Below are 72,089 nucleotides of genomic sequence, written 5' to 3'. Positions count from 1 at the left end.
CCAGACCACAACACTGCCACGCAGGACGCAGACCTTGGATACCTGCCACCTCTGAGAAAGACTGATATCACACTGCATCAGTCTGTAACTACGCGCTTGATTTACATGCACGGTCCAAATGCCAACAGCCTTCGTCCCCCCCCATCGCGTCCCGCAGGACAATTAGCTTGGAGAACCGCCTGTGTGTTCTACACGCTCACAAGATGCTATCAAAGGAAGCGATTACCACGCAGAAATGAGATTCACGTACACGTGGCAAAAAATCAAACGCACCAGCCCCTTATCGCGTTGCCGTGAGATCTTAATTGCGATGCTTCCCCAGCTCATTTATAATGCGGGGGCACAGAAGAGATTCACTCATGCCTTCATATCACAGTCAATCTGAGGACCAAAATTAAATTAAAGCGAGCTTATACATTTAATGGGTCATCTCAGTTCAGCCAGACTAAGAGGATTCCCTTTCTGATCCATTGAATTTCATAATTCGCCCTCAGACGAAACGTCTGAATATACTGTCATTTAACCTAGGAAAAGATCAGCAGGTGGTGACTTTCTTGCAATATATTTGAGCACCTCACTAGGTAATAACAAGATATGACTAAAATATGGGTTCAAAGTGGTATTACTTTGTGTAGATTTTGCTATGCCTACATCTAAATAGAGGACTTCCTTTGGAGGAGTTCCAATGAATCTCTAAATACATCCTCAAAATATTGTATTATTACTCAGTATGCTTATAAATAAGGAGCCAGCCTGCTTTTGATTAATAAATAGCAGGTGAAATTATGGAATGTGTTTGACTTCTTGATGGGGATTGGGTATTTCAAAAGGATTCACATCTGAAAGGGTATTTGTCCACTGTTGTGACTTGGCTCCATTGTGCTTCTAAGCTCACCAGCCACAGCTACAAAAACATATATCCAGTCAAAAACAGAAAATGTTTTCAGTGAGAAAAAAAGCTTCCACTTTCACTGTGGGATTTTGCAACTTTGTAATATTTGGAGTAATTCTGACTCTTGGGAAACAAACCCCAAAGGTTTACCTTATACAGTGTTCACCGTTGTGTTAAAAACCATACCATTCGGAACAAATTGTTCACAAGCCATTGAAGATGAGTCATGCAACTTGAAGGCACTTGAAGAAATAGGACAGAACACAGCCCGTCATTTTAGTGCAAATAGTGCATCCAGCGGTTCATCCAACAATGACATATGGTACAATCACTTTCTCAGAACCATTTTGCACTTCATACTTCATTATTTTATCATCACTGCAGCCTTCTTCTCAGGATACCTTATTTGTCAATCAAGATGGAAGCCTATTAATAATCAAACTCTGTCTTTAATTTTTGTGCATATGCCTACTTGGTAGGTACTTTTTAGAAAAAGTTGTTGCGGGCAATGGCAAGCTCCAAGATGCAAACCTAGTGCAGCCTCTGTCTTCTGTTCATGAAGTCTTCTACTGACACATCCACACCTGCTTCCTGAAGAGTGTTTCTGACCTGCCAGACAGGTGTTTGGTGGTTTCTCTGGAATTCTTCGCAGAAACAGGATGGCCAAGTTGCAGCTTGTTAAGAAGTACATAAAAAGCCAGCAGAGTTCTGGAAAAAGGTCTTGTGAACAAGGCCAAGAGTGTTGCATCAGACAGACCTTGGGCAAATACATAATTGTTTTGGATTCAAATAATTTTCTGTACTCAGTTGATATCAACTGAGTGCAACTGAGCCAATCTAGAGGACCAGGAGGCGGGGTCTGTAATTTTTGAGAGTATTGTATACATTCAATGAGCACTTTATTAGGACTTATTTTAGTCCTCTGCTGCTGTAGCCTATCCACTCAGTTTGATGCGTTGTGTGTTCAGAGATGCTCTTTTGCATACCACTGTTGTAATGTGTGGTTACTTGCATTACTGTCACCTTCCTGTCAGCTTCGACCAGTCCAGCCCTTCTCCTCTCTCATTGACAACATGCTTCTGCCCGCAGAACTGCTGCTCACTGGATGTTTTTTTGTTTTTCGCACCATTCTCTGCAAACTCTAGACTGTTGTGCATGAAAATCCTAGGAGATCATCAGTTTCTGAGATACTCAAACAACCCTGTCTGGCACCAACACTCATTCCATGATCAAAGTGACTTAGATCACATTTCTTCCCAATTCTGACATTTCATATGAAAAACAGCTGAACCTCTTGAGCACATCGCCATGCTTTCATGCATTTAGTTCCTGTCACATGATTGACTGATTAAATATTTGCATTAACAAGTTTGTCTATATATAAACCTAATAAAGTGATCACTGAGTGTAGGTTATATACCAGACAAGCTCAGTGAAGCATAGAAAAGTATTTTAATCCAAAATAATTACATATTTGACCCAGGTCTGGTATCAAAGTGAGGGCAGGAGCAATGTGATCGGTGGAGGCCAAAAGGAACTTCCCAGGATCTAAAGCACCCCCTCATCTGTGAAACTAGTACTAAACATAGCTACTTTCAAATACTAAACATAACTACTTTCATTTATAATATTATGTCCCAAACATTATGGTGCCCTGAAGAGAACTATGTATAAAAAGTGTTGTAATTTCGACATGGTGAAACTGAAGTGTATAAAAAATACTGTAATAAAAGTTAAGGATGTGTACTTCAACCACATGTGAATTTCTTGATTACAATTTTCAAATTGTGGCATACAGAGCCAAATCAAGATATGTCCATAAGTCCCAAGACATGTGTATGATAGAATCACATTTCACAACTAAAAATATGAAACTACATGCTTATCTGAGTATGCACTTCCTACATGTAAATGTCCCTGGTTTGCCAGTTTAAAGTTGTGAGAAATAAAAATGTGGCAAATAAACATATTCATTTGTTCTGCTGCCAAAACCAATTCAAATTGAGCACTGCCTTAGGTGTGGCTGTAGATTCCAAATTAATAACAAATAAATCTGCATGCATGAAATTTTATGGAAAGATAGTTTGCCACCAAAAGTTTGCCATGATTGCTTTGTGAAGGATATTTGGAGGTCATATTAAAAGAAATTAACCTTGCTAGACTTATCACATACAATAACCCTGTGCAAACAGCATAGGCAAGAAATGGTATTTGTATTTGACTGCTGGCTCTGGATAGAAAGTGCTCCAAGGTACTAAATCAAACCTTTTCTATTACTCAAACATTTTCATGTAAGTAGGTGGTAATTACCCATGGTCACTGCATACTGCCACTATCTTGCTCTTCCAATGCTTCTGTTGGCTGCTGCCTTTCACAGTTTAAGCTGTAGAATTTTGTGTAGTGAAGACATAAATTGGTGTGCTGGCTTCATCAGAAATATTTTTACACTGTAGTGTTTTAAAGAAGCAGTTTCTGCATTTTGCTCTGATTATCATCTGTATCGGAGGGTGATGTTTGTTTCCAGAAGGAATCTTTGCTCTAAAATAAACCCACAGTTCTCTTAAGTGATCCTTTTTAGGAGTTATCTCAAAATGTGAACTGCCTGTCTCAAAACTGAGCACCGAGCACCTATCCCACTGTGGAACTGTGAGAATAGTAACACCCCAGAGTGAGTCTTTGCAATGTAAGCTAAGGAGCTGGAAAACCTCTTCAGTCTACCCAATAAAATCAGGTAGTTTGCTCTTTATGGTCTGTTACTGACAGCCTGTAGCCTGTAATGACTAATCATCTGGAGCAGCTGCCTTGCTTAGAATGCAATAAAGCAGTAAATGCAAGGCTAACACTAAACGATAATACCATTCACTCACTCCCTCCACTAACACTCATCCACAGGAAACTAGTCCTTAACAGAGCGCTAAGGTTCTGGGTTTTTTCAATATTATTTCAGATTGAGTGTGTGTTTTCCATTGGACCAGGCAGTTTTTAATTTCCACAAAGGATACAGTATTTTCTATATTAAGAGAAGTTTCTACCAACCTACTGGCCTTAAAGTGGCCGGTGTAGGGCATTCTGGGGTTTGTGGTCTAAAGCAAGAAAATACACTTCAAAGAACTATTATAATGATAGTGTTCATTTATAAACATTCATAGGATTTTTTAAATTTTGCTGATATGAGGTTCCGTACGCCACCAACCACCGGAGGCATAACATGACTGTAAGGATATCATGTTACCTCCAAAAAGTGAAAAATAAGAGTTCAAACTAAATTTTCTAAAGCAAGGACTGACTGTAGCACGAATCTTAGCCTTAGCTCCTGAACATAGCCCAAAACTTTAGCCAAACACTAACCATTTTCCTAATGATAACCCTGGTTTCAGCATAGGACTATAAACTTACCACCAGAAGGTAAAAAAAGGAGTCATTAAAAATGCTAAATACATGGAAATAGGAGATCTTGAACTTGTTTAATGCATGCTGCAGCCTCTCGCTTTGAACTTCCCTTTCCATCTGTGCCTCATCTAAAGGTGTTTATGGAAAACATTCAAATATATATGCAGCAATTGATCTTACATAACTGCTTCTTCTGGTGGCCCCCCTGTGAACTAGGATGAATTTTCTTAAGCTGAATGATGTCAGGGCGGTGCCAAGAAGACTGATATGAGCTGATGCAGCAGTTATCTGTTTCCTTCTCCTTCTAGAATCGTTCAGAACAGGATAACTATCATCTGAAAAGGGCGTCATAATTCCCTGTCCCCTGTAGTTCAGTGTGATAGGGACACTGAGCCAGTGGTCTAAAGCAGGCATGTGGACTTATGCATAAGACCGACAGAAATAGACATGTTTAACCACTCAGTAGTTGCCATTACACTCTTACCTAAACAGACTTCAGTCATGCTTCAGTCATATTAAGAGTCCAACAATAAACCCCCTCCTATGTAAACAATCGTGACTCCATCGAAGTGGAAACTATGTAACCTGTGAGTGTTGGACTGTACAGCACAGTAAGCGTAAAGAAAAGTCTTTATTGTTGTGTGCAAATTCTGAAGTTTCATTATCAGAGTGAATTGGAGAAACATAGTCTACAATGAAATCTAAATCACATAGAAGGACATAACCTAATTATACAGCGCCGTGAAAAAAATCCTAATTCCCAATTTCATTTATTGTTGTATATTTGTCAGACTAAAATGTAATATTAGACAAAGGAAACTTGAGCAAACACAAAACACAACATTTTTTTAATACTATTTCATTTCTTAATGAAAAAAGTTATCAAACACCAAATGCTTCCTATAATTTGATGTTGGTCTTTCACATTGCTGTGGAGGAAATTTAGTTCACTGTTCTTCGCAGAACTGATTTGACTGGGCGCCTCCAAAAATCCAATTTTGTCAGTCTCTTTCTTATTGCAGAGACATGAACACTGACCTGTAGTTATTTTGATTTTGTTCTGGTGTCTTTTGTGACTTCCTGGCTGAGTTGTCCCTGCACCCTTGGATATATTTTGGCAGGCCGGCCACTCCTAGGAAAATTCATCAGTGATCAAGTCTCAGAGCCTTAGAAATGGCTTTGGAATCCCTAGTCAAAGTTCCCAATAGAGATGCCTTGGCAGTACATGAAATTAGCATTTTATGTTTGAAAAAACTACCAATTTGTCTGAATTAAATCAGTTCTGCAAAGAAGTGTAGACTAAAATTCCTCCACAGAAATGTCAAATACAGCTATCAAATTACAGGAAGGGATTGGTTGCAATTATTGTGACTAAAAGTGGTGCAATGTCTTATTTACTTTAAATATACATTTCCCACAGTGGTGATTTGGATGCTTGATATGTTTTTTATAAGGTAAATGGAAATAGTCATTTAAAAATGTGTTCTGTGTTTACTCAGGTCTACTTTATCTACTATTATATTTTGTCTAAAGATTATTGCACATAGTCAGTGTGATTATGTGCAATAATAGAGGAAATAAATTGTGGGGGGAAAAGCTTTTTCACGGGACTGTGGCTTAATACCTGGTCCAAAACATGAGCTATTTATAAAATCCATATTTCCTCAGATCAGCGAACATGATGGGAAAAATCACTAGGGCTAATTAGGTGCTGCGGTGCCTTGAAAAGACAAACTCAAATGACGTCTCTGTGGACCTACATCACGGATCACACCCTCCGACTCCAGTTGTTACTGTATCATTAGGCTATGCCTCAAATACTATAGCCTATACTTAGCGCAGAAATTGTTCACCCAGCATTTCTAATAAGCACTAATTTGTGGGTATCATGAAGAGTAACACGCGAACAAGCAGGGGCAGAATACTCATTAAATAGGAATATTGTGATTCACATTTTACTAAATTTAAATGTATATATTTACCCAAGAAAATCAATTTAAGGTAATAATAAAAATCATAAAAACAAGATAGTAAAATGGATTTCTACGACTGTGGGTACTGGTCCAAGCTTACTGGAACTGCAATAAACCCACCCCAGGCCACCCCTGAATATGTGTATAAGGTATTTTACTTTTTTACATAGTACAAGTGTATTGGATGGATATTGCCGTGAAAATATTAAAACATATATATTTTAATTTAATGTCCCTTATGGTAAGTGAAATAGCCTACTGTATAGAGCTCAGGGAAGTCAAAATGCAATGTCCTCGTTGAGGACGCGGGGTCTCAGGTGGATATAGCAGTAAAGAAGTAAGCAGCATCGAGGCGAGGATCAGGTGTGGCAGACCGGAGAGCGGGTATGTCTCTTACCTTGGACTCTGGCTGCACGGACATAGTCCCAGGCGACCGCTGGAAATCCCGGTTCTGAGGCTCATTCTCCTTTTCGTTGTTTTCCGTCATTTTTACTTATGCCAGGACAAATAGTAGAACTTGTCTGCTCCAAGAGCGGGTCTGTGGTCAAAATGAGATGTCGCCGTACTCCCACTTTGTCTCCACTTGGCATTATAATGTATTCATTTGTGTTTTCCCAGTTTCCTTATTCGCAGTGCATCGGGGAAATTCGTTATGTGCTTGAAAAGCAGGATAAATCGAATGATTTGGTTGGCTAACGACCGACAAGACTGTTTGCAAAACAACCAACTTATTTTTCACTTGTACTTTTTACAGGCTCAACCGCAACAAAAGGTTACGACACAATCCGAATATCTCCTGATACAAACAGATTTCTCTGATTAAGATGAGTTAACTGTAACATTATTCCCCTATTAAGTCCGAATTTTCTTCAGTGATACGACTGTCTGATTCTTGATTCTGTCTGTCGCTTCTTTTCAGGTGATGCGCTGGAGTAAGCTACCCGTGTAGCGCGCCTTTGCAAAGAGTTTGATTCAGTAGAACGTCAGCCTGCCTATGCCTTCTTCTACGCCCGGATAACCTGATTGGAGCAGGCTTCTGTTGGGACGTTATTTATGACGTTCTTCAAAGCCAAGATTGGCTGAGGTGGGAAAACTGGGTGGGGCAGAGGCGCAGGTATACGCTTTGTTGGAAATTTAAGGTGGAATGGTTATTAATGTGTTTATTTCCCAAATTCTGTTTCTGTTTCTTTTCCGCTTCTTTTCAGTTTCAAATTATGTTTGCAGCGCATTGTGCTGTTTAATTGAGTGACGTGTAGAATATAGATGATATGCCCTATACAATTACAGTTACAGTTTGTAAATACGTGTGGTCTCAGAAAAGAGACAATAGCAGTTAACAGCGTATTGTTCAAGTGGCTCCTCATGCGTTTCAGCACCAGAGATCTGGACAGAGCCTGTGTTCCTTGCGCGAAAGTTCATTTCGGTAACTGCAGTTTTAAGACGCCGGCAAGCAAAGCCTGATTTCTTTTCAGTCCTTTGCCGTGAGATAAATTATTTCCCGTGGTGCTGGTAGTATGTGATCGCAAAAACTTGAAAGGATTCGACTGCATTGCCAACGTGGATTCCATGAACAGCTCCCGTCTCGCACGTAATCGCATCCCCCGCTCTGCGGGGTTCTTTAAATATGCGCCTCATGACTCAATTCTGAACTAAGTATAGAAACCAATGAATCGAATACAGGGTAGGAAAGAAGCACATTATCCACACAAAAGATGAGAATGCACTTAACTTGGTATAGGTAATCAATTTAAATGAAAAGCAAAACGCCAGGAAGTAATGAGACAGGCATTTAGCTATGCATTAACTTAACAATTTCTGTTGCAATTTGACCTTATTGTTGACGAATCAAGAATCAAGAATTCAGCCGGCTCTTTTACACACAAACTGTAACCTGGCCACCCTGTTTTTTCTGATAACTAGTGGCTTGCATTCTGAAGAGTGTTTCTGATCTGCAGGACAGGCGTTTGCAAATTTTTCTTTATTATGGAGATAATACTTTGGTCGTCAACTATAGAGGTCTTCTTAGCCTACCAGTCCCTTTACAATTACAGAGCTCAGCAATGCTTTATTTCTACATAATGATGTTAAAAACAGTTGAGTTTGGTAAGCCTATTGTTTGATCCATGTTTCTGGCTGTTTTTTCCTTATTTGTTAGGCTCATAATGTCTTCCTTGACTGTCATTAGCACAACTCTGCTCGTCATGTTAAAATTCCAATAACATACTCCAAAGGCAAGCAAAAGCCTGGAATCAAGACTAGATACTGAAATCTTTCTTATACCTGCAATAAGGAAGCAATTGAATACACCTGACTAACCAGAAACAGCTGAGAAGCCAGCTGTCCAATTACCTTTGGTCACCTAAATTTGAGGGACTATGTATAAAAAGGGATGTAATTCCCCCATCGATCATCTGATATGGATGTAAGTATCTTCAAATTAAAAGCGGCAGTCTGTCCTTTAGCCTGGTATTCATTGTTTAATTTCCAATCCAATCCAATGCTGAAGTACAAAGCCAAAAGAACATAATTGTACCCCTGTCCGAATACCTACAGATTGCACTATATCATCAATAATAGTAACACAGTTGGAGATGCATCTAGACCTCTTGACAACAATATCAAATAATCAGTATATATATATATCTATAGTAATGCATATGTGGTCAAGAGGTTCAGATGTTTTTCAGACCAAATGTCAGAATGGGGAAGAAATGTGGAATTTTGTTGGTGCCAGACAGGGTGGATTGTGTATCTCAGAGACTGCTGATCTCCTGGAATTTTCACACACAATAGTTTCTAGAGTTTGCAGAGAATGTTGTGAAAAACAAAAAACTTCCAGTGAGCAGAAGTTCTGCAGGCAGGAATATGTTTTTAATGAGAAAGGTCAGAGGAGAAGGGCCAGACTGGTCAAAGCTGATAGAAAGGTGACAGTAACACAAATAGCCACCCATTACAAGAATGGTATGCAGAAGAACATCTCTGAACAAACAAAGTGTCAAACCTCTAAGAGGATAGGCTACAGCAGCAGATGACTTAATAAGTCTAAAAAAATAAGTCTAAAGTTAAAACTGGGTGAGGAACAGCCAAACTCTGCTTCCCAGGTGAGGATGCTGAAGACAATTTAATGTCAGAAATCATACACCATGGCAAGACTGAGCACAGCAACAAGACAAAGGTACTTATACTGTATCAGCAAGGTCTCTCACAGGCAGAAATTTCAAGGCAGACAGGGGTTTCCAGATGTGCTGTCCAAGCACTGTTGAAGAAGTACAAAGCAATGGGCAATGTTGAGGACCGTAGATGCAGTGGTCAGCTAAGGAAACTTAGTGCAACAGATGAAAGACACATCATGCTTACTTCCCTTTGCAATCGGAAGATGTCCAGCAGTGCCATCAGCTCAGAATTGGCAGAAACCAATGGGACCCAGGTACAACCAACTACTGTGCAGAGAAGTCTGGTCAGAAGTGGTCTTCATGGAAGAATTGGCGCCAAAAAGCCATACCTCCGATGTGGAAACAAGGCCAAGCGACTTAACTACGCACGAAAACACAGGAACTGGGGGGCAGCAGGCTCTCTGGACATATGAGTCAAAATTTTAAATATTTGGCTGTAGCAGAAGGCAGTTTGTTTGCCGAAGGTCTGGAAAGCGGCATAGGAATGAGTGTCTGCAGGCAACAGTGAAGCATGGTTAAGGTTCTTTGCAAGTCTGGGGCTGCATTTCTGTAAATGTTGGGGATTTGGTCAGAATGAATGGCCCCCTCAAGGCTGAGAAGTACAGGCAGGTACTTATCCATCATATAATACCATCTATGGAGGCATCTGATTGGCCCCAAATTTATTCTGTAGCAGGACAACGACCCCAAACATACAGCCAATGTCATTTAAGAACTATCTTCAGCGTAAAGAAGAACAAGTCCTGGAAGCGATGATCTCAACATCATCGAGTCTGTCTGGGATTACATGAAGAGACAGAAGCATTTGAGGCTGCCTAAATCCACAGAAGAACTGTGATTAATTCTCCAACATGTTTGGAACAACCTACCTGCCAAGTTCCTTCAAAAACTGCAAGTACACCTAGAAGAATTGATGCTGTTTTGAAGGCAAATATTAATTCGATTTAGATTTTTCTTATGTTCATTCACTTCTTCTGTTCATGCATTTTGTTAATTGATAAAAATAAAATATTGACATTTCTATTTTTGAAAGCATTCTTAATTTACAGCATTTTTTCACACCTGCCTAAAACTTTTGCACAGTACTGGATATATATTTATATAGATGTGGAGTTGTATTGCTGAACATGCATTGGTAGGCTGGGAAGATTTGGATGTCTGTGCTGATTGGAGAGTGCTGAGCTTGGGGAACGGAAAACAAGGTTGTTATATAAAAAACATGTTTTATTAACTGTATGTGAGTGCTTTTCTCTTCATGTGCATTCTCTTGCTTTCTCCCTGTTCCCCAATAGCCTCATGAACTATTTCCATTCTCTAACACAGAGTGCCTGAGACAACTGTTAACTGTTCCTGGGGAATAAGGCATGAGAAAAATTTGTAGTGTTCTGACAAGTGTATTACTGATCTCTATCAGGGGGTGGGGTGGTATGTGTATGCATTTCAGTGGCTGAGAATTAGCTCAATGTGCGCAATATATAGATCATTCAGATACTGCAATGATGCAGTAAGAAAAGACATGGCTGAGACAGCCAGCTCAGGAAAATAAGCAGGCTGAAAGCCTTTTGAAAATACACCTCACCCTCTTCCCTATTGCATTAGCATAACACCCTATTTCCCCCCCTCCTCTCTCCCTCTATCTCTCTCTCCCGGGCCCTTATTGCATAAATGTGCTGTTATTTCTTCTCCAGGGCGTGACATTTCTTTATTTATTTAGGTACAAAGAAGCCATTTCACAAAAAGGGCCATGCGAGTGCCAACCCCTTCTCGCTCCAGGCAGCTTTAAATTTTAATGGCTTTTTTTTGTTTGTCGTCACTCTGCGAGGGGAATTGGTTCCGCTGCATGTGTTTATACGCACACGTTCAGCCCAGCGCTGTGGAGCGCGTCACCGCTTCACCATGTTCTTCTCCGTGTCATAAAATGGAACCCGACAAAGGATCCGCATGAATAGCATTCCTCAGCAAGCGGGCGGTTTGCGCCGCCAGTCGCTGAATCACCCAAGCATCACAGGAAGGATTTTCAGGTGCTTGCTATCTTTTCGAGGGAGCCGCGCAGTGCACTGCCAAGTGCTTCTGTGCACACTTGGAGTCTGCGATGACGTATCAACAAAATATTTATTTTGGTGATTTAAGATGACAATACTGGAGGGGTTTCAGGGATTCGGCGAGGATGAGTAGGTGACTGGCTGGAGGAGGCTCGAGCCAGCTCTGCAAACATTTTCCAGACTGGCATTTAAAGCATCAAGCAGATAAGTAAAAACAGATTGAGAGTGCCTCAAGCTTCATCAATCAGGCTAACTCCATCCCTCTGTCTCATTACCTGCCAACTAGAGACTGCAGACACAGTCTAACAATAGTTTATTATTTTCCTTCGCTATTTTCCAATTGATCCCTGGCTCCTGTAGCCCCACAGGGCCTCCATCAGAGTGAGTCTCCACTTCACCCACTACAGACGTTCGGATGCAAATGAGCACACAGCTAGATCGCGGAAGCACCTCCCGACACACTCAGCAGCATGGATGTCGATGAGAGGCACAGCCTGAAGTCTGCGTTGAATCTACGTAGCGTAGAGGCTACGATGTACATGTAGGCTACGCCGTAGCCTCTGTGTAGATTCGACACATAAGTATAAATCAGGCTTAAGCCGGTCCAGAGCTACACACAGTGCGGTCACGTAACTCCACAAAGGGTAATGCAGAAGAAACATTGCATTACATTTATTTAGCGGATGGTTTTCTCCAAAGCATCATATAATAAGTGATTCAAAGGTCATAGTAATAACTACAGAACACGGGTCAGATAAGGTACAATTTGCAGAAAATATCAGTTGTCTACAGCCACATAAAGGAACAGAGAAATATCGGTGATACTTTCTTTGAAGGGGTCCTACATAAGATAAATTCTTCATAAGCACTACATAGGACATTCATAAGCACTATGTAAATAGTAAATGGTCTGCATTTATATAGCACCTTTATCCAAAGCACTGTATAATTGATGTTTCTCATTCACCCATTGACACACACACACCATGCAAGGTACCAATCAGTTCATCAGGAGCAAATCGGGGTTAGGTGTTTTGCTCAGGGACACTTCGACACACCCAGGGCAGGATCGAACCAACAACCCTCCAACTGAGCCAATGTCAAGGTATGGTGCGTAGTATGGCGCGTAATGTAATATGAATATTTATGTTGTGCTTATGAATGTGCTATGTAGTGCTTATGAAGGAGTTATACAGCACTTATGTAGGACCCTTCAAAGAAAGTATTACAGAAATATCTCTGTGCTGGGTTCCACTGCTCACCTGTACAGGACAATAGAGGCTATTATCTCAGTTCTGTCTCCCGCAGGTGTTGTGAGGTACCAGAAGGCCAAAATCTACAGGCTAAGATAGATGAGAAGTCCTCCATCTCCACAGATGGGTTCCTGTTCTATTGTCCCAATAGAGTCAGCTGGTCACGGGGATGCACAGAAAGACAAATGTGCTGAATAATCATTGCTTAGTAAGATGGAAAATGACTGGTGTCTGATGGGCTCTCATGATCCCCGTTCATTGGTCCAGGCTTTAATGAACATGATGATGGTTTAAATTAGCTTGGCCTGCTTCCACATCTTCACAGGGAATGGCGGAGCAAGACGGAACCGAAAGCCATGTGGCTGCAAATATTCCAGGTTAACAGCCTCAGTGGGTTGAAAATGTAAGCGCATTACAAAAGATATAATCTCAAAGGTACTGTATAAGCTAATCATAGAATGGCGATTAATTCTTTATTTATTGCTTTGAAGTGTTTTTCACTGGTGGATAATAGTACATGTGGGATGTGTTGTCCCATTTCTATATTCTGTGTGCGTGTGTGTGTGTGTGTGTGTGTGCGCGCGTGAGGCAAGAGAGAGAGAAAGAGAGAGTGGGGGGGGGGGGGGGGGAGACAGGGAAAGAAATGCATATATTTGCATTCATGTTTAAACATTACTTTTTGTATGTCACTTGATTTGGTTTTTAATCATAGAGGATACTTTATTGACATTCACCCTTAAGCACATTTAGAAGATGTAGTTAATTAAAACAAAATAGCATGTTGAGCACCTAAAGAAAGTACTAAGAATAATTAGTATGTAGCTAAATACCCTATAAGTAAACCAAGATGGTCAGCTATAGTTTTCATTTCACATTAGATTTTGTTTGTAAGGGCAGCCAGTGTAGACAATTACCATTGATAGATTACTCAGACAGTTGTATTGAAAATCCAGCAAATGTGTCTCTGACTTCACAAACTGAGTTATTTTCAAGCCTATGTATTGTACCGCAAAAACGGACTTGTTACTCAAGGTCACCATGTAACAATTTGTAACCATAAAAAAACGCACAATAGGGTGTTCAGCAAATTAAGCAATTCAGACGACATGAAAAGAATGTGCTCAGCATGTTAACCTGTGTCACAATGCTTAACTGTATTTCACAGTCTGTTCTGACAAGATATGCTCTCATTAATTATTTTAAAATTCCCATGTCCTTGAGATAACTCAACAAAGCATTTCTACCTAGCCTTGCGGAGTCCTTTCGGAAGGACGCGGCTCATTCGTAAGCGTTTTGAAAATGCGTTATTTTTACTTTAACCTAGCCGCGGTGGACTACGTCCAAGAGCAGACGTCTAGTTTTTTGTCGATCTGGCCCTTTCCTCCCCAGCTGCTCCCCCTCCTCCTGTCGGTACTGACCCCCCAGGCTCTGCACCGTTCAGACTGCTGGCTCCTGTTGTGCTCACCTCAGCATTCTGTGTTCTTTGTGCCTCTCCATTAGCCAGGTGCTGCTCGCAAACTGCACGAGTAAAGAAAAAAGCCAACGTGCCACGCACGTGGCCGCGGACAAAGGTTTCAGTTTCTGGCTGTAAAGCTTTTGCTTTTGAAAACACAATCCAAAATCTCAATTTGTGTACAATTTTGTCGCAATAAACAGGAAAATGAGAGCTGGAGAAGGCTGCAGGTATGTGGGTGCGTATGTGTGTGTGTTTTGGAGGGTGTAGATGGGGGGGAAAGAGGACAAACATTTGCAAGCCATCTGTCCTGTTTTATTTATGCATGTATCATCTTTGCCAGTAATAAAATAAAAGCTCTTTCACTCAAAAAAATGTATAGTGTGATTGTGAGAAACAAGTGGTAAAACACGCATCGGGCAAATTACATACACATGTACTGGATATGTAATCTCACAAATACATGAAGAATCTGATTCTATTGATTGTATCAAAGGCTTTGGAACTGCCCCACATAAAATATTAAACATGAATAGTTCAATCTATGAAAGCATATGACATTAAGTCAGCTCTTTAATTATTTGTCTGTTTAATTCCTGACTTAATATTTTGCCTTGCGCAGCGTTGCACTGCTGCACTGCCTGCTCGGACCCCAGAATCGCTGCTTTGCAGCTATATTTATATTTTAATGATTAGATATGTACAAGAACATTTGGATAGTAAAATCGCATTGCCAAAACATCCTGTACCACAGTGGTGTGACATCACAGCACAATAAAACAAGCTACAAGGCCGGCAGTGACGAAGTGAGACAACGGGGGAGAGAAAGCGGGAGACCTAGATAGCACAGTGCAACCGTGCTCACTCTACAAATACGACAGCGTTCTATATTTAGCTCTACTATTAGATTTGGCTTCTGCGGCTCAGTCAGTAGAGAGGGTGGGCGCAAAGAAGCTTGCAATAGCATCTTGGCATATGCGCATGCATGTTGCATAGCTTTATAGATGATTCATTTATGTACTGAGGACCCCATCCATAGCTATCATTATGTGGGTCTAGAAATCAAGAGGGGTCCCTGCTGAATAAAACAGCTCAAGCTAGGTTTGGAAACAGCTGGTAGCTGGTTGACCAGTTCAGCCCAGGTCCATGCTCAACATGGTGTGACTAGCTCAAGCTATGTTTTGAAATAGTTGTTAGCTGGTCATAGCTGGATCTTACACCAGCGGTTCAACAGAAATGGTTTTATGGGGAGATATTGTGAGGATGGTAAGGACTTGACTGCATGACCATCTGGTCACTGAATACTTTTACCATTCCTCCAAATCCTGGGCATTACGCAAATGGGAAAAAAGTGTAGTCCAAACTGAGTGTACTCCATTGCTTTTTGCCATGTTGTGAGGTGCAGCTATGTGAAAGGTCCTTTGCATTAGCAACAGCTCTGTGGAGCTTATGGCAGACAAAAGTGTTTGACACACAGAGAGAGATTTTGCCAAGGGAGTCCTGACTCAGCACCAGAGGAGATTATCGAAATGGCAAGGAAAGGGGCCATGATCAACAATTCATGTGTGCAGAAGAGCCATTCCATCAATTTCAATGATGGGACCAGTGCCCCCATCAGTGAGTCAGTTTAATTTGAAGGACGGTGCGCGTGCATTTGTGGTACGCTACACTGTATACATGGAACTTCGAGTGCTTTTAACACATGTATGTGATTATTCACCAACAGCATATTATGTTGCTTCTGAAGAGTTATCGGTTTATCCACAGACAGCATATTGTGTTTCTTCAGAACAGTTCCTGGTTTACTCCCTGACAGCATATTGTTTTGCTTCAGACGACTTACCTGTTTATTCACCAGCAGCATATTGTGTTGCTTCAGAGCAGTTACCTGTATGAACACTCAGTTTTGGAGGAAGGGGGTTGAAGGATTGTTTTCCAAGCCCCCCACTGATGTGGAACAGTCTCACATTCATAACTTCCAAGTAAAAAAACTGAAGGGCAGTGTGGACCTATTTCTCTCATGTAACAGCCACTTGAGAATAAACTGGGTGAAAGAGGCACAAAAAAGAATTATAGATGTGCATTTGTTTTGCTTGCTAGAAGGGGGGAGGGGGGTAGTCAAAGACACTCTTCTGACACTCTGGGGAAAGATAGAACGCAGGGAGGCAGGGCTAATCCATTGCAAAACTTTCATACACTGCAAAAGTTCACAAAGTTTTGTCAGCGAATGTAACATGCATTTCTGCTCGACCTGTAGCGTCGTGGTTAAGGTACATGACTGGCACCTGCAAGGTCGGTGGTTCGATCCCTGGTATAGCCACAATAAGATCCACACAGCTGTTGGGCCCTTGAGCAAGGTCCTGAACCCTGCATTGCTCCAGGGGAGGATTGTCTCTTGCTTAGTCTAATCAACTGTAAGTCACTTTGGATAAAAGCGTTAGCCAAAATGACAGTTGCAGTTTTGCAGTTTTCGTTTCAATCGGCAGATTGCTCCAGTTCAGCATGACTCCGTATTTCATAATATGTGTTCAGACCATGCAATCATGCAGTCTTAAAGAACCATACTACTTTCCATTTCCCCCAAAGGCTAATGCTATAAAGCTAACTAACTGGCAAATTGCTCAATCCCCAGTGTTCCCTTATTGTATCCCTACACTTTGAAAGCATGCAGGCAGGAAAGGATTTTTAATGCAGAACCCATCACAGGATAGGACTAAAGCTTGGCGCCGATTAAAGCAACACATTACACATCATCAAGATATTACCGGTTGAGAAGCAGCTGTAATTGGGTGTTTTGCTCTGCAATCAAAAGGAAAGTGTACACATTCTGACTTGGAGGGAAGAAGCTGAGTCATGTTTAGACAATATTAGCACAGACCTGATATAAACTGACTGAAGGCTATATAACACTTCCTGTAGGGTAGATACCACAAATGCGTCTCTGACATCTGATTTAATCTGCAGCATTACACAACTAATAAATTATTGCCAGCACGGTAGAAATAATCAAAATCCCAAAAATGTGAGAGCCGAATATGGAATGTGAGGAGGTGCCTGGTAGAGGTGAGGTAGGGGGAATGAAGGTGGAAGAGGTGAAAAGAGGATAAGAGCACAGGAGTCAGACAGAGGGGAAAGAAGTGGGTGACATAACCTGCAGTCTCAGGCATTTTCTGTTGCAGTTCTCTGACAGACGGTGGAAAAGGCCTGCAACACAAATGAACTGCCTGGCTGCCATAACCCAACGAGAGAGAGAGAGAGAGAGAGACAGAGAGAGAGAGAGGGAGAGTTGGTTTGTGAATATCATGTGACCTATGAACATGCGTGTGTGTATTTGTGCAGGGAACAAGGACAGTGTTTCAGAATGTGTCTACCAGCAGTGCTGGCTTTAATAAGGTGATACATCAAAGTTTCCTCTTACTTTGCAAGTACAGGTAGGGGGTTAACTCTTCTCGATTATGTGACACAAAATGAGCTGCATGGTTACATTTTTGTCTGGATAAGACCCCTCGATCGTTTCTGCCACATTCCCCTAGGACAGCGAGCAGCCGGCTGAGCTGGCACACTGGGGACCTGGAAAAACACAAATGCAGAAGAACATTTCCCCAAAAATAAAACCAGCCATCACCTTACAGCAGCATCCCGAGTGCCAGAACTGCTCCCCTTTGCAGAAATAACTCTGTGTGACGTGCTCCTCAGCTTACACCAATCCGCAGGAAATAGAAAGCTCTCCCTTTTTCCTCCAACTTCGTGGGAACGTGGCGAGCCCCACCAGGGCAGAACATGGTCGAGCAGCTGAAAATCTATGGCTCTGGTGCTCCCATTGACCAGAGGCGACCAGGTCCAGTTCTTGTTGTCACTAAGGCTCCATCTTTGTCATTCATCGACGTGGGGCTTTCACGGTCTGATTCGATCGCAACTGAATCGCAAATACATTTTTATAAGCCGTTCAAATGAAAAATGTGTGTGTCTGACAGCCCGTCTGACTACATGGACACGAGTGAGCTCCTGTGTGCTTGTCTTGTGAAACTGGCAATGATGGACAGTGTGATCCTATATCAGGACTGCATTCAACAGATAGATACCCATATGCAAAAGGTTAGTAAAAATCAGATATGTTGATTAGTATATTTTACATGAAAACATATTTATTTTTATATTATGGTAAGACACTTTTATATATACTCATGAGCTATTCTCTTAAATAAGAAAAACATATGGAGTATCCAGAAAATATAAAATACATTAGTGTAATAGAACTGGCTTATAGACTCAGTGAGCACTTTATTATGTATTTATTAGACTTATTTTTCAGACTTATAAAGTCTTATCCTGCTGTAGCCTATACTCATAGAGGTTTGATGTGTTGTGTGTTCAGAGATGCTCTTCTACATACCACTGTTGTAATGTATGGTTATTTGCATTACTGTCACCTTGCTGTCAACTTCGACCGGTCTGGCCCTTCTCCTCTCGTTAACATGTTTTTGCCCACAAAAATGCTGCTCACTGGATGTTTTTTGTCTTTCGCGCCATGCTCTGCAAACTCTAGAAACTGTTATGTGTGAAGGAGATCAGGAGATGAACAGTTTCCAGGCAGACCCAAGAGATACTCAAACCACTCTGTCTGGCACCAACAATCATTTCACGGTCACTTAGATCACATTTTTCCCCATTATGATGGTTGATTTAAACATTAACTGAAGCTCCTGACCCATATCTGCATGGTTTTATGCATTGCACTGCTGCCACACTTGGCTGACTAGATAATCACATAAATAGGTCAGTGTATGATGTTCCTAATAAAGTGCTCAGTGAGTGTATGATTCTGACATGATTTCTATTTTATTAATTTTTTTACATATGAGGCACTTCACAATGAATTGATTCAGTCATATCATATCAAATATAATATATCATATAAAAATGTTTCTATTGCTACTTTTCATTTAGTAAAACATACCAATCAACATATATGATTTTATAAACCTTTTGCATATGGGTTGACACAGCATGCATGACCTCAGGAGGCCTGAACTAGACTCTAGTCCCAGGAATAGGGGCCTTGTTAAAGGATCCCTGCTATAGGACATGCCAAGTGAGAATTTCTCTGAGCTCTTATATAAGTTCAGAAGTACTGTCCCACTGTCAGCCTCCCACAGTATAATCTCACAGCTCTGACAACAGGGACTAGATCTGCTTACTGAAAACTTTAAAAATAGACTAGGGTCTTATACCAGGACCCATTCACTGCAGGAATTAAGTATTCAGTGCACCATGACGATGTGATGAAAGGTTATTTGAATATGAGTTAGTTAAATGGCATATTTTCCAACTGCCGTCACTGATGCGAACACAGACCTGGACGAATGCGAAAGGTCCATTTGTTCCCCCTGCCTACTATTCTTGTAGATAGCAATAACTTTTTCAGTGTCAATCTATTTCCTATAAAGGAGCGACTTCTGGTCTCTCAGAACCAGCTGAACCTCTACAGTAAGCAAAAATAGAAACAATAGGTTGACACTGGCGGCATCGCTCCCCTTTGGGGTCTGAAAAGCGTCACCTTGACATCACCCGTGGCTGCGCTGGACCAGTTAATTGGCCGATTACATTTGGTCACAACTCAGCATCACGTCACAATATTGTGGGAAAAAATTATATTCTTTGTGAATTAAAAAAGAGAAAGTTCGCCTCTTTCTGTTGGTCGGTAGGTTATTTTATGCGCGAGGTCTTGCTTATCGCACTCTCGTGCACCGGCTTCGCTGTGGTGCTCTTCGCTGTCAGCGTCTAAAGGGTTGCATACTTTACTAACGGCGCTGATATTTAAGATTCACCCCACAGGCCATTACTGACACCATCTGGATTGTTTATGCATTACAGATACCCACCCAGTTCAGTTTTCACTCAACCTCGACGAAAATGAAAGCACTTCATCATGAGATTATAGGGTAAACACCGCTGCTCCCCGCAGCCCCGAGACTGCAACTGTGCATCACCGTGACGGTTCAATTGTTGCTTGTCAGCCAACAGAAAATTGTATTGATTCGCCAATAACCTTTTTCAATCAGAATCAGTAGCGTGAACAGAGATTCACTGATATAGGCCTACATCACCATTAGCTATAAATACAGCTTTATATCTTTGTATGCATTCCTCTTTTGCAGCCAAACATGTTGAAGCTCCATCATTTTTGTACCCTTGATAAAATGCACAAAAATATTGTAAACTAACAAAATAATACTGTCGTAAACTTTATTTTCCAACATGTAGTGTGTGTGTGCTTTATTAATGATTCAACAGAATCAACCAATGCCAGTTTCCATTTTAAAATAAAAAAAATTAATTCTAAAACCGGATTCGCCAAGTCAGGGACAACCAGATCTTCTGCCAAATGTTCCTGGTTCTTGATAAATTCATTATGCCATTGATATTGAATAGTGCCCATGGATGTTTTGGATGTTTGGCAGCAAAACATCCCCAAAACATCAATGACCCACCTTCATATTTGACAGTAGGTATGAGGTTCTTCTTTGTATGCATTCCTCTTTTGCAGCCAAACATGTTGATGGTGTGTATGGCCAAAAGGTTCATTTTTGGTCTCATCTGACCACAGCACTACCAGTCATAATTCCAATGTGATCTGGCTAACTCAAGATGCTTGGTTTTGTCTATTGTGCTCAGTTAGGGCCTTCTTGGTGGCACCCTCCCAAATAGTTGGAGGCAGAATTTATGATTCTTTTTTGAGACATGACCCCAAGACACAACCAATCTCTGCAATTTTTAAAACTGCTATCCTTGGGTTACTTATGGCCTTCTTCACCATCTTCCTTGCAATACGCACTTGCATCCTCTTCCTGGCAAGTTTGCAACTATTCTGTTTACATTGTATTGTTAACTGTATTGCCCTTACAGTGTCAAGTGGTATGTAAATATGTCAGGTTTGTACCATTGTATCATTTAGAGGTCAGGTTTGCTTCTGTTCACTTAGATATTCATTGTAAAAGGCTTTACACCTACTTATTCATGTGATTATCTAATTAGCCAATTGTGTGGCAGCAGTGCGGTGCATTAAATCATGCAGATAAGGGTCAGGAGCTTCAGTTACACATGTTCACATCAACCAACAGGATGGGGAAAAATGTGATCTTGTTAATGGGAGAGCTCCGGAGAGAATGGCCAGACTGGTCAAGGCTGACAGGAAGGTGACAGTAATGCAAATAACCACATATTACATATAACAGTGGTATGCAGAAGAGCATCTCTGAACACACTGTGTGTCAAACCTCTAAGTGAATAGGCTACAGCAGCAGGCAGAAGACTTAAGTAAAAAAAAATAATAATAATTTAAAAAAAAACTAAAAGAAAACTACTAATTACCCAATAAAGTATCTCACTGAGTGTAAACTAAGGGGTTGTGGAAACGCCACAATGGATTCACAAAAAACATATTTATTTATTGAAAATCATGTTAAGCCAGTTTCAGTTCATTGGATAAAAGTTAAGGCTGTGCTTTGCTCAAGCACCTGACCCAACAATCACATGGTACAAATTGTACAAAATAAAAACAAAGATCTTAATAATATAGTTATATATTTATTTATACATATATTCATTTAGGTTGGTTAATGTAAAAAAAAAAGAAAAAAAAAAAGATTTACAATAATTATATCTATAAGAACTGTTGCAGATGATCATCATACCCCTATTCATCAGCTTAATAACTCCCCATTTCACCATGGTGCAGACTCACTCTGGATCTACACAGAGTTCACACTGAAAGCACACGGACCCAGGATCACCAGTTCCCGTTCACACGTCAATAGAGGAAGCTGTACTTCTAGCTAGCCAGAGTAAGGAGAGCACAGGTCACACTAGAAATTTCCAAAAAGTAAATCTGCAGAAAATTCTTGTCGTTTCACCTTGTGAGAGACCCACAGAAAAGGCATTAATTCTGAACGTGTTCAGTGAACAATACTTCAACAGCACACAGTCTCTCCTATGAACAGCAACCATTAACCCTTACTTCTTCAAAGCTCAACAGGGGTGAGCTCCGTACTACTTTACTGACTGAGCAAAGGTATCCATGCTGGAGACAAAACTAAACTCGTTCCAAGGTTTACAACTGTGTCTGCCGCTGCCAAAAAGGAGAGAAATCGCAGGTAACGTCAAATTACCGACGAGAACATTAGCATCCCAATTGCCTAGCAGTCTGTGCTGAAGACAGGCTGCAACCATATGCATTTAGACTGAGTTCAGCAAAGACTGAACAAAAAAATGTATGTTCAGTGCCACTCGGGTCTCGCTCACGGGAATACGCAATCCATCAGAAATTAACGGAACAGGGAGAACCTTCCACGGGCTTCATTACAGTTGCAACCTGTGGTTTTAAGGCGGTACGCTTGAGCGGTTTCTCCCCATTCGCCTTGTTTACGGCCGGACACAAGCTCAATGCTCGTCTTTCCCTGCAGGGTGTCAATAATATTCAGTCGAAGGAGTAGCATCATTTCAGTAGAGCTCCGATTTCAAAAAGGACGGTGTAAAAAAAAAAAAAAAAAAAAAAAAAAGACAAAATAAATGGTGTCTGCGCGAAGGTGCCTGGCTGCCCAACTGCCCAAGTCTGTCTAGCTGCATATCTGGGACTTATCTTCTCTGTCGCGAGGTTGCTGCTATGGAATAGTTACCATGGTGAGAAACTATGGGGTGGGAGGGTGGTGTAAGGGCACACCGATTTCGCCCGTGAAACCCTGAAATTCAACTGACTGAAATAATTCAAACCAAAAACAGTGTTCATTCCCCATCTGCTGACAGGCTACCTCAAGAGTCCTTTAAAGAGTCTTTTGTTCTATAGTTTTTTGAAAAGCAGCCCTTTCAAGCCAGATGGAACTAGATATTTCCACTGAGAGACACCTTTCCCTTTCTTCCCCCCAGTGTTTTGTCATAAGCAGTTTTCGAACTGTCCACAAACATACAATGAGGTAAAATAGACACATCAGGAGCATTTTTTATGCTGTCTCACTGCCAGGCCCCAAGGAAGGAAGATTAATATTTACACACAAACCTTTACGCTTGGACATTCGGCCAAGGACAACTTGAAGCCCAGAAGAAAGATGGCATTTTTTCAGAAGTGATGAAAACCCAGGCACTCAAACACATGCAGTGCCTGGGGGTGATACATGATAAATGATTAAATGCAGGATTGCACAAGAATTTGTCAAATGGCAGCCATCTAAGGAACATTATGGGTCTTCACCCTGACTTTAATAACCCCGGTTACAGTATATGTGCCAATTTAGCTTTGAAAGAAGGCGATTTATAGGAACCAGCAAGACAATTGGTGGCAACAAACATTTCTCCTCCTTTCTCATCAACACACAGCTTACAGTTCCAGGGAGAGAGTATGACAAACCCAGACCTCCAAGGCTAGAGACGTTTCTACACAGCATTGCTTCTTAACCTCAGTCCTGGGACCACTGTGTACGCCGATTTTCATTCCAACCAAAACTGCAATTCCAGAACTTTTAACAAGTTGTTCATATGCTTGTCGTATTTAGAGGGGTTATTCACGTAACTTCTCAAGCCATATTATGTCACAAATTGCGATGGATGCATTTCGAAAACATTCCCATATTCGCATTGTGCTATATTGCCAACAATTACATACGAGTTTTAAAAATTTAACCGAACAAATTAAAGACTGAGGTGAATCAACAGGTTCCTAATTTGTGAATGTGTGGACACTTAGTCATAAAAACTAACCATTTGGTAGATAATGAAATGTAAATACAACAAAAATGATGAGGCAAACCAGTGTTAATACATTGAAGGGAAAATTGTGAAAGAACATAAACACATGTGTTCAGCAAACTAATTAGGAGCCTATTAATTCACCTCAGCCTTTTATATAATTGTCTGTAATATAGCACAATATGAACATTGGGCTTTTTTTCTTCATGGCATGCATAAAAATTTCTGACATAATGTGGCTTAAGAGGGTAAATAGTCCCTGTAAACATGACAAGTACCTAACTTGGAAAAACAGCTGGTTAAAATTCTGGGCTTGCAATACACAGTGGTCCCCCAGGACTGAACTTGAGAACCACTGCTCTAAAAGCACTCTTGTTTCAATCTCCCACAAGGGAGTGGAGCGGAGAAGCAACAAAAAATAAAGGACACCAAGAGGAAAATGTAGATTCAGTGAGAAGGCGCAGGAGAGAACTCAAATTCAAAGACATAGAAGGTTGCCAGGTAGACCTAGAGCCCAGAGCCATAACCCTCAACGTCTCCTCTGAAACAAAATGGCCACTCCTGAAAGAGCCACGTACAACTGGCATAAACGCTTGACAAATCAAACCTGCTGATGTCCAAGTCTCTGATACTAATTTCTAAAGGATTTCAAACTGAACATATGTTCAGTCAACATTGTAACCATATGCATGCAATTGGGTTGTATATATACCAAATTCTCAAAGTTGTCAATGTTTGAAATGCCTTTAATTATTTATTTTTCTGCTGCAGTGTTCTAATCCACCAGCACACAACTTTCTGGTTCCTTTCCCCGTCTCTATGAACGACGCCATTATCCCATCTATCCTTAGCTGTCGGGGGAGTCACGCTTGCAGAAGTATGAGAAGGCGGGCAGGGACAGCAGAACAGGATCGAACCCCCCCCCCCCAACCCCTGTTCAACACAGACCAGCACCACCCCCCCCCCCCATTCCAGTCACAACCTCTAATCATTGACTGTTTTTATCTGTTGCCGCAGCGACATAACCGGCCAATTAAGGTATAAGCAGCTTACAGCGGGGACATATCATTCTTCTGGGGTCCGTGAGAGCAGGGAACTAGGGCACGTTCTTACTCCACATCCGCAACGTAAAATGAAAGCCAACTTCTCATTTCGGCTACTCTAGCACCAGACACAGATTGGGGCGGGACTGTCCCGTCTCGCCAAGACAATTCACAAACCATTGGGGCATTGGAAAGGGGGGAGGGGGGTGCCTGCCTTTAAACTTCACAGGGCTTTGCTGGTTGACTGCAGTAACTAGTGCAAATACGCCTCTCATTTACCGTCAACAGCACCATCGCTCCTTGTCCTTCTCTTCAAAAAAATAATAAAAAGAAATGATTGTGTTTGGATCAGTTTTTTCAGGAGACGATTTGGTTGTCTTCCCTTCAACCAAGCCCACCTCGAAGGACCAGAAAAACAGCACTCATGGGCCAGCAGGGCTCTGTGAGTAATATTCAGAAAAGGCTTTCTTACATTGCGGTTGCTACACCGCAACACTGAACCCAAGCCCGGTTCACTGTCGCCACATTCAGCCAGCGTGACCCACAAGGCCTTGCTCTCTGTTCAGCTCCTGTGTACAGTACAGCATTCTACAGTCGGGTAAACAGCCAGCAGAGACTCCTACATTACTTACATATATACACATTTATATTTAAAAAACTAGAATTGTAACATGCAACATTTGGCATCTCAAGAATCCTCCTTTCTTCCTCCATCTGGTTTACTGTCCTTTATAAAAAATAAGTTTGATTTTTTTAAGCACTATGGAGCTTCAACTGTGGATGGGGCAATGAGCAGGGCAGCGGAGTTTGGAGTATGGTGTGTGTGTGTGCGCGTGAGTGTGTGTGCGAATGTGCGTCTATTGTTAAAAAGGTAGCCTTCAGAGGACATGGGACCACACAGATTCGGTTGATGAAGGGAAAAACAGTCAGTTGGGTCTTACATTCTAGTCCCTATAAAAGGGCCACAGAACAGATAAGATTTCACAAAGATAAAGTTCACACCTGATTAAAGGCTGGCTTTGTGTGTGGTGTGTGTTTGTGCTCGCACATGTGAGGGTGGTATGTGCGTGCGTGCATGTGTGTGCATTTGTGCTTGCGCATGTGAGTGTGCATGTGTGTGTGCATGTGTGTGTGTATGTGTATGCGCGCCCATGGGGTGTGTGTATGTGTGTGTGCTTGTGTGTATGTGTATGTGTATGTGTATGTGTATGTATGTGTGTGTGTGTGTGCCCAGGGGTGCATGTGTGCACATATGTGTGCGTTTCTTTGGAGAGGTAACTGAACGGAAGCAGGTTCATTGCCCTCGTTGACTCCGGGTTTAACGGGGAATGTTGCCATGTCGACCGCAGACGCGTGGAGAGGGCATGTGGGTTCAGGAATGCGGCAGGCGCGCAGTCAGTCAATCTCACAGCGCCCGGGGCAACCGGCTGTCACATGACTGAGGGGGGAGTGAAGGGTGCAGGCAGACACGGACTCAACACCTCAAAACGGAGGGGGTGGGCGAGAGGTAACAGATGGGGAGGGGGGGGGGGGCAGTGTCTTTAACATCATAGCAGGATACAGCAGCGACAGAACCTCTGACGACTTCCTCCCACGGAGGGGGGCGGAGTCACCGGGGCGAAGTAGGCGTGCACTTTGATATTGGGCAGGTGAGTCTGGACAGGGAAGTAGAGAGAGAGGATTACAATGATGGCGGTTCGACACGTGTGTGCAAGGCCACATTAACGGGCTGTGGATGTCACCGTAAAGGTAGACTCTGGTCTTACGTGTACCGTTACATCCACAGAAATACTTCACATGTGGAAGAAGACTTATTATGGAATACTGAATTGCAGTTAATTGACATATTAATTGGGCGACAACATGTGACAGTATAATGGTACAATGTTCAGACGCGGGTCAAGTACCAAATTGTTTTTGGATTCAAATATTTTTCTGAGCTGGCTGATCTTGCCTGGTTCCAATCAAGAGGAGCAGAAGGCGGGGTTAGCGTTTTTTTAGAGTATTCTGAATCCGAAACAATTGCGTATTTGACTCAGGCCTGAATGGTATGATGATGTGTGGTGACAGTGCATGAGTGTACGGGGATGTGAACTTATAAGGGTAAGATGGTCGGTGGTGTTGGCTATAGGGGTACAACAGTGCATTTCTGAGAATGGAATGGTTTGACAGTAACAGACAAAATGGTGGAAAGTGGAGACATAATCAGAGTGTATGAGAGTGTGTGCAGCTGTGTGACAGAGTAATCGTGCAATGGTTTTGACCATTTAGAAAAATTAGCCCATACGAAGAGTGTGTTTTGTCAGGGTTTTAGACCGGGTTACCACGCTAGTTAGCACGCTAACACAATATTTCCATAGACGTCACTATAGAAATGCTGAAATCTAGGCAGAGCTAAGACGCGTACGCCGCGCTCACCCTCAGCCTCTTGATGCCGGCGCGGGTGATCTGCTGGCAGTCGTAGAGCTCGATGCGGTCCAGGTTGTGGCAGGTCTTCAGGTGCTCCAGCGAGGCATCAGTGATGAGCGGGCAGTTGTCCAGCTCGATGACCTCTAGGCGGTCGTGGGCGCAGGGGCCGCTGCCCAGGTGTCGAATCCCATCGTCTGTTATTAGCTCGCAGTGCGAGAGGCTCTGAGCAAACGCCGGGGGGGAGAGAATCACCGAGCGGTAAAGTTACAGGGATATTAAAACAATCCATAACATCTCAAAACTCCCTCTCTATCAACCGCAGCTCGACCTTAAATAACCCAACTGCTGTGGGTCGCACAGCCGCAAATGTGACTGCCGAGCTGCCTTCAAATAATCTCGAACAGATATTCCAGTGTTGTCCACCAGATGGTGCTGCCATCTCATTTCCAACAACCCCCCCCCCCCCCCCCCCCTTCCCTTTTCAGGAAGTAGAATAGGTTAAGCGGCCCCCATTGTGATTCTCTGTCGGCTTCTGAAACCGCTGAACTGGTTTCCGTCATGTGACCCACTGTCATTCAGTCTGGCTAAGCCACGCTGTGCTGCACGTAGCGGGTCTATTAGCGCGCTAACGAGCTAATCGCCGGGCCGTGAACTCACCAGGACCTGTAGCCTCGGACAGTGAACGGACAGCTGGATGAGTGTGCTGTCTGTGATCTGAGCGGAGAGAGAGAGAGAGAGAGAGAGAGAGAGAGAGAGAGAGAGAGAGAGAGAGAGAGAGAGAGAGAGAGAGAGAGAGAGAGAGAGAGAGAGAGAGAGAGAGAGAGAGAGAGAGAGAGAGAGAGAGAGAGAGAGAGAGAGAGAGAGAGAGAGAGAGAGAGAGAGAGAGAGTTAAAGAGCAGCACACCTTACAGGTCAGATGCAGGGGGACTCAGTGGGCATTTACCTGGACACACTCCTCTAAGTCCATCTTCTCAAGCTCATGGCAGTTCTGATGGAGAGAGACAGAGACCTCAGTACAAGGGACACACACACAGACACTGTACAATATTAAAGAATAATGAAGATGAATGGATCCCTTAGCCAAGCCATTACAATGAAACTGAAACCGTGACATTTCGTAAGACTTATGTACTCCACATTTCCTGTGGCCTTCTCAGATAAATTTTACAGATTTGCGTTTGTGTAAGTGTGAGAATAGAAAAAAATATTTTAATCCCCAAATTGCCCATGTTTACCAAAAATTATACATCATTATTAACTAATGCATTAGCTAAGGGGATTCACAGATGTTTTTCTGATGTGACCTCAAATGAACGTTCAAACTTGCACAACCCCAACACCCCACCCACACACATCTTGTGCCTAACACCCTTTAGCTACAAGAAATATAACACAACATTTCCTGCCTCATTGCTTTATTATAGTTTGGTTGTTGTACACATGTACTGGCCTACATTCACATATTTAAAGAGACAAAAAATGTTTTTGTGGCAACCCCATCCTGAAATCGAGCGAACCAACATGGGGTCCCAACCCAGTTTGGGAACCCCTGTATTAGCTTGTAAATGAAAAAGTCATCTTTCACAAAAGATGTGCTTCAAGATCATTAAAATGACAAAATCCATACATTGCCATGAATATTCTCCAAGGGTCTTTTTTCTAAAGCCTATATTTCTTTGCAGTGCAACATTAAACCGTGACTTTGAGATCATGGACGTCACAGGACTGTCTGTGGTCGAAGTTCTTGCTCCTTTCCCTGTGTTCGGTGCTGCAATTGTTGTCACTTCTGTGTTGTCCAATGAGAAAGGGAGTGGTAGAATCTGAATATGCGCCCTCTCGCGTTTAGTGTCACTAAATAAACACTTTGAAGGCCTTTGTTTGCAGTGGTTTGTGTTTGGCTGTTTGATTTTGGCCAAGTTCTTTCTCCCACTGAGGAAGGTTGAGCGAGAGGGCGACTCAACAGGTTGAGCACACAGTGCTCATGGGAGTTGTAGTATCATGCAGCATCACTGCAAATTGACTTCATTATTTCAGATGCGTTTTGTACACTACAATATTTTTTTCCCCGTTGAAAATGCTAATGAAGTCTCACCCACCAAAGTGGCTAGCAAGCGTGAACGTCAGGGCCAAATTCTACCAGCATTTGGCGGGGGTCAATGCCAAGCCTTGCATACGCATATACCATCTATGCTAATTGGTGATTTTCCATGTGCCCTGGTGTGCAACGATGACTGCATCAATCCTGAACATGCCAAGGGTCGACGTTTCCATTACAAGCCCTGGAAGGCACTTTCAGGCACTTACTCTCTGCATGAAAACATAATTAAAACAATTCCTAGTATCAAAGTGAAATTTATTTTTTAATAATTTGAAAACCAATGCCATCTGGCTCTGCTGAGAGAACTCTGTTGTACACAGCTTTAACAATGGAAACTCTACACTTAAATCCTCCATGAGCCTCTTTTTGTTGGGGTAGATTTGCATGATACCTACAGCAAATCTTGCTGCCCATCTGTGCAGTTTTTCATGTTTTTGCATGCTTCTATCCTAATACTGTCACGCTCAAAACTGTGCACATCTCCAAATCCTCCCATTTACACATTAGGTTATACTATATATCCCGATATAACCTTACTAAGGAGTCATTAGGTTATACTATATATCCCGATATAACCTTACTAAGGGGTCATTAGGTTACACAGTTTATCCCAATATAGGTAACCTTACAAGGAGTCATTGTGTTTCACTGTATATCCTGATATAACCTTACAAGGAGTCATTGTGTTTCACTGTATATCCTGATATAACCTTACAAGGAGTCATTAGGCTATACTATACATTGCGATATAACATGGAGTCATTCACATTCACAGGTTCTCACTCTATATATAAAATAGTTTACAGTAGACCCACAAGCCTACACTTTCCTGGATCTGCCTTACTTTTCTACTTTTCAATACCCTTGTTTGTATTATACCCACCTGTTTCCAGTCATAAAGTATCCGGCAGACATATTCATCTTATGTTCAATATTGTCCAGTACTTTATCGCTGTCTGAATGTGCCATGTAACTATAGGCCCATTAACAACAAAGAAACTCTCAAAGAGACAGTTGAGAATAAAAGCAATATCCTTATTGTTACAAAAGAAAGCCCCCTCTCTATTACTATAACGTTGCACCTAAGTTTTCTTTGCCTACTAAAATACTGAAATGCATTCAGTATCTGGAGTGTTCCGTTTCCGAGAACGCATGTCCTGAACTGCAGGTCTTGGATAGTGCGGGACAGAATGGGAACCGTACAAATCTAGCAGAATGTCGCAAGCGCATGTCAATGCAGATTCCAGAGTGTGACTTTATTCAAGCAGCTTTGGTGTGTGTATGTGTGTGTAAGTGTGTGTAAGTGTGTGTAAGTGTGTGTAAGTGTGCAGGTGTGTGACAGGGACTCACCCGTGCTAATGTGGTGAAGCCCACGTCTGTAAGCTGGGAACAGCGTGCCACCTCAAGTATTCTGTAAGGGAGGTAACGGACAAGGAGTGAATGGGGAGAGTAAGAGTCCTCTCTAACCGAGAGCACAGCACGAGTAAAAGCACTTTTGGCTCGGCCATCACAGCCTGGTGAAAGTGCTAGCATACAGTTATTCTAACAAGGGCCATCTGTGTCCGTTACAGCACAGATCAAGGGGCAACTGACAGAACGGGCTGTGGACATGGCCGGACTGTCTGCCGGGCAGATGACAGATGGGCTATTTCAACCCCCCTGTCTGGAATCGCAATCTGACACCCGCCCAAGTCGGGAATTGCAGTGACCACCCCGTTCTGTGATCGCCCACCCCCGGGAGAACCCCCCCCACCTGGGTGGGCCCGGTAACCAAATTTTGCTCCCAGTCCGGGCTACGAATACCAGACCTGGGTCAAATACATAACGGTTTTGGATTCAAATACTTTTCCGTGCTCAACTGCACTTGCCTGGTGCAACAGAGCCAAACCAGAAGGTGTAGAACAGTATTTGAATCCAAAACAGTTACGTACAGCATTTCTCCCAGGTCGGACTGATGCGTTCGCATGGGGGTCCGTTGGGCACGGGGGTCCGTTGGGCACAGGGGCCCGGGGCGAGTGGGTACCTGAGGCGGGGGCAGTTCTGGCCCAGGGTGTTGAGGATGGCATCTGTGATGTTGGCACAGCCGGACACGCATAGGGACTGCAGCCGGTGGCACCCGCGGCAGATAGTGATCAGCCCCTCGTCTGTGATCTGCTGCTCATTGAGGGGCGGAAAGAGACTCATTAGACATCGGTATCTGCCGTGTGGAGCTGAGCAATTAGTAGTAGTGTAATCATCTCAGTAAATAGAGGTATTAGAAAGAGATATAGAGAGATGGCCACGTTGTAATTAAACACGGTCATTTATGCGTTTCCCATCAAGACGAGAAAGTGTGAACCCCAAGGATAATAAAAGAGAGGAAGTACAAACACAATGACATGTTTGTGTGAGTGTGTGAGTGTGGGTGTGTGAGTGTGTGAGTGTGTGAGGGTGTGGGTGTGTGGGTGTGTGGGTGTGTGGGTGTGTGAGTGTGTGAGTGTGAGTGTGAGTGTGTGAGTGTCAGTGTGTGTGTGAACGGGTTGATACAAGGTCTGTGCTGCCAGAAAGAAGTGAAAAGGAAGACAAACTGAGCCATGAAAACAAACGTGTCGTCCGGGGAGGTTTCACACGCTATTAGGCACGTCGGTTAGATGGAAAATGTTTGCCGCTTCAGTCAGCCCCTCCAGTCCCCTTCGGCATCAAGCTTGACGAACGGCTACCTGATAAGAGCCTCGCATAACCGCCGAGATTTAAACACTAACTGAAAATGACCCATTTACCACCTGGGGTAGGACAGCCGAATGCATCAGCTCTGCCATACATGGACAACCAGACCAGCAGAAGGAAGGAATATCCCTCCACACAGAAGCACAAGCACTGCACTAGATCCAGTGTACTACAAGAGCCCACAAGATGGGTTACTAAACAGAGAAGCCAAGATGATTATATAGCAAGAGTGGTGGTCCTGCCAGGCCTGGAACTTACTGAACAGGTCTGGAGATTGAGGGTGACCAGTTCCGGACAGTGCGGCCCTATGTACTTCAGGGCTTCATCTTCCAGCTGGACAAGAAAACAGACAGTTGAGATATGAGGTTTAGCAGTTGAGGTTTCCATATAATTTATCTGCTTGGCAGAAGCACTAAAATTAGGGTAGCCTAGTGGTAGATTGCATGACTGGCAACTATGGTGTTGCCGCATCTGGAGAAATTCAGTCGGGTCCCTAAACAAAATAGAAAAGAACTCTGCCGTTGGGCCCTTGAGCAAAAACTGCTCTCCCCACTTGCAAGTGTTCTCTTTGGCATTTCTCCTCAGGCATCCTTGAAAAAGATAAACATGTTCTCAATGCACAGCCCCTGGTTAAATAAAGGATTCAAAAAGACAAAAAAATACAATAAAAAAAACACTCACAACTGGGTGCCCACTATAGCTGGATTGCACGTCCCTCTGCCATAGGTGAACCTGTCAGAGGCCCACCTAAAGACTTCCCTGGATAATCTACTCATATGAATATGTAAAGAGTTCCATTGGAAAGAATATTGGGGCTCTCCCTCTTAATAGCTCTCTCACCCGTTGGGCATAGGGTTGTTGTCATTTTCAGTAGCCTTTTTTGTGAAATAAAGCCCTTTTTGGGGGAAGCCAGGCACTGGCTGCATTACATTTATGGTGGCTGTGGCGCACATTTGCGTAGCTTCCGCTGTGAGTAGCTAACAGTGGGACAGTCTCTCAGCGAGTGCGTGGGGGGGGGGGGGGGGGGAAAATCACCAAGCAGGAATGTAACTGGGATATTAAAACAATCTATACCATCTCAACACTCCCTCAGAATCAACCACAGCCAACCTTAAATAACCCATATGCTGTGGGAGGGTCGCATAGCTGCATCCCACACGCTCTGCGTACATGATATGTCCCAGCAAACTGCTGGCTCAAAGGGTAACTACCACAGCACTGAATTAAGGCTGGGCGATATACTGCAATGACCATTATCGACTGCAATAACGGTCATCACCTTTCTTTTGTACTTTTTCTCTTTAATTAGCTCATTAACTCACATTAATGTGCACTGTCCCTGGTAAATAGATAAAAAAACTAATCCAAAAAAAATTTAACATCTGAACTTCAGAGGCTATGTGAAATGCTTCCAGGAGGAAAACATCACCATTGTTATCTATTGGGGTAGTATGACTTCCATATGATCAGGTGATCAGATTTTTGTCCCTGTCCCTGGCTGGGGATGATCCTTTCAGCATTCGATAATTATCAACGCAAAGTATCACCCAGCCCTACACTGAAGAGAGTTCCAAGACAGCGCACGAGGCCATGGATAACTGGTTACACCACCGTTAGCAGCAATAACTGCAACCAAACACTCCCTATACTTTGATATCAGACTTTCACATCACTGTGGAGGAAGTTTTTGTCCACTCTCCTTTGTCAGGACTGCTTTAGTTCGGACACATAGGGAGGTTTTTGAGCGTGACATACCTGTGTGCAGCCCTTGAGGAAGAGGCCCTTTAAGCCCGGGCAACAGCGCACCAGAGCTTGGATCCCATCCTTGGTTACCTGGTCACACCAGGATATGTTCAGCTGTTCCAACAGGGGGCAGCCCTCACTGCAAAGAGAGTGGCAAGACATCATTAAAGGGGACCTCTGCTCCACTTCCCACTCCACTTCTTTCAGAATTTGTCGTCAACTATATGGAAACACTGGGGGCTTTCAAAACCAGGCTTGGTAAGATGCTAGATACCATTTAGCTTTTCAGAAAACTAAGCAGTTGGTACACTTTAGTGATAGGAAAAGGCGAGCATTGCTGGTCTGAATGGCCTGTTCTCGACATTACATTATTGACATTTGGCAGATGCTCTTATCTAGAGCGACGTACAGTTGATTAGACTAAGCAGGAGACAATCCTCCCCTGGAGCAATGCAGGGTTAAGGGCCTTGCTCAAGGGCCCAACAGCTGTGCGGATGTTATTACGGCTACACTGGGATTAGAACCACCGACCTTGCGTGTTCTAGTCATTTACTTTAACCGCTACGCTACAGGCCGCCCACATTGTGTGTGATGTTATGTTATGGAAGATGGTCAGTATGCTTATTTAGGCAAGCTAAGTATCTTGTTTTTTAAACACACCATGTATGTATAGGTCACTTGGATAGAACAACCGGGCTGGCTCATGGACTGTCAGACAGATGCACATGGTCAGACCTGGGTCAAATATGTCATCGTTTTGGATTCAGTTACTAGTTACTGTGCTCAAATGGTTTTACAACCACAAGACAGGGTTTGCACTTTTTGAGAGGTTTCAAAACACCAGACAAGCTCAGGAAACACTTTGCACTGTCCCAACACTACAGAAGTCAATAACATCAGCCATGAGGTGTAACATTCTGTAGCTGGTCATGATAGAATAAGTGCTCTTTTACTTAAAATGAGGTCCTCCGTCATTGAACATATATTTTTCGAGGTCCATGGAAAGTGGTATAGTTCCACAGAAAATGATTCCTCTATTTAAGTTTGATGACCCCATCTTATTCACAAAGTATAGTCCAATATCAATCCTACCTTGCATTAGGAAAAACCCAACATTTGGACAATTCATGAAATCAATATCTTGCAAATATGTAGTTTAATGTACAGAATTCTGAGGATGCTGGCCTGCCAGATTGTTGAATCATTGGTTTAGTAGAAATGTACACCTCCCTCTATGCCATACACATGTAGGTCATTTCTCTTTCAAATATAGAGGCGTCAAGCATTGGAATTCTCACCTGCACCTTGCCAATTCCTCACCAGCTCTTTCTGTCTTTGAGACTTTTAAAAGAGACTTTGATTGCAGCTTGATCTACATGATGATCTACACTTTCATACCGTTTACATGCACACCATTTGCTTTTGGTATTTTCTGTGGCATATGCGTATGTAAATACGTCTGTCAGTTTGCATAGGTTTCTGTAAATATGTTTGTGAATATTAGAGTCTTTGTTAATCATATCCTAAAATAATATTTTTCTAAGTTGGGGTTGGTTCATAACCCTCTGGGTTTTTACCTCACCAGCACATGCACCAGTTGTTTTGCATTGTTATTGTTGTTGATTTCTTCTGTGTGCAAATAAATAAATGAAGCGAAGAAAAGTATTTGAATCCAGAACAATTACGTATTTGACACAGGACTGCAGTGTAAGGTCTGCTGTAAGTCCAGTAAGTCCATACAGTTCCGTGGCTGCTCTCGGTCATTCTGGAGGGTCATTCTCGGTCATTCTGGTGGTCATTCGCGGTCATTCTGGAGGTCATTCTGACAAGCAGCTAAGGAGAGCCGGAAGATCCACCCACGTGGCTGACCTGAGCGCTTTGAGGGACAGGTTGGTGATGGAGGTGCAGGAAGCCAAGTCCAGGTGCTTCAGCTTGGGGCAGAACTTACTCAGACTGGTGCACGTCCTACGGAGAGAGGGCAGGAGGGAGAGGAGAGGGCGGGCGTCAGAGCCGGAGGACGACAGCGCGCTCGGCACGGCCGCTCGCGAACGCACTCACGTGTCCGTGATCTTCGTGCAGCCGTTCAGACTGAGGAGCTCAATGTTTCTGCAGTTCTGGGAAAAGGTCCTGCAAAAGCGCACAAAGGGCGACGGTGAGGCTATCGCACAACCACCATCTAGTTCTCCATTTTTAAAAATACAAACATGCACACCCTCGCGCTTGTGTCCTGTAAATGAGCAAGCTGTACACATCACAAAACAAACAAAACAATCAGACCTGGGTCAAACTGTTTTAGATTCAACAACTTTTCTGTACTCGATTGATCTTGCCTGGTGCCATTGAGCCAACAAAGACAACAAGAGGTGGGCACTTTGAGAGTATTTCATTGGTTCAAATACATCAGACAAACTCAGTAAAGCATAGAAAAGCATTTGAATCCAAAACAACTACTTTTTATCATTTAACATTGCATATCTTTCAGTGTTTACTTGGTATATTTGAAGGTCAGACGGCAGCTGGTCGAAACACTGCATGGTCCAGAGAGAGTGCTTTCTATTGCCCTCCTGCCCCATCCGCCTCTCATAACTCCTCCCGCTTGTCACAACCATTCCACCCATGGACAGAGGAACTCCCCCGTTTGTCACAACCATTCCACCCATGGACAGAGGAACTCCCCCGTTTGCGTCTCACCTGAGGGCGCTGTCCCCAACGCCCAGGCAGCCTCGGAGGCTCAGCTTTCGAAGGAACCCTCCGCACCGCTTGGAGATGTTCTCCACCACACGGCCCTGCAGAACACACACACAGGATGGTCAACACACACCCATGATGGTCAGCACACACACCCAGGACGGTCAACACACACACACAGGATGGTCAACACACACCCAGAAAGGTCATAACACATCAGTGCGAGCCACATCCTGTGGTCAGCATATATGCATGCCGCATACCGTCTCAGAAGCCTGTGTAAATAATTATTAATACCGCCTTAACACATTCACAGGTAGCCATTCACTTAAAAACCAAACAACAAAAATTCAGAAAATAAAGACCTTAAGTCTGTGCAAAAGAGGAACCAGAATGATTTAATCAAGCCAGGAATGAACACAGTCCTCCTTGCCTACATCCTCCGATACATATGCATGCGTGACTGTAAATTAATGTAAAGGAACATAGCATAATGACATGAACATGCCTTTCAGCCCAGCAATGTTTGCCTTTTCCTACCACTAAAGTCTACCTATTGCTTAGTTTGCCTAAGCTACATAGTATATAGCACCTTGTCAAGTCTGTTCTTGAAACCCCCCAGTGTTTTGGTTTGGTTGTGTTCCTGTTCTTTGCAGTCTTGGCTAAACATGTTGGCACTGCAACTATTTGCTATCAAACACTTGATTGTCAGTAGGGGCACAACTAGGAATTCTAAAACCCCCCCCAGAAAAATTACTGCTGTGGGCCCCCCATCCTACTGGAATTTTTGTGGGCCTTCTCCAGCTGTGAGCCCCTAGAATAATCACCACCTTTCACCCCACTAGCAATGGCCCCGATTGTCAGTCATGTACAGGGCCCTCCATAATTTTGGGGGACAAAGACCCAAACACTCTGATTTGCCACAGTTTGTAATAGATCAGGTGTGTTTAATTGCCTCCTTAATGCAGGTATAAGAGAGCTCACAGCATCTAGTCTTTCCTCAAGTCTTTAAATCACATTTGGAAATTATTATTGCCGTTTATCAACATGAGGATCAAAGTTGTGCCAATGAAAGTTAAAGAAGTCATTATGAGACTGAGAAACAAGAATAAAATGGCTAGCATACCACCTCATCTGTGAAACATGGTGGTGGGGGTGTTATGGCCTGGGCATGTATTGCAGCTGAAGGTACTGGCTCACTTATCTTCATTCACGATAAAAATCCTTATGCTAGTAGCAAAATCCTATTTGCTCAAGTTCAAGCGAAAATATGTGCTCCCACACCTGTGCGTTTCTGATTTAATTTAGCATTACCCAAGAAGCCACTTCATCATGAATAACCAGTGCATACAGCAAGCTGGTTATGGCAGCAATGCAAGCCTATGGTAACATGCATAAGGGGGAAAAAAACAAGAATCGCCACTGTAAATATTTTATTCTGTTTCCTCAGGTTGTGAGAACGTGCACCTCATTTTCAATGCAAAATAATGTCAGATATTGCCTTTAAGAGACAGACATGATATTATTTTAGGAAACTCTCTCATTGCCTGTGTGTTTAAGTTGACCCTGCTCTTAAACCATGTTGGTGGAATGTTATCTGGTTGTCCACCATCCGGCCCCCATTATGCAGAGTTTATTACTTTATGGCTTACACATCATCCGCCCCAACATTCCACATGCTGAAAGGAGCAAAGACCTTTTTCTTTTTTTTTTCTTGAAGTGAGGACATCTAACTGAAATAGTAATGTTTGGTCTAGTTTAAAGACTAAAATCATGAATCTTTTAATGACAATATTATGCTGCTCAGTCCTGCTTCGAAGAACAGAAGGGGAATTTAATAAATAGATTGGCAGTTCCAGCTAAGACTGTTCCACCACCCCCGCACCTTCCAGAGTCCAGCTGTACCCCTCTGAGGGCATGGACCCCCACATAAAATGTGGGCCTTCCTTGACTTAGATGGCTTTTCACACTGACACTTCCAGGGAGTCAAGAAAGTAGAGATTCGGGGGTTGATCTGCGGCGGTTGGTGGGCACAGAGGAATTCGGACTTACAGCTGATCAGGCCATTTCTACATTTTCATCAGTGATTTCAGGAAGATTCAGCTGCCTTCAGGTCTTTGGACTTTCCTTTCAGATTTGTGGAACTTTTTCCAGACACGCCAGAGTTTGGCACTTTCTTTATTTTCTCTTGTGACTGTTACTCATCTGTCTGATACGTCTTTGTTTGATTATTATGTTGTAACTTAATGAAATCTTGAATTTTAACCTGATTGAGTGGTACATCTTGATAAAGGTTGATTCAACAAGTTGCTCTGCCCACCAAAGAATTTGGTGATTTAATTGATAACAATTAATAAATTAAATCAAATACATGTATTTTACTTGTTGGATAAGTGAAGGGTTTTGACAGTTTATGCATGAGTTTGGTATTCAGAGTGCTTCACAAACTTAATTTTCCTTTCAACTTAAGTAATAATCCCCATTTGATACATTTTAAAAATATGTAATGCTTTTAGACAATGCTTCTTTTGCGTGAATAGATGACTGTACTAAAGTGTGCTTAAGAACTATGACGAGTGTTTAAATTATTATTTACCAAGGCTGAAGACGATTAGAGAAGCACAAGCATATTGATTATGCAAATACGCATCATAATTAGGTACAATATTTTTCTCCCCCCCAAAGAAGTCACCTGCATTTCATTCATCCCTCAGTATGAGGTCAGTAGAGAATTCTCTGATTGAATGTTTTGACAATTATTATATTACACCTCCCCAGGCATCCACAGCGATGTCAGCGGCTACTTAGTGATGATTGACAGCAATGTTCCTGCACCGTCACCTGCTGCAGTCAGTGAGGTTAATAGAAGCACACATGCAGCAGTAACACATTTCCATAGCATTGTGCGACACCGCTGTTTTAGTAATCTATGGGAAGCAGCCGACCCACAAACTGGGCAGTTATATGACCTGCACAAAAATAATAAATAGAAGGCTGATGATAATAATAAGGAAACTGTTTATAGTCGGGGTAGGCTCATAAAAATGAAATGGAGTAGACCACATTAATTGAATTTAAGTGAAAATGCAAGGCCTACACTTGAATCAATGTGACTGGATTGAATCGCGCTCAAGCTAACAGAATCCTCCGTCATTTCTTGATAATGTTTCACGTAAACTCATTCATATGAAGAGATGCATCTTTATGCATAAACAGAGCTGGGTGGAATGGAATAGTATCCATTTCCTGTTTTCTGCACATTATTTCAACAGCTTTTCTTGCCTCTGTCCCTGAACTTCCCAAGTGCCAGAGCAGTGGAAATTTGTAAAGAATTCGTTCAGAACAGTTCTTATCAAGTCCTTGAATCGAGTATAGGGGGAGTTTCGTCAAGCCAGTTGCTGGTTGAAAGAGACACTTCTAGTGCATTGGGGATGTAATATGTTGCCAGTTTCTCTAGCTTCAATGTTTTGGTGCATTACAATATATTATTTTGACCACACTGTGCGTGTGCTGAGCCTCTGGTATTGTGCCCGTTTTCAATCTTATTGTGCATTTCGCATACTCCACCTCCGATTTCTCTACCGACAGATCATCTCAAGGAGATATTTGCCATGATCTGTGGTTAATTTGAGCTGTGCATCTAAACCACTGTTGTACACAGCGGTATTTGCTAAGATGTCTCCATCTCTACAAATCTGAAAGAGAAATACTGGGAATGGTATGACACAACAGAATAATAACTACAAAATAAAATAATAACACCAGCTCTTTAGGTAGAGCTCAGGTGGGAGTTTTATTGGTAGAGATTAAACTTGCATCGTTATTGTATTCTTAAAGGCACTGTGTAATGCACATTTCAGCTTGGACCATGCTTAAAGGTACAATAGGTACGATTTTTGTGTTAAAACATTGTTACAGTACCAGTGTAAATCCCTTCCCATCATTGGAAAAAGGCTCACTGACATGTTGACTCACCGTCTGCCTGTGTTCATAGTCCTTAAATTCAGGTTTCAAAATATACAGTTGACGGCCTGACACTCAAACCAAAACATTGGATAACTGTATAATAATTCAAGCTCACTGGTTGAAAATTGGTTCCATAGCCAATGGCATTTCAACATCAGCACGTTTAAAGAGAAGAGAAGGGATAAACAGTGTTGTGGTTTGAAGGCGTTTGTTGCTCTCTAGACCGTTCCCCGTTAGAAGTCCGAAATTACCCATTATACCTTTAAAGAAACTATCCTAAAGGTTTCTTGTTGGTGAACTGCAATTGGCATCAAGCCTTTGACAGTTTTCTGGTATACTTTGCACAATACAAGAAGAATGCAGTCTCATAGTTGAAACCCATTCCAAAGTTGCATGGCAAGTCCTGCTGCCATCCACAACCATACAGTGATGTACAGCAGAAAGGTACATCATTTAAACAAATAAAATGAACTGAATGACGCAAAGCATAATTGTCTGCGGACGCGTCTATGACCACAAACATGCCCAAGCTCATACAACCGGTTATTTTACATTTTTTATATGTGCAATCAGCAGCCTAAAGTACATACATGTCTAAGCTGCCCTACCACTGTTGATATGCTTATCACGAAATGCATGTAATTCCGGGTCATCTGGTTTTTCTAGTGGAATATTTACATAAAAAATGTATCAGTAAAATCGTAGATGGCTTCTGTCTGCCATTCAAAACTCGTGTCCTACTGACAGATAATTTCCCAATGTGGTCGACCTCCATAAAACAAGATGGTATTTTTTTATATACATCTTGAATGTTGATCCATTGTTGTTTTGTATGTGGATACATGCAGAATATACATTTTTTTCTCTGTGTGCAGTGTACCAGGCTGCACTGTACTGGTACTGTATACCTAGTCGATATTCTACCATATTAATTAAATTCTGTGTTAGTAAAATGAATTGCTTTCATCAGGGTCACAATTAACCACTAATCATACGACTAGTCAGGCGATTGTGCTAATCCAATGCCTGAGAGGAGCCCATGAAGATACTGACCAGAACGTAAGAGTAAATCCCTGTGGTTCATGTGCTTAGGACAAAATGGTGGCCCTAAGAATGCCGTTATCTGAACAGTTTTAAGAACAGATGCGTATTGCTCATCAATGACAACAGAAAGGACAAGAAAGGGGAAACATAGCTCCAGAAGAATGATAGGAAAGATGAAATATGAGGAGGAGGAGGAGGAGGAAGGACACCAACCTCAATGTCCCTCTGGAAGTCAAAAAGGTCAATCCTCTGCCAGTTACTGCCATCCAGAGCCAAAACATTCCAGGACTGAGTGACAGAGGGGAGAAGGACAGTCAAGTTTCACCTCAACACACACACGCATCACACACACACACCACACAGTAAAATTTTAAGAGTGTTACACAAAGCACTTTGGTTCTGAAACAAATTTCACCAGGGCACAGGAAAACTCAGTTACACAGATTAACGGAGTGATACAAAAAAAGACAACAAACTGACAGACATACAGTACAGTGCAGTGCAAAAGTCTTAGGCACCCTAGATTTCTTTAATATAAATTTGGTCTTGAATGTTCACCATTCAGTAGAAAGTGTCATTTCCTGAAAAAAGTCATTGTTTCAGATATATTATTGCACTTTATTTAATAAAGTAACATATTAAGTAACAGACCACTTTTTAGATAAAAACTTGATTGAGGCTGTCTGGGATTACCTAGAAGCAAGTGAGACAGCCAAAGTCTGCAGAGCAACTAAGGCAGGTTCTCCAATAATTCCAACAGTTGAGTTTCTAATAACCAAGTTTCCAGTTTTATTTATTTTTTTGCACTTTATTAGGTATTTTTTAGACTTCTACTGCTGTAGGCTGTCCACTTAAGAGTTATGAGGCATTGTGTGTTCAGAGATGCTCTTCTGCATACCACTGTTGTAATGTGTGGTTATTTGTATTACCGTCACCTTCCCGTCAGCTTTCACCAGAAGTAAAGTAAAAAGGTTCCTAATAAAGTGCTTGGTATGTGTGTATATTATATATACATATATATATATATATTATTATTTTTTTTAAACACGTGCCCAAGACTTTTGCACAGTACTGTACACACAGGCCTTCACTCGAACAGACTCACCCTCGAGACCTGAGCACAGCGGCACAACGTCACCACGTCTAAAAATGAAAAGATTCTGAAAGACAGGAGGATAGATGGTATATTACCGTATAATAAATATTGACCAGATTTACTCAATGTAGTCCATGCCAATAAAGCATACTTAAATAGACTGAACCGAGGGACAAATGGAGAGTAATAGTTAACGATGATGACACGGATGGGACTAGAGGGAATTAGGGCACGTATGAAGATTGATTGGCCCATGTGAAGCCAGGCAGTCAAACAGGACTATAAGAGACCAGGTCCGCAGGCACAGCTGAAGCCCTAGTGAAATGAAACAGCGATGGGAGGCAGCCAGCAGAAATGATCTCCTTTTGTATTTATTTCATCCATTAAAAGTCTGTTGCTGCACATCATCTGTCCCATGACTCATTAGACACACAGTGAGCACAACCAGCAAAATCAATTACATTTCCATCTTGTGTCTGGTAGGGCCTTTTTGTCTAATTATTGAAAGCATTAAAGCCAAAAAGATAATTACATTTTGAGATGAGGGGAAGTGTTAAGAGTCCTCAGTTATATACAGTGCAGTCCATAAGTATTCGGACAGTGGTACAATTTCTGATCTTTTGGCTCTGTACTCCGGGATTTGAAATGAAACAATGAACATGAGGTTAAAGTGCAGACTGTCACATTTGAGGGTATATACATCAATATCCAGAGTAAGATTTGCATCCCTTTTTATACATAATCCAAAAATAATAGGACAGTTGGCTTCTGGTCCCCTAAGCTCACCATGTAGTAGCAGTGAGTCAGCCTTGTATAAGGCAATTAAATTCAACACACTTTTGGACTGCACCATCACAGATTTTAATGAGATTTGGTATGCTGATTTGGCCTTAAAAGGAAAGAAAAATTACACTAATCTCAGATAGAAGTTTGCACCAAATAGTGCGACTCATGACTTGCCCCATCTCCATTACTGAAGGTCGGAGAGAAATGGTTCTTAAATCACCTGATGGGTCTTCATCAACTCAGAGATTTCAGTTTTTGATTTTTAATACATTTGCAAAGATTTCTAAAAACATTTTTTCACATTTCATTACTGAGGGCAGAAATGTGAATTTTAAATGAAATCTTAATGAAAACTGTGCAAAAAGTGAAGGGGTCTGAATAATTTCTGAAGCCAATGTACATAGTATTTTTTTGCAAATTATATATTTTTATTTTATTATGTTCACCCCAAAATGAAAGGTAGCACAGAGTGATTATAATCTTGAAATCACATTTGCTAAAAAACATTTTAAAATGGAATTCACCAAAGTTAGAGCTGGTAAAGACCTATAAAGAGAACCATTTATCTAAACCTACAGTAATGGAGACAGTGTGACTCCACGTCTTTCATGTGCCCTAATTAGTTCCAACTTTGTTAGCCCATGTCTCTCAGATTAACAATCCAAGACAAGTGTAATTTTGGTTCCAGATACCAAATCTCATTACAATCCATGATGATGTGGTCCAAAAGTGTGTCGAGTTTACATGAAATTACCCTATATTCTATACAGCATCCTAGACTCAGCATCTACACAGCTCCTAGTCCAGGTCCTGGTACTCCAGGAGAGTTCATTCTCACCAGTTTGCCTGTTTATGCCACAAAACACTTGCTGAAAACAGCTGCACAACCCCAACGACTCCCAATCTTCCTCATTGTGCTTATGCCACACACCTCCACCTGTTAGTGTAAAATCGTGGCACTACCCTACAGGGCAGTGAATGGAACACCTCCACCATAACTCCAATGAATCTTCAAACTCTAAGTATTGACCAGACCTCTCCATTTTGAGGCAGCTGGTTCTCCCCTCCCTGCATGGTCCCTTATCCTAGTCATGATGCCCGTCTGTCCCACGTTGTGGAACACATTTCCTAAAGTGGTCAGGACAACAGAATCATTGGCCACATTCCAATCGCTCATTTTCTCCTCTTTCTTTTCCTTTTCCTTGCACCTTTTTAATGCTACTAGTTCCACCGGTGAAAACGGGGAATTTAAGAAAACGTGAACTAGGCAATGGAATGTCCTGGCTCCTTAAAACAGCAGTTTGAAGCCATGTCTTCAGACGTGGCAGATAGAGAGAGGTGGATTCACAGGTCGATCATTTATACGTCACGACATCACGCTTTCCAGAAAAATACTTCCGCTAAGGATGCGCTCACATTTCTTTGCTCAAAGGTAAGATTGAGAGTTCTTAACTTCTACTTCTAGCTCCTAGCAGGACCACTTAAGGCAGGGGTGTCCAATCTTATCCAGAAAGGGCCGGTGTGGGTGCAGGTTTTTGTTTTAGCACAGGACTAAGACAGCTGATTCTACTCATCAAGGTCTTGATTAAAGCCCACGATTAGTTCATTTGTAGAATCAGCTGTCTTAGTCCTGTGCTAAAACAAAAACCTGCACCCACACTGGCCTTTTCTGGATAAGATTGGACACCCCTGACTTAAGGGGTTGGAATGTCCTTAAAGATAGCGGATCTTCCAGAGCAGGAAAAAAAAGAAAGAAAAAAAGAGCAAAAATAAGCAAGTGGAATGAGCCACGCTTCTAACTACTATCTTAGTTCCCCTACAATCCCCATGCCATAGCACCCCCACCTGTTGTACCAACTCAGTTCGTGATTATATTTTGTAGTTTTAGGTTTCTCTTCATAGGGCTTGTTAAAGATATGTGTAACTTGGCTCTTGGTTAGCATAGCTAATTTGCACTGGTGCTTTAGTGATTTTGCATCTTTACTCGCTGGTATGGGAATGTTGTTAGTCAGGGCAGGTCAGGTTCACATTAATCAGGTGAATTAACTCACCTTCCACCTACATTGTAAGTCACTCTGAGCATCTGCCAAATGAATATAAAGTCTAATAATGTAATATCATGGAAGTCATATGCAGGAAGACCACTCTGCCAACTCTGGTGACTGTGATAGCTGCACCATAATAACAATAATAAATAATATTAATTTGTTATTTGGCTTTTATCCGAAGCAAATTATACTTGATTAGACTAAACATGGGACAATCCCCCCTGGAGCAATGTAGGGTTAAGAGCCTTGCTCAAGAGCCCAAAAGCTGTGCAGATCTTATTGTGGCTCTACCAGGGCTTCCAGATCCCCGTCATGCACCTTAGCTACTAGGCTACAACCCCAACAGTATCAGGGGTGTGACCCGGAACTACTCACCTCAGCAGCAGCTCTTTGGGTAGTTTCTTGTTGATGACAGCCTCATCACTGTTGGAGAACATCTGCTTTCCAATAAAAATACAGTTTAAATTAACCTACGATAGACAAGAAGTCACTTCAGCAGCTTTTCCACAGTAACGGTACGCGCCTAACACACCGTAGATACAAATGGCATTAAACTCCATGTGTTAAAACTCTTTGGTCGTCACAGAGAAACATTTTCTCTTATTGTAGAAAATAACTGGAAGCCTCCTTAAATGGGATAGTACACTTATTACACTCACATTGAAAATGGTAAATGTGGTATGAGTCACACAGTTGTGCAAATACAGTGAATGGAGACAGCTGGGCAACTGTGAAAAGTTGAGCACAGATCAAATATTTTTTTAATTGCACAAATCTTTAGGTTAATTGGGTTATTCTATTACTCTGCAAACAAGATCCTTAAACAAATCAAAAAACCAAACCCATTATCCACAGCTACAAAACATGTAAATAAATGTTCCTCAGCAAGCTTTGGTAACAAAAACAAGCTGCACTCAACATATGTATCAGCTCTTTCAATGGGCACTGCCGAGCAAAAAAGCAGATATAGATACCAATATGATATGAGTTTAACAGAGAAGGCTGTGGAGAAACAGAACAGTAAGATTGTGTTTAAAAGGCATCACAATAATCTAAAATATAGGCCCCACGAAGCCATGAAGGCAACACAACACCCTGACTACTGTGAAGTATTAAATTAACATGTGTTCCAATTGGGTTTCACGTTAATGAGTAGGTTATCTGATAGTCTTAGCTTCCACTGAAGTGAGTTTGACGAAACAGGAAGGAGGGCTTCAAATTGTAGCCTCGTACGTTACAAACACGAGATGAGCAGTTTGTACAAGTGGTAAGGGTACACTTCACAAAAGCCAAATTCTGTAGCCCACATGCCACCTTCAACGGTAGCCTATATCAAAAATGCGTTGACTGGACGACTAGCTGTAGCCTACTGCAGAATTCTAACGGATGTAACACCATCTAGAATGTAGTTGTCTTTTGTTTTATGCAGTCTACTTCATATATGCAACATAAGAGCTGCAAATAGGATTGACACAACTCTGATGCCTACGCTGTTAAATTATAAAATGTGAAAGTCGAGTATTTGTTTCTAATACTAATCACGTAGGCTATCTGTCGGCCGCAGCTGTCGGGACAGAAGGTACGGCCTGGATCTTCTGAGTCGTCAGCTGTCGCACCGTTAAAAATAAATAAAACCACACAAATCCCACGCTGCCTGGTTGGGGATTAAAGAACAGAAGTCAGGGTAGACTTCCACTGAGTACTGCATGGCATGAACAAACACAGAGACGGGAATATGCAAGGGATCTGCATATAGTTTATCTAACATCATCCTATCACTGATCCTGGTAGTGGAGAAGCAACAGAGCCCAAACAATAGAAAGTTTGACAGCTAGAATATCCTAATGACCACGAATTTATAGTCAATCATTTTCTGCGTACACGAGTTTAATAATCATCTACCATCACTTTCAATCAAGTTTGCCGTTTTTTCCGTCCGCTTAGGAAGTTACGAGTGCATTTAGCCGTCAATCGAGCAGCCTCGTTTGCAGCAGCCCGGACGCGTAGCACCGCAGCCATTAGCACTCACAACAGTCCCATGCTCCGAAACAACATTCTGTCGCGGATTCTACTCTGTAAAATAGCCTACATCTGACGGAGTGGGGAAGGCCCAGTTGTCACCCTGCTATGTTACGTGCACATTATTAAATGCTAGCTAGGTCGTAAACTGTGTTAATAACTGTCGTTGCATTTAGTCTAGTCTTGAAACTAGGGGATGTTGTTTTTCACCAATATTCGTTTTCGAAGCTATGAATGATCGTCATAATTGTCAAAAATGTGGGATTAGATCCATCACAACTACACACAGGAACAGTTGCGATTCAAAACAGCACAAAGACAAACAACAGCGCCCGGACTGCAGATGTACTCAGAAGCAAATGCATAATTTATACCCCAAATATTGACTACGGAAGCAAGCTAAAACAGGGAAAGGAATCGAAAGTATCGTTCATCAATAAACAAAAAGTGATCTACTCATATCCCGTCACTCCCACGCTATCATCCATAACTAACTATTTGAGCTATCTGTCACTCATTCTAACATCAATCCTTTAAATGGGCCAGAAACTCACCTCAAACCGGCTCCGCGACACCCCGTTCACCTCCTTCCCCATCCCGGACAGTGAATTTCCCAACTCGTTCAAAAAAAAAATAATCTAATTCAGCGTAAAATAGGCAGAAGTGCGCACATACCAGTGGTCAACTGTCTGTCCCGTTGAAAATTTACCATGCTATTGTTGTTGTTTTCTGCCTCTGCTCCGGGCTTGCCTGTGTTAAATAGCTAACAGAAACTGCCTCCGCTTTGCTACCCTAGCCATACCAGCCGACCTCTTATCTCATTTGCTCAGCGGCTCTCCCCTCCCATATGCGTTCGCATTAGACTTTTTCGATCACTACTTAGTCGGTTTATCAAGCTTTATAACTACGTGCAACTGTACATCGGATGGGAAACCTGCATCTCCGGTATAACTTCTGTTTTTGTTCGATCGTCTCTACAAGTAATTATTCAGGTTATGCCTGCCACGTAAAACCGACGTTACACCCCCCCTTCCATTGTGTCCTTCTAATATTATCTGGCCTGAACGCTCTTTATGTAATACAATACGTTCTACATGTGGGGCTCAAGTTATTTTGTTCTAAGGCCTAGCCGACACCGAATACAGAACTGTTCACTAATTCCCAAGGAGTTAACGTAAAACAACTTCAACCAGTCGTAGCAGGCCTTTAGTTTCATTCTGCATCTGGACTTTAGGTTTTAAGAACCATTCGTGTTAAAATAATTTCAGCCAGTACTCTATGAAAAAAAAACTTCATATTTTCTAACGAGGCCTGGTGTGTGAAAGATTTCCTAAAACGTGTAGCTTTTGGTTTATGGAGAGAACCACAATGTTAAATTACAATTCAACCAACCCCATATGTACACTCCATGAGCTTAGAGTAAACAATGCATTTAGAATCTGTAGACTATCAACTTTTTATTTTCTAGCAGAGCTTCCGCCTTTGGTGAGCACCGCCCCCAAGCAGCTGGGACCTATGAAAATGGAGATCAACTGAATACAATGACGTCATATCAGCGGGAGAATCAAGCATGGTGCTGTACAGAGATATCTTCATTATATTATACAGTGAAATATCTCAAGATTAGTCTGAGCTTTACTTGGTTACTTGACATGTAATAGCAGGCCATTTAAAATTAGCTAGTCGCATTTATATTAGAAATAATATTCTGTTTTCAGCAGCATTTCTGCAGATATTTGAAATGCTTTTGCAATCATGCTAGATGAGTGGACTTATAATTGTCAAAATAACATTGATCATATTGACTCATGTGATAGAAAGTCACGGTGGATGAATACCTAGCTCTTTCTTAAATAACAAAGAGACTGCTTTAGATGATCTAATGCTCAAGTAAATATAATGCAATGTCTATGGGAAACTAGACTGTTTCCCACTGTTAATGACTCCCCATTAACTCATGGCAATGATCTTAGCTTCAACTACAAAATGGGGCATCCAGCATACATACAGCATAGGTGGTTTCTAGGTGCTACTATTAAGAGAAACATTAAACCCATGTAGATTTCTGCAATTAAGTATTTAATTAAAACCAGTAAAGGTACTCATTTCCAAAATAAAAGTCTTAATATTGTTGATATTGCAGTGTAAAATATTTAAGAATCATTTACACAAATCTGTGCATAAAGGAAAATAATGTAACATGATAAAAGATTCTACGTATTAAAATCCAAAACCTCTGGTGAGATTGAAATTACATAGGGGAGGGGGGGATCTTAAAAGCCTTTAACACTGTACAATCATTTTGCTAACATAAACTTTACAAGCCTTGAAAAAAAATGTTTGGGAAAAGGGAGAATAATACAGAACATTTTTTATAAGACGGCATGCTAAAACCTTTTCTTTTTTAAAATGAAGAATCATTCAGTAGTCTTTTGATGAAAGCACTCCTGACTACAAATACAAAAAAATAAAATAAACTAAATCAGATATTTAGTATCATTATTAGCTGAGAGTACCATACACTTGAGTTATCACAGTGCAGAACAAATTGGCAACACTGGGAGAGAGTTTTCATTAAAAAAACTCCCTAATTCACTGAACACATTTCATTCAGTTGGTCTTGCAGTATCTTGATTAGATTCACAACAGCAATTACATAGTAACAGGCTGCTCTCTCAACATGTCAGCAGTGATTGTCCATATACTGTCTAAAACACTGTCCTGTTTTTCAAATTGGCCACATTAATTATGCAGGGGGCTTAAGAATTCTAATCCTAGTACTTCTAATTCTAATTCGAAAGGCTCCATTATCCTCAGACTCGAAAACAAAAGGGAAAGACTTGGAAAGATGACCCTTCCTCCTCACCTCGAGAACAGCTTTGGCTGTCCGTTTGATACAAGCGGCTTGTGGGAACGTTCCCCACGTCTTTTGTTTCATGACAGAGCAGAAAACCAGCTACTGCCATTCTAAGTAAGAAGTAAATAAAGACATGACTTCAGATTAACCCCCACCTAAACAACTGCACGCTGTGAACATGGGAGGGCTACACAGTGATGAAAAGCTGCTTCTATTTGAAAGAGTCAAGGTTTCCAGTGAGGGCAGAATCCATGAGGTCGTCTTCTTCGTTATGCAGGAAGGCGGGGCTGGGTCGGGATGGTCGATCCGACCCCATCATGGACAGGGAGGGGTCAGGAGCCGAAATTGGCGAGCGAGACCAGCTGTCAGCTTTCATGGGGTGGGAGGAGGTGGTGCAGGATGATGACGATTTCTTTTTTTCCTTATCTCGCTCTCGGTCTCTGTCCCGGTCTCTCTCCCGTTCCCTTTCCTTCTGCTTTTTCTTCTCCTTCTTGTGCTTCTTGTGCTTCTCCCCTGAGCTGACTGGTGCCGAGCTCATGTACTCCAGCGGGGGCTGCAGGGGCCTCAAGGTCTGGTCATCGTCAGAATTGGGGCTGTTCTGGTGGGACTTCTCTGCCACTGAACTGCTTCCCGATTCGCTCTCGCTGTCTGGGTTAAGAGGCGTGTACCCTGGGGAACGGCTGTGACTGGGGGAGGAGCGATCATGTTTGGGTGTGGACCCACTGAAAGGCGAAGCTTTGAGGCCCGAGTGCTGGGTGCGCATCGCATCACCAGACCCCTCGCCTGGCTTCTGGAGGGTCACCTTGGCCTTGATACTGGGTGAACCTCCATCGGGCTTGCTGATGATGATCTTGGCCACACCGGTGCTGCCCACACCTCCTGTCTTGGAGTCCAGTGGCTTTTTGTCTCCCGAGCCACCCCCTGACACTGACACCTTGGACTTCCCCTCTTTCTCCACCTTCTCTCGCTTGCTCAGGTAGTCCCCACCCTGCGATGACATCCCATGCTTAGAGGGCTGAGGTACAATATTAGGGGGACCTCCAACACCTCCACCTCCAGCTCCTCCCCCAGCACCACCACCTCCTTCATTGCCCTCTTCACCCCCCACTCCACCTCCTCCAGCACCTTTCAGTTTGTCGATAACTGCAGTCAGGGACGGCTTTTTGTTGCGGCTAGGTGACTTTCCCTTGACATTTGGGTTGTTCCCACCGCCGCCACCGCCACTCCCACCATACTGGGACTGGGAGCCTGCAGAAAAGGACATGGAGCCAGAGGATGAAGAGGAACTAGAAGAGGATGAAGAGGAGGAGGAGGACCCAGAGGAAGAACCTCCCCCCAGCTGCTTCTGAGATCCCATCCCACCCCCAGAGGCAGACTTCGATCCTCCCGAGCCTCCGCCCCCAGATCCCATTGGAGATTTGGCCTTGGAAGACGGGGGTGTACCAGGAACCTGAGTCTGCTGGAGCTTCATGGGAGAGGAGAGCTTGTCAGAGCCACTGGATCGGGAGTGTGATGGAGAAATGTTGGGCTTGATGTTTGGGTTGATAAGAGACCCGGGTGGCTTGCCCCCCTGAGGTTTCATCTTGCTCCCACTCCCTCCTCCACTGCCCCCACTTCCTGTCCCCGACAATCCATGCTTTGTTATAGGGGAGGAGCCAGGTTTGCCTACACCCAGCCCCTGTGAGGAACCCTTTGACTGAGAGCTCCCTCCTCCACTTCCGCCTCCACTACCTGGCTTTGAGCTGCTGCTCTGTCCCATAGAGCCCTCAGACTTGGCCTTTATCTTGCCTGAGGATGAGGATGAGGAGGAATGTGAATGATGGCTTTTACTTCCACCACTGCCCCCCATCGCCCCCGTGCCTCCTCCTGCTGAGCTACTGGACGTGTACCCCCCGTGAGAGGAGGTCTTACTCCCTGATAGTGTCCCTTTTGTAATCTGAATGGTGATTTTGGGTATTGGCGGTGTGGCACCGCCGGGGGGTGTCTGTGACCTTCCAGAGCTTCCAGGGGATTTGGATCCTCCTCCACCCACAGACCCACCTGAACCTGCACTCCCACTCGGTGGGGTGTAGGGCCGGCCCCCTGAGCTGTGCGATGGTGACTTTCCATCCGGGTCCATCTTCTTGCGCTTGGGTGGCTTTTCTTTCGGCTTACCCTCACTAGAAGGGGTGCGGCTGCGTTTAGCCTGTTTGGCATCAGATGAGCTCCCCCCTGCCATACCTAACCCCGAGCTGCCCCCGCCGCCATTTTCCTCCTTCCCCCGCATCATCTGCTGCTGCTGCTTGGCCTTTGAGTCCGCGCTCTTAAAATCGTTGCCCCCCCCTCCCATGCCCATCATGAGAGGACTCTGCCCTCCCCCCGAATGAGAGGAGTGGGGGTCTCCCAGGTCGGGGGCCGGACCCAGCAACGGCTTGCCCCCTCCGCCGCCGCTCCCAAAAACCATACCCATGTCAAAAGGGTCCTTGAGGGAAGGGTCAGGAGTGCTGCGACCATGTGGGGTGGGGTTCTGGGGAGTGCCCGATGGAGTGTTCTGCTGGCTGCTCCCACCAAAGCTTTTCACAAGGTCCAGGTCGTCGTTTGGACTAGGGGGGCTGTTGTCAAAGTACGTTGGAGGGAAGCCCTGTCCAGCCAACAGCTCGGGATTGAAGTCTACAGCGTCAGGGAAGAAGTTAGTGGAGGAGGAGTCACTGTTAGGCGTGGCAGCAGTGGCTGCCTCGGCGATGAGCTCAGCTGGGTCGCCAAAGGGATTCTCGTTGCTGCCAGCATTGAACAGGTCTGACTCAAATACTGCACTCCCCTGACCCGAACTAGAGGAATCTCGCAAAGGGGTGCCTAGTGGGCCCCCTTCCTCTCCGCCCAGGTGGTGCTGGCCATGGCTGCCGCTGCCCCCTTTCGATGCCTGCTCTGGGAGGTCGGACAGGATCTCATTAATATCAGCGCCGATGCTGTCAGAGCTGGAGAGCCGCACCATGCGAGGGAGGCTGCCTGAGGGCTGTTGTGGCTGGGACTGGGAGTGTGGCTGGGTGTGATACGGCACCCCGGGGCCAGCTGGTGGCGTCCCACACTGACTGGGGGCTGGAGTGATGCTGTGGGGAGTGTCTAGCCCATCCCCTGTTAGATTGACATCGAAGATGTTCTGGGAGTCCACATCCATCGAGAAAAGTTCACGGTGGAAGTCGTCTTCGGTGGGGTGGTGAGAGTGGTGGTGCTGCTGCATCCCTCCACCCTGCTGCTGTTGCTTCAGTCCCATCCCTCCCCCCACTGCCCCACCTTTTTCTGCCCCTCTTGGGCGCTTCTTCTTACCCTTGCTGCCACTTCCAGTACCCGCAGTCTCAGTCCGAGGCGATCCCGAGGAGGAATTCTGCCTCTCCATGGGGCTTGAGCTGTAGAGGGCAGTGAAGTCCTGGGAGGGGTTGTCCTTCAGCAGGTTCATTAGCATGGGGTGATTCTTTGTGTTGCTGGCAGGGGAGGATGTAAGGGGAGGGGTCTGGTGGGGTTGGGACCCAGAAGATTGGGCCTGAGGGGTGGGACTTGTGCCCACACTACCAGTGATCTGCAGCAGGCTTGTCAGGATGGGGTTCTGGGTCACTTTGCTGAAGTCATCCCCGTGGCTTTGCTGCTGCTGCTGCTGCTGCTGCTGTTGTTGTTGCTGCTGTAGCTGCTGCTGTTGTTGTTGCCCCCCACCTCCCACTTGACCCATGCCCTCTCCTCCAGACCCGGAGCCCCGTGACATACTGAACAAAGATCCGATTGGTCCAGAGAATGAGCCACCTCCCCCAGCCCCACCTCCACTGCTTCCTGTGGGTGTGTTGCCCCCCGCGGGCCCAGGAAGGCCCATCGCGTTTCCGCCGCCTCCGCCCGTGCCCATGCCGCAACCAGGGCTACCAGCAGGAGGCAGGTTCCTCTTCACCATGTCCTCCACAGTTTCAGCGATCAGCGACAGGGCCGGGGTGTCGGCCTGGATGGTCTCAGCCTTGCGTCGGATGGCCCGCATAGTCACAGGGATGGACATGCACCTGGCAGGGGGGGGAAAGTAGCAGAATGTGAGAAGACATGCAGCCGAGTCTTCCTGCTTTTTCCCATTCCACACAAACCAATTTGAGGATTTGCTGAGGACAGACGTGCTCAGTAGTGCTTTGAACCGGTCCAATAAAAACAAGGGAGGAAGCCACACCTCTGGACCACCTTGGTGATGAAGTCGTCAGTGCAGATGAGAGCATCGGACAAGCCCTTGTAGAGTTTACAAGACACCTGCCTTGAGTCAAGCACCTCCATTACCACTGCAAATAGAAAGTGCAGAAGGTTATCTTTAAAAAGACACGGTAAAAGGTCTGAAGTGAGAGCAACTGGTGATATGAAGCCTGTTGGTATAAATTCATGAAATGATGGTAGAGTGAGAATCTGTGTGAATTAGTATTTTGTGAGAGGGTGCGAGTGAGTGTGTACAGGTGTTTGGGTGAGAAAGTGTGTGAGTGTGAGCGAATGTGGCGTAGTGTGCGGTGAGATCCTCACCGCAGACCAGGGACTCATTGACTGGGTGCTGGAACGACACGCTGAAGCTGGAGTCTGTCAGAGGACACACCTCAAACTGTAGAAGCCCAGGTGTGTCTACAAGAAGAGGACACCCATTAAATTATTCACAACCTGCCTATTCATTCACTCGAAAGTATCACCTCAAACTGAAACACTCATTCACCCACTAAATCCGTGTGAGTAGTAAGTGCAATAAACTACCGTATGTGGATAACCAGTAGCAAGCAGTGCATTTCTAAAACCATTCAGCATTCAGCCACAGCTACTAGTCATCTAATCCAACTCTTCCTACTACTACAACATTAGATTAATTTAACAGAGTTAAAATGTAAGTGAATGTTCTATTAGTCAGGCCTGGGGCAAATACATAATTGCTTTGGATTCAAATAATTTTCTACGCTTTACTGAGCTTGTCTGGAACATTGAAACCTACGGAATACTCTCAAACAGTGCAAACCCCACCTTCTGGTCCTCTTGGTTGGCTCAATTGCACAAGGCAAGATCATGAGAGCACAGAAAAGTATTTGAATCCAAAACAATTTGACCTAGGTCTCCAACTACTACTACACATCTATGCGTGTCCCAATTCAAATGAGTTGTCACACAAAAAAAGTGAATTTGTGGAATACACGGATGCTGGTGTTTGTACTGATGACACGGTACGTTTCTGTACCAGCTTCTCAGTGTAATGGCTGTAATTAGCATTGCTGCAGGACTGTGTCCGTGACTGGTCCAGAGGCCGGGTGGCGCGGGGAGAGACACGTGCCTTCTTTGACGAGGGTGCGCTTGACGCAGCTCCCGATGAGCGTGTTGTACGCAGCCTGGTGTCGGATGACGTCCAGCAGCGCCGGCACCTGAGCCGGGTGCCGGAAGGGAATCTTGGAAACCAGCGCCCCCTGCAGGCTGCGGCCGTCCTGCACCGGCGCGTCACGGTTCAGGAAGTAACAGTGCTGCTGGCCAGGCAGGGACTGGGGAGAGAGAAACAGGGACAGGGACATTGGGTCATTGAAATTCACACACAAATCCAGGATCAACACCAGTGTTATAATACTATTCTTGAGGCAAGTCTGCTGTCTTTTATTGATTTCTATGATTTACAGTGGACTAAACAATATCATTATTGAGATAAACTCAAAATGCCAACATTTGAAAGACTTAACCAAAATCAAGGTTTCATAATTATTGGTGGTTTAGTACTTTGGTGCATCCACCTCAGGCAAAGATAACAGCATGTAGTCTTTTCCTGTAATGCTTGACAAGGTTAAGGAACACATTTGGAGGGATTTTGGACCATTCCTCTGTGCAGATCCTTTGCATTCTTGGGTTTGTGCTCATCAACTGCCCTCTTCATTTCAGCCCACAGGTTTTCAATTGGACTGAGCCATTTTTGAGGCATGCTTTGGTTCATTGTCTTGCTGAAAAGTCCACCTACAACCAAGCCTCAGCCTTTTGGCAGAAGCAACCACATTGTCAGCCAAAATTGCCTGATAGTCTCATTTGGTCATTACAATTATGACTGAATGAAGATACTGTAATCAGATGACCCCAAAAGTGAACCTTTTGTTCAGATACAGCATCGGCATTTTTGGCACTGATATGATGCGTGAGATGCATAAAAGGAAAGGCACCTCATACCACATGTCTGGCCCAGATCTACTCTGCAATTCACCAGCTGAGCTTCTCAGCTGCTGCAGTGGAGGACACAATGGCATCGGTGGACACTGACAAGGCGAGGATTGGATACAGTGTCAGTGGGTTAAATCATTCCACAGGGGAAAAGTGTCTGAGCTGTATATAGAGCCCGGAAGGACAGATTTTCTTGGGCATTTTCACATCCATTCCGTCAAATTGTGAGTGTGTCACAGACATACCAAGTCAATTCAGACCAAACCGTGATCTCTGCACACTACCCGATTACTTCAGAGGACTGAACAGAATCTCAGGAAACAGTCCAGTATCGTGGGCTGGAGAGGGACTCACCGCATAGAAGCGCATGGCGTGTGTGTGGGGTGGCAGGGCACCTCGTCCCTCCTCCTGCAGCTGGCTCTGTACGATGAGCTCGTAGAGAGGGGCCAGCATAGGAGCGCTCTCGAACACCGGGATACCTGGAAGGAGCCGAGAGCAACCGCACTTACACTCTCCATCTCATCACACTACTACACCAACATCTCTACATCTCATCACTCTACTACACCTACATCTCATCACACTGCTACACCTACATCTCTACATCTCATCACACTACTACACCTACATCTCATCACACTACTACACCTACATCTCATCACACTGCTACACCTACATCTCTACATCTCATCACACTACTACACCTACATCTCATCACACTACTACACCTACATCTCATCACACTGCTACACCTACATCTCTACATCTCATCACACTGCTACACCTACATCTCTTCACCCTACCACACCTACATCTCTACATCTCATCACACTACTACACCTACATCTCATCACACTACTACACCTACATCTCATCACACTACTACACCTACATCTCTCCATCTCATCACACTACTACACCTACATCTCTCCATCTCATCACACTACTACACCTACATCTCTACATCTTATCACCCTACTACACCTACATCTCATCACACTGCTACACCTACATCTCTACATCTCATCACACTGCTACACCTACATCTCATCACCCTACCACACCTACATCTCTACATCTCATCACACTACTACACCTACATCTCATCACACTGCTACACCTACATCTCTCCATCTCATCACCCTACTACACCTACATCTCTGCATCTCATCACACTACTACACCTACATCTCATCACACTACTACACCTACATCTCTCCATCTCATCACACTACTACACCTACATCTCATCACACTACTACACCTACATCTCTCCATCTCATCACACTACTACACCTACATCTCATCACACTACTACACCTACATCTCTCCATCTCATCACACTACTACACCTATATCTCATCACACTACTACACCTACATCTCTACATCACACTACTACACCTACATCTCTCCATCTCATCACACTACTACACCTACATCTCTACATCAGTAATCTGTCCTCTCAATTTGACCCATCCTAGCAATGTGGGGTCAAGGGCCTTGCTCAAGGGCCTAACAGCTGTGCAAATATTATCGTGGCTACACCAGGGCTTGAAACACCAACCTTCTGGGTCCCAGTCATGTATCCTTATCCAATAATCACTTTTCACCCTACTCCTTGAGACAAGAGTCATACACAGACACAACCAACGGCTACACAGCCAAGACTTTCCTTTCACAAACACACAGTGGATCTTCATGCAGCCATATCAAAAAATGCACCCGCACTATTTGCGATAGCCACTCGCGATCATCATTTTCGATGAGTTGTGGCCGCCTTTGTGACCACGTTCCCACAAAAGGCGATACTTGGTGTAGCTGTTCCTGACTCTTAAACAAGGAAGTCCCCATTCCCAAACTCCCCTCACCTGTGGTGTTTCCCATCCTATGTATGAAGGAGAGGGAGAATGGGGTAGGGCGATTCATTTTCAGGAAGAAACAGGCTGGCAGGTCCACACAGTTAGAGTTTGTCACAGAGGAGAAGGAGGGGGTCCTGAGTGTGTGGAAGAGAGAGAGAGAGAAAACAGAATTACTGATACTGCCCGTATTACACTCAATATGGGTCTTGATAGCTACCAATCCTGCAAACTTTAAATTATGGGCTGGAATGACTTTGCAAATAAATAAGGTGTTTACATAACAAAGAAAATATTTGTTTTGTAATGTTTACCCCTGTTGCCAATATACAGACTGACTTCTACTTAGTACTAAGAACTTAGTACTAAGAACATCTAAACACAGGGTATTGAGAGACAACGCCTCAGAACTTTATTCTGTTGTAATATAATAACAAGATTTGACCACTAGAGGGAGCCTAGACTGGTCTCCTTTTGTCCCTTACCCTTTATTGTCCACTGGATGAGAGCCTGTGATTAGTGGCGCGATGGGGAGCTTGTACACAGAGGAAGTTCCTTCTACAGTCACCGACACACTGACGCCCAGAGAGCGAGGGACTGTAGAAAACAAGCACAGAGGGGGAGAGAGGGGGTAGAAATGGCAGTGCTTGTTACCTTTGATGAATAAGTACATACTTCAAATAAGCCAGTCTTCCCCTCCTCTTACTAACCAGTAGAGTCGGTGAAGTTGAGCAATGCCCCTGTCCCCTCCTCAAACACGTCATATGGCGACACGTAACACTGCAAAGACACGAGGTGACCTGCAAGAGAAGATGGGATTCAGCCATGGATACACAGGAGAACCAAACACCCCTGTAAAACTGCAACTACTTTCGTCACACATAAATAACTAGAAACTGCCACACTTTATATCAGCTGCAGCGAAAAGCATTTCTTAAGGTCATATGTAATATGTAAACACACCTATACAAAGAGAAGTGGTGTAGAGTGGTATACAAGAGTGGTGTAGAGAGGTCTGTTAATATTTGTGTGTGTGTGTGTGTGTGTGCACGTGCGTAGTCAGTGGGTAGATGTGGGCAGTACAGGTGTGTATCTCTGGGGTGTTTTCTCAGGCAAGTCTGTGCGAGTGTGTTTGAAAGATAGACAGTGGAGACAGGCGTTAGACATGTGGTATGTAACATACTCCTTCAACACTGTTCAAGCATTAGGTGGAGAAGGGTGTACTTTGGTTTGGCTACATGTAGAACTACAGTGAGGTCTGTAAGAAATTTTTGATTTTTGGCTCTCCAGCACATTGGATTCAAAATGTATTTGAGGGTATTTACATCTATCAGGGGATCAGTGAAGGAATTATATCCTTTTTATACATTCTCCCCACTTTAGGGGACCAAAAGAAATTGGACAGTTGGCTTCAGCCGTTTCTGATTAGTCAGGTGTGTTCAATCACTTCCTTAGTGCAGGTATCAGACATATTTCAGTATGATTCTAGGAGTGTGATTGCCCTTTGGAGACTGTTATTGTCAACATCAGGATGACAGTTGTGCCAATGACAAAGAAGCCATTATGAGGTTACGGGGGGGACAGTCCGCAAAATAGGCAATCAATAGGCTTACCTAAATAAACTATTTGGAACATCAATAAGAAGAAAGAGCACTGGTGAGCTCAGTAATTGCTCAGGGGTAGGCAAAAGAAGACCTCTGTAGTTGATGACTGTCGAATTCTGGCCATAATGAAGAAAAATAAAAACACAAACACCGGTCCAGTTCAGAAATGGATGTGTCAACGACTACTGCTTGCCGAAGACAAAAACAGATCTACAGAGCCAACACTGCAAGATGCAAACCACTAGTTAGCTGCAAAAACAGGATAGCCAGGTTACAATTTGGCTAAGTAGTATAAAAGAGCCTGCAGAGTTCTGCAGCAGAATGAATTCCCGCAGCATAGTAACAACAAGGTAATGATCCCAGACATAGTGCTAGCGCTCTCTTTCTTCTTAATGATGTTTAAACTGTCTATTCTGGATAGTGCATTGTTTGGCATGTCTATAAATACCTTCAAATTAAAGGTAAGAGATCTACCTTTTAAGCTCATTCATTGCTTCTTTTCAAATCCAATGTGCTGCACTGTATATTATAGTGGTGAATTTGGTGTGGGGGGGAACTTTTGGTTTTTGGTATGATTGCCAGTTTGACACTGGGTGCATTTCATGTTAAATGTGCTTAGTGTGGTTGATTTTGGGCTCTGTGGTGAAGATAAGTCGGTATTTACTCAGGATTTACACAGGTTAGGATGTTTTAGTGTGTTCAGTCCGGGGTGCGAGTACCTCCACTCCGAGCAGTCAACAGACCCACACTGCCATGCAGAATGGTCTCCACTGTGTTTGCATTTGTGGCCAACCTGCAATACATACAGACACACACCCAAACTTAGGAAACACAGCATATTAACAAAGACTAAGGTTCATATTGCTGATGTGTATATTGATAAATTTCACACAATACTAATTGATATGTATGGTGCCCAATACTAAATACTAAACTATTAGTCTTATAGTGTAAATTATAAATCTAGTCATATTTTCTGGCAGGCATATTAACAAATGATCTGCTATTTTCCTTGAATAGTGATGAGAAACGATACAACTTTTTCCGCAATTCCGCGGTAAACAGGCAACATGCATTTCCACACCTCATACGCAATCAGCTGGTGACGTAATGCTTAAACATTCGGTCTAATCCCCAAAAGAGACTGACGAAGACAACAAGTGAAGTGAGAGACACTCCAGGACAGACGGATAAAAAGCCACAGAGACAAACAAACACAAAATGGCAGAGGATGCAGGGGCACCTGAACATGTGCATCATCTTGGTGAGATCCAGCTCCAGAGACTGCAGCGCCAGGTACATCTTGGTTTTCAGCTTACTGCTCGGAAGATGCGAGAGGGGGACAAATGCACAACCATTTTTATATGTAACACAGTACACAGCACAACAAAAGCAAATACCAAATAAGAAACTACATGAACCCTTTAAGGTGTAAGATCACAAATATGTGATTAGAATGTTCTTAACTGGGGCACTTCGACACACCCAGTGCCTATGTAACACTCAATACTGGCATTCAAAAGCAGTGGAGCTCCAGAAGACTGACTTAGAATTAGAAAGTACACTTCAGCCATTTGAAGAAAGGTCACAATATGAAAGCAGATGATAAATGTCCTCCACAGTGATCACAGATCAGCACTCGCACAGTGCTAACAAATTGTCAACTCAACCTTTCGGAAAACAGCAACCATACAATACCCTTAAATGACCTATCATACAATGTGAATGTCACAAGAGTGTGTCGTTTCTAAATAAACTGAATTACAAACAGATTCCCCAATCACTCTATATAGATCCAAGACTCTTGCACTTGAATCAATAGTCTGCTGTGCATTCTGGGTACAAACACTCAAATAATTTAGTACAAATTCACAAGGTATCGAAGTACAACTTTTCTATTAAAGAGCATAACATTGTAACTATGTTTCCTATATTTCAGTACATGAATATGTAACATATCATGTCACAGCGACTGAAGGGATACTGGACAGAGAAGCCTTACGGCAGGACTCACTTGTCTCCAGGAAGCTTATACAAGTTGACCAACCCCTTGAGATGTTTGGAGAACTCCTCAAAGTTTTTTTCTCTGTGAAAGGAAAGTATAAAAAACCCCAGCTTACTATAAAATTGAACTTAAAATTATAATAATTTGCAAGGGATAAGATCACACCAGACCAAAGATGAATGAACCAGGGAGATACGCTTTCACGATTCCTTACCTGAGATGTTGAACCAACTCTGGACAGCTCTGTCACAGCAGAAAAAGAGAAGGAGACCACAGTGAACAGAGAAACAGGGAAAAACTAAATGAAAGAGGTCAACTACAAAATATTTAACACAAATAATTCACCCTTTTAGTGTTCACAGCTCCACCCTGGATATATTATTATTATTACATGACATTACATTACAGGCATTTAGCAGACACTCTTATCCAGAGCGATGTACAATAAAGTTCAAAACAAAACCAGGTACAAGTGCGTTGAGAACCCGAGACTCAAGCACAGTTGCGATCACATAGATACAACTTGAACCCTTGAAGAGTACATCAGCTTACCAACTAGCATACCATGGTTGGCAGTTAGAATACCCTGAATACTACAATAACTATACATAAGTGCTATTATAAGCTATAGCATACACAAGGCTAACGTTACAGCAACGCCCTGTCTCCCTGTGATTAATGTCAACTAGGCCCGGGATTCCCCCATTGTCACAGACTCTTGTCCCGCCCCCATAGACTTTATATTTTATATTTTGCACTTTAATAATACTTCACATACCCTGCTTCAGCATCATCTTGTATTGTAAATATTTATTTTAATTTTAAAAAATGTATTCATAGTTACATTCTACATTACATTCCACCTTATTTTATATCTATGTTTCTATTTTTAGTATTATTCTTTATGTTGTCAGCATGCACCCACTAACCACAGCAAAATGCAAAAACTACATGGCGAATAAAGTGATTCTGATTCTGGTTCTGATTATTAGAGATGGTAAATGGCAGGCATTTATATAGCGCCTTTATCCAAAGCGCTGTACAATTGATGCTTCGCCATTCATCCATTCATACACACATTCACACACCGACGGCGATTGGCTGCCATGCAAGGCCCTGACCAGCTCGTCAGGAGCATTTGGGGGTTAGGTGTCTTGCTCAGGGACACTTTGACACAGCCCGGGCGGGGGATCGAACAACCCTCCGACTGCCAGACAACTGCTCTGACTGCTCTTACTGCCTGAGCCATGTCGCCCCCATGTCGCCCCTATTATTAAAGGTTCCCAGACAGGGCTTCACTGTGAGACTCAAACTCCCATAAAAACTTACCGCTGGGTTCTCCCCATGATGAGCCACCTTTACATCTACCAACTGTCCCCCAGCGTCCAGCTGCACCTCCACATAGAACATGTCAGATGTGATGTAACACTCCGTCCCAGAGGGGCTCAGGTGAGACCCTAGCCTATGAGACAGACGGGAGAAGGAGGCACACATCAAGAGCACGGATACGTTTACATTTCAACCGCACAGGGAGAAATGAGCTAGTACAACAGGGCAAGCGAGGGGACCGTGCGCGGTGCGTGGGGACAGACAGGGACGGAGCGTGGGGACAGACAGGGACGGAGCGTGGGGACAGACAGGGACAGGGACGGAGCGTGGGGACAGACAGGGACAGGGACGGTGCATGGGGACAGACAGGGACGGAGCGTGGGGACAGAGAGGGACGGTGCGTGGGGACAGACAGGGACAGGGACGGAGCGTGGGGACAGACAGGGACGGAGCGTGGGGACAGACAGGGACGGAGTGTGGGGACAGACAGGGACAGGGACGGTGCATGGGGACAGACAGGGACGGAGCGTGGGGACAGAGAGGGACGGTGCGTGGGGACAGATAGGGACAGGGACGGAGCGTGGGGACAGACAGGGACGGAGCGTGGGGACAGACAGGGACGGACCCGTTCTGTCGAGCGATGGACTCCAGGCGATCCGTCATGGACGGCAGCGAGGACACTGTGAGAAAGAGAGTGAGAGTGAGAACCAGTGAGCCCAGCTCGGTCTCCCCAAGCTTATACTGGCATAATAAACACAGTCTGGGTGCCTGAAAGAGTAAATGTACTACCTGTTTCAGTGCCTCTGCTGTCTACACAATTTAGCAAAGATTTGCATAAAGTATTCTCTATCCCACCAGGTGCCGGCAGTGTTCAGTTTCGTATACAGCTTTGAAAATGAGCCTTTAAATGAAATGGCCAAATTTGTGGGTGTCATCAATTTTCAGAATTAAATTGACATCTATATATGACGTAGAGGTACCCTGAAAAGGGTACGCTGACTTCACGATTCAGACGGGGCCAGAATGCATGGCAGATATATCTTTTTTTTTTTTTTTTTTAAGCCGAAATGATATTATTTTATGCATGTCGAAATAATTGCAAGGATTAAAATGTTTCACTTATAAGGTAGGTATACAGCTAAAAAGTTAATAAGTGTGTAATTACCCTTTAAGACTGATAAACCAAATACAATGGCACTGCCACAACAGGTCACAAGTGCAAGTACGTATATTCATGGAGCTCCAAAATCCCAGACAAAAGTTAAAGAGAAACAAGGGAATCGCAATATCTGTAGGACTGTTTCAGTAGACAGTTTCAGATTGACAATATAATCATATTTGCAAGAGTGGTGGAATTTAGTCTGAGCTGAGAATGACTTGTGTTAATCCCGACACTTCCACTCTGTCCGTTTGCTCTCACCCTTCAGTGCTCTCTGCAGCTTCTCCAGGCAGGTCAGGAGGAGCTGGTGTCCGGCAGTGTTCATCACTCCGCGTTTCTCCTGCAAAGAGTTGAACCGTCAGCAAGTGCGGGCATTCCTCTGAGACGTTCCCTCGTCAATGTGCTGAGCACCCCCCGAAACCAGCCCTCCCTCGCGCTCTCTGCTCTCCCTGCCCTCCACCCTGCCCCTCACCCTGCCCCTGCCCCTCACCATGGCCTGCCGCACCACCTTGCTGGTCTCGTGCCATGGCCGTGAAGCGTTGTGCTTGGCGTGCAGCCTCTCGAGCAAGGCGTTGACACGGCTCTGCTTCTCCGCTTCTGTGGAAGGGGAGGACATGTCAAACTCACACCGACATAACAGAACTTGGAAGCCGAATGAATTGCTACGCTGTGCAATATTGTATGAACTATTTAAAACACATGGACTCTTGAAATGAAAAATGCCATACTCAGTGTCAATTCCAACTCAAGACTGAACAGTCTTGTCTGTAAATATAGAATTTGACTAAATATTTACAAACTAGCATGCATTGGAACTAATACATTGAATCCATACAATGATAACACAGCAATAGCAACACAAGCTAAATCGAGAAAAAATAAGAAATGTCGTGCCATATGTGTGGTATTAGTTTTGGACGAAAACGCATCTGCTGTGGTGTCCATTGTAAATAAATCCAGCCAGCTCGTCAGCTCCCTCTATGTTTCGGTGATGTAAAACAAATAAAAATAACTTTCTCCATATCTGAGTCATGAATAGCCTTTACTAAACAATGATACACCTACTTTTTTGGCACTTTTTCATCAGCCAGCCAACTTCTGTACAGTGGTTAGCTAGTCGCCTAGTTCTTTCGTTCTGAGTTCTACCATCTATTCAAGTCTAGCTAGCAACTAGCCAGCTAGCTAACGTTAAGTATGCAATTTAAGAACACCTGATCTACTCAGATTGCACAAATTACACATACCCGTCCCTTCCTCTACTTTTATCCGATCTCCGGTCGCCGGGGTGCCCCCAGACTGTGTTCCAAGAGCGAGCTCTCTTGCTGGACTGTTGCTTTGCACAGAAACCCCAGATACCGCCGCCATCTTCGGGATCTTCCGTCGCTCAGGCAAGAGCTTCCGAGACAACAGAGCGCGACAGGGGCGACTGGCAACGTGTGACGACACCAACTTCAATTGGTTCATATGATAATGACGTAATCAAACAGCGACAATGTCCAACATTCTAACGTGATCCTCTCGCTCATTTCATTCATTTTCACTTTTCATTGCAAAATAATTCTTCTTTTGTTCTGAATGTATACCAAGTATCCAATTCTCTATAAGCAAACAAACAAACAAACAAAAAACACAGTTAAGAAAATAACTTTGTATATGGGGTATATTATGCATACCTTACATAAAAACTACATTTGACTTAGATTCAAGGCTTCACAACAATCCAGTCCTTTTTGCTTCAGAATTCCTTCTAAAGCATCAATATAGTATCCAATTTCCAATTTCAATTGCACAAAGTTTAGTTATTCTTTAACCATTTACACTTCTGAAAATGGACTTTTCAATAAATGACAAATTCATTCACAATATACAAAATGTTATGTTCCATATTTCTGTCATCCAAAAATATTATTATTATGAATGAATTTCTACATCAGTTGCCCTTTTGTGAAATCTTACAAAGTGACAAAATACCAGAAACATTCAAAAATATGAATATATACTACATTCAAATCAATATCCTTTCTAAACCTTGCCATTACCTGGTTTACAGGATATAATAATGCTTAATGATATCTCTCTAACCTTATTGGTAACACAATACTTCTTATGAGATTCCACACTTAATACTTAATATTTTTAAAACGTGAACCCGACAAACTCTTTACTATAGGCATTGCATGGTTTTGGCAGATTTTCCTGAGAAAATTATTATTTGAATCTTTAGCATTACATCATATACAATTGCATATTCTTTAACAGGTACTGAAATTTTGTATTTCTCTAGAATTTAATTGACTGTTATTGTCACAACTCTGATCCTCATGTTGACAAATGCAATAACAGACTCCAAAGGCAATCAAAAACATGGAATCGAGACTTGATACTAAAAGCTTTCTCATTCCTGCACTAAGGAAGCGATTGAATACACCTGACTAATCAGAGACAGCTGAGAAGCCAACTGTGCAATTACTGTACTTTTGGTGCCATAAAATTCTATATGGGGAATATTCAATATGAAGTTAGTAAATAGCTTTACATTAAATGTGAGAGTCTGCACTTTAAGCTCATATATTGTTTAATTTCAAATCCAATGTGCTGAAGTAGAGAACAAGAAGAACAGACATTGCACCACTGTCCAAATGCTTACGGACTGCACTGTTGAACGTTTTTATTTATATAACGGGGTTTGTTTCTCCAAATGAAATTTTTTTTTTTTTTCATTCTGTTTTTTGGTTTTTGGGATATCCAAAACCTTTCTTGATCATGCTTTGACATTAATGGCCCTTTCATTCAGACAGAGATAAATCTCTCATATATCAAATCTTTTTTACAATGAACTTTTCTACCAATTAAAGGATGATAATTTTTACTTGTTTTAATGGCTAAATATTAGGCTTATTCTTCAATTGCCACTATGTTTGTCTTTTAAAGCATATCACTCACATTCTTTAACGGTAATGGTAAGACCTGATATTAAAGAAAAAATCTTTTAATACTATTTCTATTTCTTTTAAATTTCGTATAATTTAAAAGATTTAATAAACACCTTGAAATTCCTAACCCGCAATTGCTCCCGACGAGCTGATTGTTACCTCATATGGCAGCCTATTGCCATTGGTGTGTGGGTGTGTGAATGAGAGGCATCATTTTTAAAGCACTTTGGATATAAAAATGCAGTCCATTTACCATTAATAAAAATAGCAGAGACGCTGCCCCTCATTTTAGGAAAAGGTAGGACGCAAACAGTGCTGTGGCATAGATGGTAAGCAGAGAAGACAGCAGCAGGTGGTGGTCAATTGTGTGAAAAGCTGGAAAGAGGCCAAAGAAGATCCGAATGCAAGAGACAAGCTACCTTTGCAGAGTGGAGCTCCTTGCTGACTGCTGTCATTTTAGTGGCATGGGCTATATAAAATGGGAAACTGGAATCGCTGTGTAAACCTACAGGAAGTGTTAGCATCTTGGCTAAGCAGTGTCTTGAAATTGCTCTCAGGTCAAATCTTCTCAGTACTCGTTGGAAGAGAGGGTGGAGGGAGAGAGGTTGCAGAAATTACAGTGGCAGTAGGGTGGTTCACTGTCTTTTTCCAGTCTAAACCTCTTTAGGTGCTGTTACCAAATTTTTTACATACCCATCATTTTACCAATTGGTGGACAAGTAGTAGTGCGCAAGGCGACAATGACAGTGGCGCAGGCTAGGAACTTAACCCGTATTATCTGACCTGCAAGCCAAATTCCTGCACTGGTCCCCCCTTGATAATGATTTTCTTCATTATGAACTGTAAACCTGCATATACATTCAATGCATTCTTCCTCTGGTCATTCTTCTGTTTTCAAACTATGTAGTCATTGGCTTCTCACTCCTTTGATGTAAATATACTCAAGGAAACAGAGACTACCATGCTATATCCACCTCTAATCCCAATTTCCTGGTTGACTCCACACCACAAATGTGAAGATCATGAAATTTTTTAAATCAAGAAAATCTCAAATACAATCAGCTCCAGAATGATTAGCATCGTTGATAAATATGCTTTAAAAATATCCATTATCACCATTATTGACATAAACTTCATTTAGAAATATGAGTACGAAAGTGTGCTTTATTAATGATTCAATGGAATCAACCAACATGTTTCTCACATGTCTCACATGTTTTAAATAATTTTAAAAAGAAATCCACAAAAACAGGATTCACAATTATTGCCACTCCTGATTTAATACACCCACTTCGATTACAACTGTGAGTCTTTTCCTATTATTTGTGATGAGGTCAGAAAACAAATTTGGAGGGATTTTTGACCATTCCTCCATGCAGAACTTTTGAAGATCATTGATATCCTTGGCGCCTCACAGCAAGGAGGTCCTGGGTTCGAATCCCCCTCGGCCGGGACCTCTCTGTGCGCAGTTCGCATGTTCCAGCACATTGTGCGGAGTGCACATGTTCTCCCCGTGTCTGCCTGGGTTTCCTCCGGGTACTCCGGTTTCCTTCAACAGTCCAAAGACATGCAGGTTAGGCTGATTGGAGAGTGTAAATTGCCCGTGGGTATGAGTGTGTGAGTGAATGGTGTGTGTGCCCTGCGATTGACTGGCGACCTGTCCAGGGTGTATTCCTGCCTTTCGCCCAATGTATGCTGGGATAGGCTCCAGCCCCCCTGCGACCCTGTTCAGGATAAGCGGGTTAAGATAATGGATGGATGGATGGATGATATCCTTGGGATTGCATTTATGTACTGCCCTCTTCAATTCAGACCATGGTATTTATGGGATTTAAGTCTGGAGACTGAGATGTTGTTTTCAATTAACCTGAGTGGATTTTGATGTGTGTTTGGAGTCATTGTCCTGCTGTAAAAATGTACCTATGACAAAGGCCAAACAGAGCTCAGTAAGGGCTTTATTCTATATTCCAGCACATTGGATTTGAAATTAAATGATGAATATGATGTTAAAGTGCAGACTGTCACCTGTCATCAGGTGATGCTGATATGAATGGAGGAATTGCATCCGTTATATGCATAGTCCCCCACATTTTATGGAGCCAAAAGTAATTGGCCAGTTGGCTTTTCGGATTTTTCTGATAAGTCAGGTCTATTCAGTCGCTTCCTTCATGTAGGTATAAAAAAAAGCTTGATTCTTGATTTTGGGCTTCTGGTTGCATTTGGAGAGTGTTATTGGTATTTGTCAACATGCGGACCAGAGTTGTGCCAAATATACATTAAGAGGCTGACTGAGAAATCAACCTGGAAGCCAACTGTCCAAGTACTTTTCTTCCCCTAAAATAACGGGTCATATTAGTTAAAAGGATATAATTCCTACAGTACACTGATCACCCAACATGGATGTAAACACCTTCATATTAAAGGTGACATTGTTTCATTTAAAATCCAACGTGCTGGAGTACAGAGCCAAAACAACAAAAATCATACCACTATTCAAATACTTATAGACTGCTCTGTATCTGTTTTCACTGTTTCAAGCTTAACCTACCCATCATTTAGGGAGCAAGAATTGCAGGAAAATTACCGATATAGTCATATTTTTGACATACGAAACTTAAAGTATCGCCGAGAGGCACAATGTAATGATACATTAAATATATATATTTTTTTTTTAAACAACAACATTCTGTAGTATAAGAAGCAACATGCATGCAAGACAGCAAAATATAATGTTGCAAATTTCTAACCTTAAACATTTTTTACAATTCCTTTAAACCGGGAGTCAAATACATGCAGCCGATGTGCAAAATATATCCACTAAGTGGCGCATGGGACCACCGAATCAAGCCGATGTTGCAATATGAGGCTGGGAATATTAAAATATGACTGTTTATTTTGACTAAATTATTAGTATTTATAAAGTCATTGTATACAGTTTATTTGAAGGAATAAGAAGATAAATAAAAACATATTTATGAGAGGAATGAACCCAAATCCACTGCTGCCTCAAATCATCTTGCGTCAACCGCTTAGTCCATGTTCTCGCTGATCTTTTGCTGGTCTCTCGTCCACCCTGTGCGGCGAGTGCAAGGGCTCCAATTCTGCCCAAGGGTCCTCCACCATGGAAGGCTTGTAAAGTTGCGAGGCCCCGGACTCCCGTCGTCTTGCTGGACCCCGTACATACCGTGGTGGTGGAGATGGGTACATCTGAGAGCACAGAGAGCAGTTGCGAATTGTAAATAGGTGTCTATACTGTTTAATGACGTCGCGAGATCATTACATTTAAAATACATAAACATGTGAATATAATCAACTAGGCGTATAAGACCGAGTCCCAACACAATATCTTGGAATGATAAATAGAATTTCAAAAAGTAAATCTGTAGAATAAATTCTATACAAAAGCAATAAATGAACAATTTCTTACGCTTGGCTGTGGCGAATGGACTGAAGACTTCTGGCGTCTGTTAGACCCTCTCTGTGGGCGAGGTGACCATTCCGGTGAGTGCATACCTGGTCCATACGGGCTGCGACTGGAATTCCAGAAGACGGGACTGGGGCCACAGTTTCGGCCTACCGGGCTAGATTGCCACTGGGGCGGTGATTGAGGCCAAGGCATTCGCCCTATACCCCTAGATCTCCACTCGGACCCCGAGGAACGTGGAGAGAGCTCTGTCTCCCGATTAGCGCCATACGGCATTTCATAATAGGATGTCCTTGGCCCTACAGGACTTTGTCTGTGCATCTTTGGTGTGGTTGCCTACCGGTAAAACATAATCCCACAGGTCTGTTTACTTTCAAAGCATTTTAAAATGAAAACAAAATCGGAATGGACTAGGCTATACAACGTAGAAAAAAAAAAATAGAATAATCAAATTCAAATCGAAATAACACAGAAAAAAATTCTTACCGGAACTTTGAAATATTTCTTTCGCTCAAGTTTTCTGCAACACTGAGCGCAAGTCGAAACAAGTTGTGGTAGCCTACTGTGAAACGAAGTTCGATATTCAAAACCAATTCTGATTGATTGGGGAGCTGCTTACCTTATACCCCTTGTAAATCTGGGCGTAGACACGCAGCTATTCACACGTCTGAATGTGGTGATGTTGCCACTGGCAGAAAATAAATTACCGTAATAAAAGAAAGTCTGGGAATGCTGAAAGCCTGTCCGTGATAGGTCTGTCCCATCTATTGTAGTTCTGATTAATCTGCGACCTCTTGAATAGCCTACGTTTCCATGCGCGTCATTCAGGGATAATGGAACAATGGAAAAGGTAGCCAGACTCTCGGCAAAACAGAGCAAAGCTTAGCCTAATTGATACGGCCATAGTTTCATTTAATTATGATAACTGATTGCATGGCCTACTTTCTATCGTCAAAATGTTCAATTAATGCACATTTAGGCATACTTTAGTTAGTAGTCTATAACAAACAGATCGATTTATTAGATCCTCTTCACACATGTTCCTGTGTTTGAACTGCACTTCGTTGTACGTCGCTCTGGATAAGAGCGTCTGCTAAATGCTTTGGAATTGTAATGTAAAAGATAGCCTAAACCTAGTAGGCATAGGCCTACTACTACAATAGCTTACATCAACTATTTTAAAGATGAGCCTATATAAAAT

The 72,089-nt window shown here is 43.0% G+C and overlaps 3 protein-coding genes across 6 annotated transcripts in view; all 3 read right to left on the bottom strand.

The window, feature by feature from the left end:
- Nucleotides 1–6,742, bottom strand: part of LOC133122439 (SH3 and cysteine-rich domain-containing protein 2-like) — a 51,662-nt gene extending 44,920 nt beyond the window's left edge. Inside the window, exon 1 of the mRNA XM_061232406.1 lies at nucleotides 6,653–6,742. Coding sequence (XP_061088390.1) covers nucleotides 6,653–6,742 — 90 coding nt within the window. The remainder of the gene's footprint in view (nucleotides 1–6,652) is intronic.
- Nucleotides 6,743–24,888: 18,146 nt separating this feature from the next.
- Nucleotides 24,889–48,932, bottom strand: fbxl20 (F-box and leucine-rich repeat protein 20). Of its 4 annotated transcripts, XM_061230961.1 has the most exons (16): nucleotides 48,115–48,928; nucleotides 45,917–45,981; nucleotides 42,717–42,771; nucleotides 41,825–41,899; nucleotides 36,605–36,699; nucleotides 35,972–36,040; nucleotides 35,783–35,878; nucleotides 33,926–34,052; nucleotides 32,429–32,503; nucleotides 31,488–31,618; nucleotides 30,815–30,875; nucleotides 28,310–28,354; nucleotides 28,024–28,080; nucleotides 27,376–27,588; nucleotides 26,519–26,612; nucleotides 24,889–26,395 (listed from the first exon to the last, which is right to left on the bottom strand). In XM_061230961.1, the coding sequence occupies exons 1-16, from the start codon at nucleotides 48,154–48,156 to the stop codon at nucleotides 26,388–26,390; spliced, it is 1,308 nt and encodes a 435-aa protein (XP_061086945.1). In that variant the 5' UTR covers nucleotides 48,157–48,928; the 3' UTR covers nucleotides 24,889–26,387. The 4 variants fall into 4 exon arrangements, with proteins under 4 accessions (XP_061086945.1, XP_061086943.1, XP_061086941.1 ...); XM_061230959.1 differs by having other exon boundaries at nucleotides 24,889–26,612; nucleotides 31,488–31,615; nucleotides 48,115–48,932; XM_061230957.1 differs by having other exon boundaries at nucleotides 24,889–26,612; nucleotides 48,115–48,927.
- A 686-nt stretch (nucleotides 48,933–49,618) lies between these two features.
- On the bottom strand, nucleotides 49,619–65,906 carry med1 (mediator complex subunit 1). Its single transcript, XM_061232621.1, has 17 exons — nucleotides 65,776–65,906; nucleotides 65,022–65,128; nucleotides 64,793–64,871; nucleotides 63,998–64,052; nucleotides 63,373–63,505; nucleotides 62,258–62,286; nucleotides 62,053–62,124; nucleotides 61,282–61,356; nucleotides 60,758–60,831; nucleotides 59,145–59,234; nucleotides 58,920–59,031; nucleotides 58,447–58,571; nucleotides 56,931–57,055; nucleotides 55,717–55,918; nucleotides 54,930–55,025; nucleotides 54,592–54,697; nucleotides 49,619–54,433 (listed from the first exon to the last, which is right to left on the bottom strand). The coding sequence occupies exons 1-17, from the start codon at nucleotides 65,894–65,896 to the stop codon at nucleotides 50,629–50,631; spliced, it is 5,406 nt and encodes a 1,801-aa protein (XP_061088605.1). The 5' UTR covers nucleotides 65,897–65,906; the 3' UTR covers nucleotides 49,619–50,628.
- Between the last annotated feature and the right edge of the window lie 6,183 nt (nucleotides 65,907–72,089).

This window comes from Conger conger, chromosome 2, assembly GCF_963514075.1.
Source record: "Conger conger chromosome 2, fConCon1.1, whole genome shotgun sequence".
In the NCBI taxonomy this organism is placed as follows: Eukaryota; Metazoa; Chordata; class Actinopteri; order Anguilliformes; family Congridae; genus Conger; species Conger conger.
This window is presented reverse-complemented; position numbering and strand designations above follow the sequence as displayed.

What these genes read in the sequence shown, in the direction of transcription:
- fbxl20 (XM_061230957.1), bottom strand. Translation starts at nt 48,156, where the DNA reads ATGGGGAAGGAGGTGAACGGGGTGTCGCGGAGCCGGTTTGAG. An exon ending in TGTCGCGGAGCCGGTTTGAG is followed by an intron (nt 45,982 to 48,114) that starts GTGAGTTTCTGG and finishes TTTATTGGAAAG; the next exon opens with CAGATGTTCTCCAACAGTGA. An exon ending in CAGAACTGCCCCCGCCTCAG is followed by an intron (nt 30,876 to 31,487) that starts GTACCCACTCGC and finishes CCTCCCTTACAG; the next exon opens with AATACTTGAGGTGGCACGCT.
- med1 (XM_061232621.1), bottom strand. Translation starts at nt 65,896, where the DNA reads ATGGCGGCGGTATCTGGGGTTTCTGTGCAAAGCAACAGTCCAGCAAGA. An exon ending in AGGTGGTGCGGCAGGCCATG is followed by an intron (nt 64,872 to 65,021) that starts GTGAGGGGCAGG and finishes AACTCTTTGCAG; the next exon opens with GAGAAACGCGGAGTGATGAA. An exon ending in GCGCACCCTCGTCAAAGAAG is followed by an intron (nt 55,026 to 55,716) that starts GCACGTGTCTCT and finishes CTCTTCTTGTAG; the next exon opens with ACACACCTGGGCTTCTACAG.